The 72,089-nt window shown below is 35.1% G+C and overlaps 1 protein-coding gene across 1 annotated transcript; it reads left to right on the plus strand.

Moving 5' to 3' along the window:
• Positions 1-31,313: 31,313 nt before the first annotated feature.
• On the plus strand, positions 31,314-50,179 carry LOC131167986 (bifunctional monothiol glutaredoxin-S16, chloroplastic). The gene is made up of 2 exons (XM_058127105.1): positions 31,314-31,797; positions 49,437-50,179. Exons 1-2 carry the CDS (start codon positions 31,414-31,416, stop codon positions 49,938-49,940), a joined length of 888 nt encoding a protein of 295 aa, XP_057983088.1. The 5' UTR covers positions 31,314-31,413; the 3' UTR covers positions 49,941-50,179.
• The last annotated feature ends 21,910 nt before the right edge of the window (positions 50,180-72,089 follow it).

Consider the following 72,089-nt stretch of genomic DNA (forward strand, 5'->3'; position numbering starts at 1 on the left):
TATCACTATTAATATTATTATTACTATTGTTAATATTTTTTGTTATTTGGTCTTATATGTATCAGAGCAATTATTTTTATTAAAATATTTTCTTGATTTTTAAATCCCTATGATTTTATTGCTGGGGTTAGCCTTCGGGCTTCACGTACCTAAGCTATGAGGGAATATATACGTATATATTATCTTTATTTATTTATTATTTTATTTATTTATTTATTTTTACATGTATTTATAAATTCATAAAAAGGAGTAATTTAAAGAATTGTTAGATTAACTTAGGGATAATTTCAAATTAATTAGGTACCGTTCGTAAGAACGGGCGCGTAGGGGGTGCTCGTACCTTCCCCTCGCGTAACCGAACTCCCGACCCCAACTCTGGTAATGTAGACCGATTCTACCCCTAACGGGGTAGTAATCATGTGTTCTAACCGCACTAAAGGTTAGTGGCGACTCCTACACCATATTTTTCCTGAAAACATTAAATTGATTTTTAATTTCGCCGCCCGGGGCACACGCGCTCCCGGGACGCCGCGACAAAAGCCATTTAGAAAAAATAACCTTGTTTAACTAATTTTAACCCCGGTAAAAAATAAACAACCCGAGAATTTTCAGGTGGTTGAACCACGGTTCGGTCACTCGAACAGACTTAGTTCAAAAAGTTACTTTTGAACATTCAGGTGCTCAAATTAGGGCTCGGTTTGCTAAACCAAGGCGATTTCATTCTGTTGGCATTTCGGTTGCCTGAGGCCATTTTGAACGTGAATGTTCGGTTGGCTGAGTTGGTGAAAAGGGTCACTTCAGCGGTTCGGTTGACCGTGGGTGATATGTGAGATTTAGTTCGGTTTGCCGAACTTAGGTCAACATGTTGATTGGTCCACGGTTCAAGCACCCGAGGTGTTTTGAACACAACGGGTTCGGTCGTCCAACCTCTCACAATTTTGCCTATTTAATTCAATTCATTTCAATTCTTTCCCCTGATAATGTAAGTGATTATGGGGACTATTTTGTGCATTTGTGTAGGGACCTAAGGTCTTTCTAAGGTCTATGAGCTTACAACAAGCCTATATGTATGATATGCAAAGATTATTACAAGCCTTTTTCCTATAATTACGATTATAGACCCGAATTATATAATAATAATATAAATTACAACATAAAATAATCTTCAGGGTCTTCAGGCTTTACTTCATATGCCATCAATTTATCTGCTAATATAACCCTGCACACAAATTAGATAGCCATCAAATACTTGAGTATTTGTCATTATCAAAACTGGGTATGACTTATGAGGTCAACAAAGTCCAAACTTGAAGAATTAAAAGAATTTATTTCATATATTTTGCGAATAAGACCTATGTGAGTACACTATCATTGATTATGTGAAGAAGCTCATAGGTGACCTTAGTTGGACCCTAAGTACTCTATATTTCATTGAAAATCATTTTATAAATGTGCAAAAATTATTTCAAAGTGTTAAAATCATTTTTGGAATAGAAAAACCCCAAAACATGATTCTCCAAATCCCTTTCTTTTTTCTGCCACCGAATTGATTTGCAATTTTCTCTATCAATAACTTCCCATCTTCAAATATCTTCAACACAAAATTTGTGGGGTTTTTTCTTACCTTTATGTTGATACCAAGATTGCCCTTTTTAGAGTTTTTTAGAAAAAGTTATGCCATAAATACTAAAGGGTATTTTAGGAAAATTATAGTCAAAATCTCCAGGCCATTCGGATGACAGAGTCCCAAATTCGGTCTTCCAAACCCTACGAAAAAAAACCGCAATGACTAGTTTTCAAAATAATTAAATATTTTCAAATTTCAACCACTAGTAGACCATCTTGCCTATAAATACAAGGTTTCTAACTTGTTTTAGGAAGAAGAACAGAGAGATATATATCCATTATACACATCTAGGTTTTTTATCTTGATTGGAAATCTTTTTCAAGCACTTTGCAATTCTAGTTCATTTTTCAAGTGCATATTTACTCTCTTGCTCATAAATCTTTCTTGAAATTCATTCATTGAAGAGAGACCTTCTAGTTACTCCTTGAGCTTCATTCATAATCTTTTGAGAGTATATTAGTGTTGTATTTTCTTTGTAGTTATCCGCTCAAGTTTGGAGCATTATTTGTACAACAATTTCTTTTGATTCTGCTTTGTAAGGGCATCTCCACCTATTGAAGGAGAGAGGCATCTCCGCCTATTGAAGGAAAGAGGCAACTCTGCCTGGTGAAGGAGAGATGCAACTCCACCTATTGAAGGAGAGAGGCAACTCCGCCTAAGTAAAGGAGAGAGGTTTCTCCGCCTAGTGAAGGAGAGTGGTAACTCCACCTATTGAAAGAGGGATTGTAAAGGCTTCTCCACCTACTGAAAGAGAAAGGTTTTCTCCACCTATTGAAGGAGCACATAGTGGAATCCTCAAGTGGGTTATTTGAGGCAACGATTGTTGAACCATGTAAAAATACAAGTTTTATTCTCTCTTCTCTAATCTTTTTAAATTAAGCACGTTTATATTTGTTCATATTTGTTGTGCTTGTTACTTGCACTTACTCATTTAGATCACGTGCTTAAGTTGTGGTTAAAATTGTTAAAGCATTAGCTTAAATTTTTAAATACCCAATTCCTCCCCTCCCCCCCCCCCCCCCACCTTGGGACTACACATTTTGGTATCAGAGCCAAGTTACAATAAGTTTAACCCTTTTTGTATAAAGATCACATGGAACATATTGGTATATCCTCATTTTTTGAGTGTCAATCCTCTTCAAGGCCTCCAATGTTTTGTGGTATAAAATACACCTCTTGGAAACAAAGAATGAGCGTTTTTATCCAAACAAAGGATTGGAGAGCTTGGAGAGTAATTATTCAAGAGAATTTTGTGCCAATGAAAATTATTAATAATAATGAAATTCCCAAACTAGAAAATGAAATGGATGAAAATGACATTAAATTAAAGCAAATCAATTTTAGTGCCATGAATATTTTATATTGTGCTTTAGATACTAATGAATTTAATAGAATCATGGCATGTCAAAGTGCTAAGGAAATCTGGGAAGAATCATAAATGACTTATGAAGGAATGGAAGAGGAGAAGGCCACCTCTTGGGATGATTCGAGCTTAAGTGATCAAGAAGTGGCAAATTGTTGTTTGATGGCATTAAACAATGAAAAGGTACACATCTCTCCCTCTACCTCTTTTAATTATTGTAATGAATCCTTGATGAATCATATGGTAATTCTTATGATGAAAGCATGTCTTCTTACAAAGAACTACAAGAAGAATTATTTAAGGTTCACAATATTCTAGTAAAGATGTCCAAAAAGAACATAATTTTGAAAAATCAAAATGAAAGCTTGGAAAAAGAATTAGTAGATTTAAAAGAATCCCATGCCACTCATGAAAAAGAAAAGGATTTGAAAATCGCTAGTTTAGAAAGTAAAGTGGAAGATCATTCTGAAATAATTTGTAAATTGACAAGTGAAAATGATAACTCAAAGAATTCCTTTGGAATTAAAAGAAATATCAATTCGGGTTCCTCATCTAAATCCTATAGTCATAATTATTTTTATAAAAATAGGATTAACAAGCCAAATCCCTCAAACAAAACATGTCTATATTGTGAAAAAAAGGGCACATTCATTACACTTGCTCATTTAGAGGTACTGGAGGCAAAGAAAGAAAGATGTTATAGGTTTTCAAGAAAGCAAACCCCTTAGGACCCAAGGAAGAATGGGTACCAAAAAGAATTACATAATTTTTAGAATAATTCTTACTTAGATGTTAGGATTAGTTATTTAATAAGAATTAAAGTAGAAGGGCATAGTGATGACTAAGTACTTGAATAGTGGATAGCACACAAGATGTCGAGTCCTAAGTATACACGTAAAAATTACTTAAATACTATGTTGAGGACTTTAGAAAATGTAAGTCAATATGAGAAATTCAAATGATAAATCCAATATGATCTTTTAACTGTATATATCATTGTTGATTGGTTAATATATGAAAGTATTGGCTATAGTTCAAGGGATGAGATAGCATGCAAACGTAGGATTATAAAGGAATGAAATAGCATTTGCTTGCATGGGACATTAGTCTCCACATAAATCCATATCATTTCTCCAAAATGTCCAAAGTAAAGGTTAAAGGCTTAACTAGCCTATTTTAGAATTACAATAGGAAATTCTTTTTGGAACCTTGTATTTCTAAGATGAATAACCTAGGTCATCCACTCTTAAGTAAAATCTCATAAGCATGCTCTAAGAAATCCACTTCCGATGGACAAAGGTGTCTTCATTAGCTATATAATTCTTAATGCTTTATGTATGCTTAAATATGAATATCTAAAGTATAGCATATCTCGTCTATTGCACAAAATTGAGATTTAGGGGAGTTAATCATAACAACATAAGTCCTATATACTATCTAACCCTAAACTCATTTTAGAACTTTAATGCTTAATTAAAATTCAAAGACATTCAAAAATAAAAAATTAGACATCACTTATATATAAATCAGCATGTCAAACTCTACTAGTGAACCTTCTCAAACCTAGTCATAATCACTGATTAAGTCAAAATAAAATATTCCCTCTGTGCTTAATCTATGACAAAGTCCCTAGTACAAAAGCATTCTCTTCCGTAGAAAAACTTTACCAAACCACGATCAAATTTGGTAAAGAATATTCTATTCATAATTTAGTATCCTTGCTCAAAGTTGTGAACATATTTGTAGGCTACCTTTCCATTAGTGGTAAATAAGGAATCACCAAGAACATTGATAAAAAAAAAATTCATATAATCCTAAATGCTCATTGCCAAAATAGTTAGGACATACTTATCATGCTTAATCCATAATCATGAAAATATTACTTTTGAAAAAGTCCATACTCCCTAATCAGCTCTCAACCCTTTATCAAATACTTGGTAAATCTTTACATAGGGTAACTCCTCGCTCTTCGTTGTAAAATCATATGCAATCATTTTGCACTCTTATCATAAGAAGAAACTTAATATATTTTTGATAAAGATGCAATGTTGGGTTCTCTAAAATGAACATTTGTGCTTATCTAAAAAACCCCCCACTCAACCATGAACTTCAAAGTATTTGTGCAATGCAATTTAGTTTTGAGCATTCACAACATATGATTAAGTCAAAAAGAAAATTCTTCTTTGAATATTGTTATTGATTTAATTATAAAGATATTCTTTATATAAGAGTATTTATCCATATTCCCTTATAAGCTCTGAATCCTTGATCAATCAATTAGAGCTTCATATTATTAGAATGGTATTTTTGGCTTCAACTAAGTTAGGTTGGTTGCACTAGGTTTCAACCAAGAAGAAGGTATCAATTTCAAGGAAACCTACACGCCAGTAGCTAAATTCTAAAGTCATTTGCATGTTATATTGCCTTTGCAACCCATAAGGATTTCAAGCTTTATCAAATGGATGCCACTCAGATTTTAAAATCCTATCCCCCGCACTGAAATATTAACATTTGGTCCTTCTCTCCTTGCGCGAACATTCAAATTTTAAATGAGTTGATACTCAATTTGAGGAAATTAAGTGAAGAAACCAAATGAGCTAGGAGAATTAAACTCTTTTTGATGATAGGGTAGAACTTAAACAAAAATGGAGTTCTGAAAAATGGAGATCTTATTTTAAGATAAAAATGAGCAAAATTTTGAACAAAATTGCAAAATAAATAATCTTTAATCAAAAAGAGAGAAAATGTAGAGCAAAATGCAAAATAGTTAAACTTAGATAAAAAAAAAAGGGGGGAGAACTTAAAAGCAAAATTGAAAGCTAGGTGAGCATAGAAGAAAAATTAAAAATCTTATGTGAGCATTGAAGATAAATGGAAATCTTATGCTTTGCAATCAAAAGTTGGGTGAGCATAGAACAAAAATGGAAATCTTATCTGTTGATAATATCAAAATAAGAATTCTAGCCGCAAGATGGAGAATTAAAAGCATTCATGACATTTGGTATTAGAAATATTATGAAATTTAAATTTATGTCATGAAGTTCAAAAATCTAAGCATACATGATATATTAAAAATTCTTCTAAAGTCATACTATAATCTTTGAAGATATTATTTTTAGATGATGCCTTTTACTGATGTCAAAAGGAGGAGAATTATGAAAAAATGATTATATGATTAAATTTGGGAGAACTATAAGCAAAATACTTTTGAATTCTAAGTCAAAAGGGGGATAACTATGAGTATTAATATGGTTAAATTTTGGAGAATTATAATTATGAGCAAAATACCTTCTAAAATAAATATGGTTAAAATTGAGTTTAAAAATGACTATAACTTGAAATATTCTAAGTATTAATCTCAATATGCCTAACATGCTTTACATTACTTATTCTTATGTTTATGCATATTGTGAAAGGGAGTCTTGCTAAGGCTACCTCATTTTGCTACTTGTTTGTCATCATTAAAAAGGGGGATATTGTTGACTTTTCTAGGTTTCATCCTATTTTGATAATGATAAACCAAGACATCTATTTGCGCTACTAAATGTGTATACATGTATTAAAGTATTAAGCACAATAATATATACAAATTGGAAAGCCAGGAAGCATACAAGATGATGTTATTTGGCTATAAACATGGAGCTTATAAAGACCAAGCTTGAAGACTATGACTATAATTTTGAAGCTCATGAAGTCCAAGCTTGAAGAATTAAAAGAACTTATTTCATGTACTTTGCAAATAGGATCTATGTGAGTACACTATCATTGATTATGTGAAAAAACTCATAGGTGGCCTTAGTTGGACACTAGGCACTGTATATTTCATTAAAAATCATTTTATGGATGTGCACAAATTATTTCAAAGTGTTAAAATTATTTTTGGATTGAAAAACCCCACAACAAGATTCTCAAATCCTTTTCTTTTTTCTGCCGTCGCATTAATGTGGATTTTCTCTATCAATAGCTTCCCATCTTCAAATATCTTAAACACAAAAGTTGTGATATTTTTTATTAGCTTTCTGTTGATACTAAGATTTCCCTTTTTGGAGTTCTATAGAAAAAGTTGTGCCCTAAATACTGAAGTGTGTTTTAGGAAAATCGCGGCCGAAATCTCTAGGCCATTTAGGCGACTGAGTCCCCAATTCGGTCAACTAAACCATTTGGAAAAAATCGGCAATGGTTAGTTTTCAAAATAATTAATAATTTTCAAAACCCAATGGCTAGTGGACCATCTTGCCTATAAATACAAGGTTTCTAACTTGTTTTAGGAAGAAGAAAAGAGAGATATACAACAATTATACATATCCAAGTTTTTTATCTTGATTGGAAATCTTTTTCAAGCACTTTGCATTTCTAAATCATTTTTCAAGTGCACATTTACTCTCTTGCTCATAAATCTTTCTTGATATTCATTCATTGAAGAGAGACCTTCTAATTTGTTGGCTTCTTAAGTACAATTCATGTTTTGATGCTGACAAAGCACAAGTTACTTGTATGTATATTTAGCTCGTGAATAGGTCCATTAATTTAACACACACATAAGGGAACGAAAATGGAAGCCATAAAGACGCATAAAGCTCATACATCTAGTGTTTTCCATGAAGAGGAGCAAAGAAGATAAAGAAGATATTTAATTTTATTTGTAATGCATTTAAGTTTTTTATTACTTTGGTCTGTAATAATGCATGCATCTGCATAATATGTTTAAATGCTCAAATGACCATAGGTTAACCATAGGACACCTAAATTTAATTTTCACCAAAAACCTTTTTCTAAAAAAAGACTAAAATCATACAAAGTTTTTGGAATAGATCTAGGGTCAAATTAGGGCTTACAAAGACTTCAGTCAACCAACATTGAATTTTCAGCTTAATTAAAAAGCCTCAATCAACTAACCTATTCAGTTATAAACACCTCGGTCGATCAAACACACTGTAGGCCAAAAGTCAACTTGTTGACCATGCCTCGGGCGACCGATTGTAAAATAAACGCACCGTGCATAGTCGCCCGAACCCTCAAGCTTGTACTTTTCATTACCTTCGCCCGACCGACCGAATGAGTTAAAAATAGCTCGGTCAACCGAATCAACGAAGGTTTGAAAATTTGCCTTTGGCTCAGCCAACTGGTCATTTGCTCAGTAGCTTGAAATCTTAAATTGTTTTAAATGCTTTTGAGGGCTCAACCGACCAAAGCATTTACTCAGCAAACCAAACTGCATGATTAGTTGACTGAACCTTTCTATTTGGCCGCATAACTAAGTGCTTAAACTTAATTAATTTTTCATTAAACTTTTTCAAAGATACCAAGCGTGTCCCTAACGATCATAATTTCCTGAAAAACTATAAATACCCCTTCATTTGCTTCGATTAGCAACTTTGATTAACCAAGTTTTCTCTAAAATTATTTTCTTAATCAAAGTTCCCCCACTTACATTTTTAATTGCAAAATCACTTTGGGGTAAAATTTTACACTCTCCAACTCTCTTTATTACTCTTTGGAAAATTTTTTGAAAGAGAGCACTTTATTTTGTTTGGGCATTTCATTTTTCAAAATCACTTACACTCTTTAACTTTTAGTTTGAAAATTATTTTTGAGAGTAGGTTTAGAGTTCTTCCCATATTATTTTCTTTGATAAATATATTGTGGAAAAACTCTTCATAGCCTTTGAATCTTTGCACTTCTATTGCAAGATTCAAATGCTCAAATAGTATTCATTGCACAAATATTTTCGAGCTTAACTCCTAACTTCTCCAAACATTTTCATTGCAAGATTTTTATTGGAAAACATACTCATCACATTCAGATCTTTGAAAACGCTTATTGCATATTTCATTTATGAAATCAAAGATCATATGAATTTTTGTGTGCAAAAATTGTTTTTAAGAAAAACACCCTCACTCTACTGAACATTATTTCATATCATATTAGAAAGTGTATTAAACTTTAATGTGTACATTTATGCTTGTATTTAGAAGCATTGTATTATGTTCAAAAATGATTTTTAATGTACCGGCTGGGTTTAGCCCGCAAATTAAAATGGGGAGTCTCTGGCCCGTAAGGGATACTAGTTGGGTTCTGCCCATAATTGAACTGGGGATGTCTCTGCCCTGTAAGAGAGATCAGTTGGGCTCAACCTGGTAATTGAGCTGGGGTTTACCTCACCCTGTAAGGAGAGGTTGTAACGGCTTCTGCTCCACCTATAGTGTAATCCTTGGGGGGGATGCCCAAGGTGGGGACCAAGGCTGGTTTGGCCGAACCTCGATAACAAATATCGTGTGTCTCTCTCTCCCTATCTCATTTAAATTACTACACTTTAGTTTCCATATGTGTATATTTGCTTATTTACTGTTATAATTATTCGCATGCACACATTTAATTTAAATGAGATATGTTGCACACGTGTATGTCTACACTGATAGCCTAATCATTTTACATATAGGCTTTTAATATTGAATGGGATATGAACTATGGTGAATTGAAAAATATTTAAATTAGCCAAAATATTTTTAAAACCCAATTCACCCCCCTTTTGGGATCACACCAATTCCAACATAGTTACTCCTTGAATTTCATTCATAATCTTTTGAGAGTGTAATAGTGTTGCATTTTCATTGTATTTGTCCATTCAAGTTTGGAGCATTCTTTCCCAAACTATTTTTCAAACAAATATATGAAACACTAGGGTTTTTACCCCCCAATAGAGATTTTAAATATAAAAGATATGGGAGTAGATAAACTTTAAACAATAAGGTTGAATGCTCAATAATAAACTTTACCAAACGTCAAGATTAAACTAGTTTAGTAAGATGATTTGAGTGTATGCACTTGGATTTTGAAGATGAAGGTGAAGAATGCCCAAACTTGATGTGAATACATTGGAATGCTAGCAATGCTTAGCAAAAGGTGTGCAAAGGTTCAAAAGCTAGCAAACTAGGGTTTAGGTTGATATATATAAGTGCTCTCAGCATCTAAATGACTTTTGGCCATTGGATCATTTAAAATACATTTAATGAAAAAGATATGTTTGTTTCAGCGCTGGAGCATCTTTATGCTCAACACACTCGTCGATGAATGTTTGTACCAATTCAGTAACTCGTCGACGAAAACAAGGTATTAGTCGACGAATTGGTTGTCTAAGAAAATCAAGGTCTCAGTATTTTCTCGTCGACAAGATGATTCACTAGTCAATGAGTGTACTCACTCGCTCGTCGATGGCTCCATGTGGCTAGTTGATGAGTGCCTTGTTTTTCAACAAATGCATATGAATATTTCATGAAAAACATGAATACTAGGGTTGGTCTATATGTCATTTTGAGCTTCCCATCATATTTTATGAAATATGCAAATACAATCAAACCTAATGCAGATTACAACTAAAAATATGGATTGCCTTTATCCTTTTGCTCTTCTACTTCCATGGATTGTGCCAAGTGGTATGTACTTCATGTTCCTCGTGGCTTACATAGCGTACTTACCATACTTGCATGCTAAATCACGATCCTGTTCAAAATCTCAATGCACAAGTAAAATACCAAGTGATTTGCCATTATTAAAACAAGATTGGACTCATAAAGTCAACAATCTCTCCCTTTTTGATGATGACAAATACACGAGCAAAAATGGGTTAAGCCTAATAAGGCTCCCCCTAAGATAATGCATGATTTATAATATAGCAGTGTAATCCAGACATGTTATATAATATGACATATGAAGCAGTTTACACAGTTTAGTCTCTCCCAAATTTTCTTACTTAAAATATGCTCGATTTTGCAATATTCCCAAAAATACTTGTTTCCATTTCTCTCCTTGCGTCTCTAAAAAATATTATTGCTCTAGAAAATATCTTCCCCCCCCCCCCTTTTTTATCTTGAAAAATGATTTTTGCTCTAGTAATTATCTCTCCCCCTTTTGACATCAATCAAAAAGGTATATAAAAAAATGTACGAACTTAAATATCTCTCCCTTTTATTAAAAAAATTGTATGTCTCCCTCTTTCTAAAAGTATAGCTGTTTTGTAAAAGTAATTTTCATGTTGAACATACAACAACATTTCAATCAACATTTATATAGACAGGCAAGCAATTTAGTTCATTAAAGTCCAAAAGTCATGTGTGTATCAACGTGTATCATATATCCATAAAACATTTAACATGCAATTCCCTATAAGTAGCAATTACTTAATTTTAATTTAAGTTGCTCCCCCTCAATTATGTATTCTAATTGTTGACTCTATGAGTCCAATCCTGTTTTGATAATGACGAATCACTTGATATTTGACCTGTGCAATTGAGTTTGTAAACAGGATCGTGATTTAGAATGCACAAATGGTAAACTTGTATGGAAGTTACGAGGAACCTAAAGTACATATCACTTGGCTCAATCCATGGAACTAGAAGAATAAAAGGATGAAGAAGCAAGCTTCAAGTTCAAGATCTTCAATGGGAATGGGTATTTAGAATTGAATATATTTACATATTTCATATGATATACTTCGAAGCTCAAACATTCCCTAGACTGACCTTAGGACTCGTGCATTTCATGAAATATTCATTTGCATTGGTTCTAGGTTGAATAAATTTCTCGATACAAATTTTAGTGGCCTCGTCGATGAACCCCTTGACCTCGTTGATGAACTCATAAAGGCCACTCGGTGATGAACAGTGTTTTCTTATCGACGAAAAAAATACTGAGGCCCAAAAAGTTTAGACAGTGCTCTCGTCAACGAACTCATGGCCTCATCGACGAACGAGTGTTGTACACTCGTCGACGAACGTACCCATTCGTTGATGAAGGTCGCAACACAGAATGACATTTCAGCGCGGACATGGACGTAAAACCTTTATTTTTAAATGATCCGATGGCCAGGATTTAATCTGAGAGTGAGAACATTTAAACTCAAGTGTCACATCCCCCTTCTGCACATGTTCACGAAGAAAATGATGTCTAATTTCTATGTGCTTAGTTCGTGAGTGTGATATAGGGTTCTTTGAGATATTTATTGTACTAATATTATCACATTTTATAAGAACGGTGTCATACTGCAATCCATAGTCCATGAGTTGTTTCTTCATATATAGCGTTTGAGTACAACAACTTCTAGCCGCTATGTAGTCTGCCTCGGTTGTGGACAATGCAACTGAGTTCTGTTTCTTGGAGAACCAAGAAACTAAGGATTGTCCTAAAAAAAGACAAGTTTCGCTCGTGCTTTTTCTATCCACTTTACTACTGGCAAAGTTAGCCTCAAAATAACTGATAATCTCAAGAGAAGTGTACTTAGGATACTATAATCAAAGTTCAATAGTCCCAATAAGGTATCTAAGTATTCTTTTAACTGCTAATAGATGTGACTCTTTAGGTACATCTTGAAATCTTGCACATATGCAAACACTAAACATTATATCAGGCCTACTAGCAGTCAGGTATAACAGGCTACCTATCATTCCATGGTAGAGCTTAACATCTACCGGTATACCTTGCTCATGTTTATCTAATTTTGTGGAAGAACTCATAGGTGTTCCAAAAATTTTACCATCTTCCATATTGAACCTTTTGAGCAAGTCTCTAATGTATTTTGATTGGTTTATAAAAATTTCATGTTTTTCCTATTTGATCTGAAGTCCTAAAAAGAAGTTAAGTTCACCTATCATGCTCATTTCGAATTCATTTTGCATGCAGCTGGCAAAATCATTACACAACTCTTCGTTTGTTGCTTCAAAAATGATGTCATCTACATGTATCTGCACTAGGAGCATATTATCATTTTTAGCCTTTTATAAAGAGTGTTGTGTCGATCTTCCCTCTAGTAAACCCATTATCTATTAGAAAACCACTAAGCCTTTCATACCAAGCTCTAGGAGCTTGCTTTAATCCATACAAGGGTTTAATCAATCTATAAACATGATTTGGAAATTTATGATTTTCAAATCATGGGGTTTGTTCAACATATACCTCCTCATTTATATAGCCATTTAGAAATGTGCTTTTAACATCCATTTGATATAATTTGAAGTTCTTAAACGCAACATATGCCAATAACATTTGAATGGCTTCCATTCTAGCTACAAGAGCATATGTTTTCTTAAAATCTATGTCTTCCTCCTAGTTATATCCTTGAGCTACTATTATGGCTTTGTTTCTAATTACTATGCCATTTTCATCTTTCTTATTCTTATAAACTCATTTTGTTCCAATAATAGTATGATTATCAGGTCTACAAACTAATGTCCAAACTTTATTTCTCTCAAATTGATTTAATTCTTCCTGCATAGATATCACCCATGATTCATCCTCAATTGCCTCACTCACATTCTTAAGCTCTTCCTAGGATAAGAATGTAAAGTGGCTAACCATATTTCTAAGTGATAATCGTGTAGCTACTTCACGTGAAGGTTCGTCTATAATTTGATCTATGGGGTGATTCCTCACATACTTCCATTCCCTAGGTAGTTCATGAACCTTCCTTTCTACTTGATTATCCTCAGAAGACGTTTCCTTAATTTCAGTGTTCTTATCTGAATTATTTTCAATAGAAAATTTTTCTAATCCCTTACTTATCTCAAAATCATCCTCATCAGACCTTTTAAAGAAAGGATTGGACTCATTGAATACTACATGAATGGACTCTACTACGGTCAATGTTCTTTTGTCATAGACCCTGTAGGCTTTACTGTTTAAGGCATAACCTGAACAGATACCCTTATCAGATTTTGCGTCAAAATTTCCTCGGTGTTCATTATCTCTAAGAACAAAACATTTATAGCCAAAGACATGGAAATAGGAAATATTAGGTTTATGGCCATTCCACAATTCATAAGGGGTTTTGTTGAGAGTGGGCCTGATTATCACCCTATTCATTACATAGCATACGGTACTAACCGCTTCAGCTCAGAAATATTTGGGTAACTTATGCTCATTTAGCATTGTTCTACTCATTTCTTGTAGAGATTTGTTCTTTCTCTCAACTACACCATTCTGTTGTGGTGTCCTAAGTGCATAAAAATTATGAGATATTCCTTGTGAATCACAGAATTCTTCCATATCCTCGTTGTTAGATTCTCTACCACTATCACTTTGAATGTGTGTGATCGTATAACCCTTTTCATTATGAATTATTGTATATAATTTAATAAAGTTTTCACATGCTTCATCTTTATGTGCAAGAAACAATACCCATGTGAATCTAGAATAGTCGTCAACAATGACGAAAGCATATGACATACCTCCTAGACTTTGAGTTTGATTTGGACCAAATAAATCTAAGTGCAAAAATTGAAGTGGTCTAGTGGTGGAGATGACTTTCTTTTTCTTAAAATAAGATCTAACTTGTTTTCCTAGTTGACATGCATCACATATTTTATCTTTCACAAACTTAGTTCTAGGTAAACCCTTAACTAATTCTCCCTTAACTAGTTCAGACAATAAATACATGTTTGCATGTCCTAATCTCTTATGCCAAAGCCAACTTGCTTCATTTATAGCAGAATTTTACATGTTGAGAGGCTAAGTTATCAAAACTAGTGGTATAAACATTTTCATTTCGTTCAACAATAAACAAAATTTTATTCTTAGTCATGTCTTCTACTATGCACTAATCATGCTCAAATAATACTTTATATCCTTTATCACAAAGCTTGCTTATACTTAACAGATTATGTTTCAATCCATTAACCAATAAAACATTATCTATCATGAGAAAAGGATCATTACCAACCTTACCTACTCCAATGATTCTACCTTTTGCATTGTTGCCAAAGATGACGAATCCTCCATCCTTAGGTGTGAGGGATGCGAACTTTGCTTTATTTCCGGTCATGTGTCGAGAGCATCCACTATCCATATACCATTTGTCCTTTGAAGTAAACGATCTCAAGCACACCTGCAATGGACATTTAATTGACTAATTTTGGTACCCATATTTTCTTAGGTCCATGGGGGTTAGTGCTCGACTCACCTTTGACTTTCCAGACCTTCTTAATTTTAACATCTTTGTTCTTAAAAGGACAATCAAATTTTATGTGACCTAACTTCTTGCATTTAAAGCATGTGGTATATCTAAGATTCTTTAGACGGAACATAAAATATTGACTCTCTCACAAAGTGACCCATGTAAAGGTGTTTCTATTTTAGGTTTTCCTTTCCATTGAAACCAAGACCTTCCTTATCTAGAAAATTTCTTTGAACTCCAAGAAGTCTTTCAAAATTATTTTGACCCTCTGTGAATTTATAAATAATTTTAAATTTGTCTTCCAAATTTCTTTCTAACTCCTCAATTTTCAAATCCTTTTCTTTTATTAAAAAGGTATGAAACTCATTTTGTTTTTCCAATAGCTTTGAAAAATTCTTTAATTTTAATTTCAAATCAGAATTTTTCTCTGTCATTTTCTCAAGCATTTTAAGAGTATACAGATATTCATGTTGCAATTCATCATACGAAATCATGTTATCATCATTATCAAAATCACTAGAATAATATGATGATGTGGAGCAAAACAATTGTTCCTCGTGATCTTCATGTGCCATTATACACATATTAGCAACCTAATCGTCGCTTGATTCAAAGTCTGAGCTGCTGGTACCGTGTGTCTCCCAACCGACCTTTAGTGTTTTCTTCTTCTTTTGGGGAACTTTCTTTAGTTGAGGACAGTCTAGCTTGATGTGACCAACTTCTCTGCAATCGTAGCACGTCGAAGGATCATCATTTTGCTTCCTTCTACTTGACTCTCCTTTTTCTGCTTTTTTTAGTCCTAAAATTTTCTAGTATACTTCTTGTTCTTTTTCAGGAATTTTCCGAACTTCTTCGTTAGAAGAGTCATATTGTCTTTCGATTTCGAACAACTCTCTTCACTGGAATTTCTAGAAGATGCTTTGAGGGCTGTTACTTTCTTTGCTTTGTTCTGCTCACTCAGTCTTTCATTTATCGTCAGTTCGTATGTGATGAGTGATCCAATCTGTTCATCTAGTGTCATTGCTTTTAGATTCCTTCCTTTGGCTATGACGGTAGCCTTTGCCTCCCAAACTGGTGGTAGACCCCTAAGAATTTTCCTAATCATTTCGTAAGTAGGGTAAGTCTTACCAAAAGCATGCAATAAATTTGTGATGTGGGTGAACCTGGTGTACATAGATTGGATTAATTCACTAGAAAACATTTTAAATGCTTCGTATTCACTTGTAAGCATGCCTATCCTACTGTCTTTTACATTTTAGTGTCTTCATATGTGACTTCTAATTTATCTTATATTTCCTTAACAGTTGTACAAGCCATGACCCTATTAAATTCATTTAGGTCTAAAGCACAGTATAAAAGATTCATTGCAGTAGCATTTATTTGAAAAACTTTCATGTCCTCATCTATATATTCATCTTCAGTCTTAGGTACATTCTCTTTCTCTACAATTTTCAAAGGAATATGATTTCCTCTAAAGACAACTTTTCATACTTTTCAATCGACATTTTGAAGAAAGATGTGCATTCTTTATTTCCAGTAGGTGTAATTAACACCACAAAAAATAGGTGGTTGTGTGGATGAGTGTCCCTCACCGAATGGGGTTACACCGATGTGTGTCATCGTGATCCTTTACAAAAACGTTTAAGTCTAGTGCAACTTGACTCTAATACCAAATGTGAATTTAGGTTTAATCCTAAACGGGGGAGTGAATTGGGTATTTTAAAAAACTTGGTCTTTAAGTCCTAATTTGGAAAACTTACAATCACACATGCACAAGTTAGGTGATAAGCAGTTCAGTATTACACAACCTATGAATCTTAAAGTATAACTTTATTAATCAATTAACACTACCCAAACACTCACAAGTGTGATAAATATTTAATACATACACAATATACAAATAATTAAATGCAAGCAGAAATTTAAATAAGTTAAGGGAATAGAGATGCAAATATAGTTTTACGAGGTTCAGTCAAACTCGAACTATGTCCTCACCTTGGGTAGTTTACCCAAGGATTCCACTATACCGCTCCTTAACTTGGAATGGAGCTTCTTGTTACAATCCGCTACTTACAAGAGGCGTAGCTACCACCTTACAATCCGCTTCTTACAAGAGGCACAACTTCCTCCTTACAATCCACTGCTTATAAGAGGCGTAGCTACCTCCTTACAATCTGCTGCTTACAAGAGGCGTAGCTTCCTCCTCACGGTTCACAAACCGAACCGTTAATGCAAATAATGAATAAATATTTCTAAACACTCAGACACTTCTCAATAAGATGATGAGTACAATCAGCCCTAAACACTCTCACAAGATATAATATGAAGCTCAAGAGAGAATATGTTTTTCTCAATGATGTATATTCTTAAAATATGATCTTTGTATGAGAAATATTTATATGTATGATGCTTCCAAGATCTAACCCTTAATCAATATCTCCCAAAAATGATTTCAAAAAAATATATATATGCTTTCAAATACCTTTTGCAAGAATAATAAAATATAAAATCTTTGAAGAAAAATATAGCTTTGAATATCTCAAAGATTTAAGCTTTTACTTTCAAATATCTTTTGTAGAAATAATTTGAAACCTTTTGAATAAAGAATATACCTTTGAATATCACAAATATTTAAGCCCTAGAAAGCTTTTCCCAAACGATTTTTCAAATGAATATATGGAACACTAGGGTTTTTACTTCCAATAGAGATTTTAAATATAAAAGATATGGGAGTAGATAAACTTTAAACAATAAGGTTGAATGCTCAATAATAAACTTTACCAAACCTCAAGATCAAACCAGTTTAGTAAGATGATTTGAGTGTATGCACTTGGATCTTGAAGATGAAGGTGTAGAATGCCCAAACTTGATGTGAATACATTAGAATGCAGGCAAAGCTTAATAAAAGGTGTGCAAAGGTTCAAAAGCTGGCAAACTAGGGTTTGAGGTTGATATATATAAGTGCTCTCAACATCTAAATGATTTCGGGTCGTTGGATCATTTAAAATACATTTAATGAAAAAGATATATATGTTTTAGCGCTGAAGCGTCTTTCTCCGCCACACACTCGTTGACGAATGTCCGTACTAGTTGACGAATGTCCTTCCGTAACTCGTCAACGAGAACATGGTATTAGTCGACGAATTGGCTATCTGAGAAAATCAGGGTCTCAGTATTTTCTCATCGATGAGTGTACTCACTCACTCGTTGACGACTCCATGTGGCTAGTCGATGAGTGCCCTATTTTTCAACAAATGCATATGAATATTTCATGAAAAACATGCATCCTAGGGTCAGTCTATATATCATTTTGAGCTTCCTGTCATATCTTACGAAATATGCATATACAATCAAACCTAATGCAGATTACAACTAAAAATATGGATTGCCTTTATCCTTTTGCTCTTTTGCTTCCATAGATTGTGCCAAGTGATATGTACTTTATGTTCCTCGTGGCTTGCATAGCGTACTTACCATTCGTGCATGCTAAATCATGATACTGTTCAAAATCTCAATGCATAGGCAAAACACCAAGTGATTTTTCATTATCAAAACGGGATTGGACTCATAGAGTCAACAATAACTCCACCTATTGAAGGAGGGATTGTAAAGGCTTCTCCGCTTATTAAAAGAGAGAGGTTTTCTCTACCTATTGAAGGAGCACATAGTAGAATCCTTAAGTGGGTTACTTGAGACAAGGACGTAGGCAAGGATTACCGAACCTTGTAAAAATACGAGTTTTATTCTCTCTTCCCTAGTCTCTTTAAATTAAGCACATTTATATTTGTTCATATTTTTTGTGCTTGTTAATTGCACTTGCTCATTTAGATCATGTGCTTAAGTTGTGGTTAAAATTGTTAAAACATTAGTTTAAATTTTTAAATACCCAATTCACCCCCTCCCTCTTGGTGTGATGACCCAAAAAATATATATACGATTAAAGCATGATAATAATAATAATAATAATAATAATAATAATAATAATAATAATAATGCTCATTAAGTTAATATCAATACAGAAGTGCTATTCTGTAAGATCCTTGATTCCATGTTTGATGTCTAAGAAAGATCTTGTCTTAGCGAGTGCTCAGAAACCATTGCGGCTCAGTCGCTCCCTCGAGATCAGTTTGGTCAAAATGGAATTTCATGAGATAAACAAGATAGACACTGTTTGCACACATAAAAAAGTACATATACATAAAATAGTGTTTTGACAGACATAATTTATAGAAATACATGGTATAATAATAATAATAATAATAATAATAATAATAATAATATAGGTATCTTATGAAGGGCCCACAAGACTGTGTGGGGCTCACATGAGTCCCGAAGTCATGTAGAGTCCACATAAGTCCTGAAGTTATGTAGGGCTCATAAAATCGTGTGAGGACTATTGGAGTTACGTAGGACTCACTTAGCTCTCGAAGTTATGTGGGGCCCACATGAGTTTTCAAAATTCAAATTTAATTCTTTAAAAAAAAACTTAAACATGACTTTAAAATAATAATAATAATAATAATTTTAAAAAAATTTTAAAAATTAATTAATTAATTAATTAATTAAAGGGGAGTGGTGGCAAGCACTTCCACATGACCTCCATCCCTATCTCATACCTAACTCATGTCTAACCCATCACATGTCTATTCTTTAATTTAATTAAGTAATTAATTAAAAATTAAATAAAGGGGAGTGGTGGCAAGCACTTCCATATGACCTCCATTCATATCTCATACCTAACTCATGCCTAACCCATCTCATGTCTATTCTTTAATTTTAAAAAATTATAATTTCACCCCTCTCTTTACATTTTTACAAATTCTATTTTCTTCCTCAATATTATAGGAAGCTCTCAACCTTCATTTATCATAAAAATTTTCAAAAGAAGAGAAAGATTAGTGAGTGAAAAAATTAGTGGTGGAGAGAGAATTTTTTAGTAAGTTCTCACTCATCCACTCGTTCCAATCTCATTTTTTAGAGATAGTCATTATGTTCGTAGCACAAGGTAAAAGAAGAGGTAAGTAAATTTGATTATGTTATATTTTTATTTAAAATTTATACCCGAATTAACTTGTAAGTAAATTTGATTATGTTATATTTTTATTTAAAATTCATACTCGAGTTTATTTGTAAGTAAATTTCAATTATGATGGTTAGTTTCATAAAATTCTCCTGAGTTTATTTTTACACATATTTAATTATACTAGGTTTATCTTCAATATACTTGCATTTATTTTTAAGTTAAGAAATGTTTTAAACCCCTTGGGTATTTTATATTATTAATTTTTATTCGAGAAAATATTTTTAACACAAAAATTGTGTGGCATGAGTTTATTTATACGTTGTATATTTCACGAAAATATGAGTAAAGATTACATGAGTTGATTTATTTTTTATGTTGCGTATTTCATGAAAATATGAGAATATGAGTAAAAATGAGATTTTCATGATATTATTTTAATTGTACAAATTATATAATAAAAATATTTTTAAAACCCCTTATGGCTCAGACGATATAGAAAATTACGAATGTTCGGTACCACAATTTAAAGTTTAAATGGATCAGAGTACACTCACACTGTTTACAGAGTAGTTTTATATGTTAGTGGATTTCTCCTGAGTGCACATTTAGGTCGGACCAGGGTTTAATAGGGAAAATATCACTTAATGATGATATACGTTGATTTAATTTGGCCGACCAGCCAGTTAAGTCCAGTCTTCGGACTGCACAATTCAGTCATTGGGGTAAACATGACTTACAATTAATAGGCTTAAGAGTGATTTTTACAGTATATGTATATACATATTTAATTACGTGTACAGAGTTATTAATGATTTGAAGGTAAAGTATAAGTTTACATGAACATGGCCATTATTATGCCTAAATGATGATCTAAAGGAAACTTTTAAGGAAAAATATATATGTATATAATTAAAAATTATAATTACAGTTTTTAAAGTTAAAAGTTTATTTTAATAGTTATAGTTTTAAAAGTTAAAAAATTCAGTTTAACAGTTATAGTATATAATTATAAAATTTTACTATTGTAGTTGATGACAAAAATTTTTATGTATAAATTTTTAAATTTAAATTTATTTTAAAAGCATTTTTGAAGTTATAGTATTAAATTTTATTTTACAAAATAATGAAAGCTCATTTTGGTCACACACTAATAATAATCTTATTTACTTTCTGAGCGTCGTTTCACTCCAATCATTATTTTACATTTCAGATCATTTTGAGGAGCGTACTAGAAATCTAAAGTAGCAAGTGCATGGGTGGGAGTAAAAAGAGTAGAGTAAAATAAAAATTTAGCATAATACAATTTAGAATACATTTGTGTATTTTAAAATTTTAGAATTTTTTATTTTAATAATTGAGACATATTTGTAATAAAGTTAATTAGTATTCTGATAATAAAAATAATTTAGATTTATTTGCGCCCGCTGAAAAATTTATATGTAGGAACCCACTTGGGTTTGGGTCTTTACACTTGGGACTACACATTTTCTAACATGCGTCTTAAAAACAATTCACTCATCCAAACATTTGCAAATACATAAACATGCATAAAATGAGGTGTCGAGGATTGGCAATGCTCGATTTTTGTATATTCTATGATCTTTACACTGAAATTATGATACAAAGGGGCATAGAATACTTTTTAAATCTAAAAAAAATAAATCCTCTACAAAAATTTTAATATTTTTTAGGACTTTTTTGTAATTTTTATGAATGTTTATTAATTTATAAAAGTTTAAAATACGAGAAAATTTAATATAAAATACATAAGAGGTCTAAAAAAAATTAATTTAAAAATCTCTAAAGATTGAAAAAGGATTTTATAAATTTTCCAAACATAAATTTAAAGAGAAACCTAAAATAAAATATTTTTTAAATTAGAAACAACCCCAATTAAAAGAACAAAAATTTTAAAAAAAATAGTAAATAAATAAAATTAATTAAGAAAACATTTTTAAAATAAAATATAATTTTTTTAAGGATGCCTCATATTTTTTTCATAATTGTTAGAGTAGAGATCGAAAATTGTTTTTTATTGATTTCCTAAAATTTAATCATGTTATTAAATTAATTAATTAAAATAAAATAAAAATAAAAATCAAGTGAATTGGTTGACCAATCAAGGGAGGGAACATGCACAACACATTCCGAGTAAAGGTTGTTGTCGGAATTACTATTTTAGCATTGCCTCCAAGGAGTCGCTAGCCCCGATGTTGAAACCCTAAAACTTCCAATGACCATATATTTTTTTTTCATTTGAACTTCGAATTGAATGTCATTTTTTTGTATTCGGCTCCTTTCGACCTCAAGAATCTTTTCTAACCAAAAAATTACCCCAAAACCCCACAAATATGACATATATTATACTTGGCCGACCGTTGCAAGCAACCATGACAACGATAGAATTTGGCCTATTTTGGGGCCATTTTTTTACCTATATCTCTACCTATTTAGACCTTTGGAACTTTATTTGACCTATTTTATAACCTTTGAATGTCCCATGTACATAAAATTTATGTTTTTCCAATCTCTCCTCTCCCTTTTTCAAGCGGGAAAGCTTCGACAAGCCCTCTCCACTATATTTTTCTTTGGATTTTCTTGCAATTCTAAGCCTTTTCGAGCCTTAAACACTCGTATGACCTATAAATCCAAGCTTTACCTTGATTTCCATGCCAAAACTAGACTAGCATATCTTGAAATACAAATATCTTTAAACATGCAGTAATGGTTAATCATGTGCAATCAAATCCTAAAAATTATGCCTTTAAGGTAATATTTGTCAAAAAAAAAAAAAAAAATGCAGCTTTAACTCATACATTAAAGAACATATTGACTCACTCTAAAAATGAGCAACGTAAAAGCTATCCCAAGTATAGGAATTCTGTCAAGTAATATTTAGCCCAAAGGTCAGATCGTCCCCTCAGGGAATGCAATTTAATTCCAAACTTGTGTAAAAAGGTTACTGAACATGGTTTAGATTAGGTTTTTCGGTTTTTTGAGATGTTTGTAATAGAACTTAAACTCTAACTAAAGATTAACATGCATGAAAATAACTGATTAAATCCCATATTCAATGCCAAAATAATGAAATAAATAAACCCTGCAATCATTCAATTAAATAAAAAACCAACTATGCAAAATAACAAATAGAGTTCAACTCAATAACAATACCAAATTTAACCATAAGCCCAAGCAAGATTAAACTCTAACAAGATCAAAACACCAACTTTAATAATAAAAATACCCAAAGAAAATATTTAAATCCCTATAAAGATTTTTAAATAAGGAACTTTAAAATTTAAAGCAAGAAGGATACACAATTTGAAAATTAATGGTACTCCAAAAAAAATGAACTTTAAAATAACTTCAAAAAAGAAAAGAAAGATGAGAGATAAGATGAAAGGGTGATGAGATAAACCCAAAAATACTTTAAATATGAACATTCAATGCCATAATCAACTTAAATTAACAGTAATGTAAATAACAAGTAGCAAAACTAATTAATTAAAGAGAAAGAAAGAGGAAGAAAGAGAGAGAAATGAGTAGGCTGTGAGTGTGCACAGCAGCAAGTTGTTGTTCCTCCCTGTTCAGCGCAACACTCTTCAACTCCCTAGCTCTCCTCTTGCTAAAAGCTATGAAAAAAACTAAAAAACTCCCGCCTCAACGCTAGCCTCCTTTTTTATATCCTAAGATTACTTTACATTAAAAATTTGCCCATAAAAAACCCTTTTTTTCCATTAGCAATTCGGCCTTGGAGAGAGAGAGACCCAGTGCCTCATGGAGGCCCATGGCCTAGGCACCCTCACATTGTGCGTGGCCGGGTCACATCAGCCCCACAAGCCTACTCACTTTTCAAATGCTTAGCCCAACCCACATTTTGTTACTTTTCCTTTCTTCCTTTTGTTAGCACAAGGCCGATTCTTCTTCAATTTGAAGCCCTCAGGCCAGACCACATCCATCTTACATTGAAGCCCAACGCATTGCACTCTCACGACCACCTTGATTTAATTTTGAAGCCCAACTCTTTGCACAATGTATATATATACACATATTTTTATTTTTGATTTTTCTTTACATGTCCAAGAGAGCCTTTGGTGCATAATCTCATTTGATGCTCGCGTACAGGACACCTCTTCATGCTCACGACCCACGTACATTCTAATTTCGGATTTAATTTTCAAAATTTTTTCCTACAATAATAAAATACAAAAAATCCATAAATTATTTGAAATAAGATTACATATTACAAATTGGGCGCAATGCTAAAATATTGAACATACTTAGGCATTTTATTAAAAATATAATCTCTAATGTGCAACTTTAAACGCTTAAATATGCAACTTTGACGCGTAATCACACCCCCTAATTAACGTTTTGTTAGTCTCTAGCAAATAACACGAATGAAATCCAGGACGATACCCACAAACACTATTTCCAATGAATATTAAATGAATGCACATGTGACCCAAATATACCATTTCACATACGGGAATATCACCAGATTACACACACGCTCATTCATACACAATTCACGCAACTTCGAAGCAAGTCATTTATGCAAATTTCATCATTATATAGCCATTAATATACTCATATAAAGTTAACCAACAATTACAATTTAAAGTTAATGTAACTGTATAAATTCGAGTATAAATATGTGAAATCTCGAGGAATGTGTAATGTATATGACTTGTTACACCCAGGATATCCATGGGCACCTACAGAACGGTCGTTTTAACTCGGCGTAATTGGTATACCCTAAAAAACACTTAAAAAGGATGTGTTTACTCGTCATATGTGAGGAGGAGTGTCATGATCAAACATCCCACATATTGCAAGGAACAACACTAAATATATGGAGTGGACTAGTTCAAAAAGAATCCAACCTATTTGTGAGGTGTCATGTCTTTCACCCTAACATCTTCTCACCTACTCGTCATATCCAACCAAGACCGCCCTAGATAAACTTATTCACAAATCAGGCATGAATATATCTGAAGCATTAGGTGATTGAAGAGTCTTCATATATGGAGAATATGTGTCGTGTCCCTGACTTTTTGTTGTATTTGTGTGGAATAGATATTAATCTTTCACCTCATTCTGGTGCATTTTTTTTTCTTTTTTTTTCTGCTCATTCTTTAATTTCTTTCTTTTCATGGTCAGTTAGGACAATCATTACACTTCTTTTGTTGTTTTCATACCACTCATGTGAATTAAGCTCGAACAGGAGTCCATGAAATAAGTCTATTTTTAGGGGTAGCTCAGCCTTCACATCTTGAGTAGGCTACAAGACCTAGGTTTCTATCTCCCCACTAGATGTCACCTCTAGGCTAGCAAGTCAAAAATCGAGACTAGTGTACAAAGATTATCCAGAGAAAAAAAAAAGGAAAGTTGAGTTTCATGAACTCTGAGTTGACATCAAAACTCAAAAGAATGATAAATGGCTCAACAGTACCTCACAAGGTGTCATAGTTGTCATGGGCGCTCTCTTAGTGCTCACAAGGAGCCCTAAGTGCTACAAGTCATGTGAATGTGTATTTTTAGTCTCATGAGATACCATGTAAATACAAAAGTTTATATAACCAGATTAACACGAATGAACTACCAGTCAACCTTCATAGAGTTACAATTCCTAAATTAGCTATATAAAGAAAAACTACACGTAAATAACCTAAGTGTATAACTCTTAGATTATATGCAAGTATGTAAAGGGTATGAGTCAGTGTTAATCATGGCCTAATCAAATATTTTTTTTTCAATGTATTTTCTCATCCCCCCCCCCCCCAAACTAAAGTGAAACATTATCCTCAATATGAAAGCACAGGGGAGACGGGAGAGATGATAAGGAGGGAAGTAGAGACATACCTGGGTGGAGAAGTGAGGGAAAAGAAAAAATGAAACTAAGGAAAAATGTACCTGAAAATTGACTAAAAATAAAACAAGGTAAAACAAAATGAAAAGAAAGGAAAGAAAAACATCATAGTCTGTCTGGCGGAGGCTCTAGAAGAATTTCATCTAGTCGGTGAAGTTTTATAAATTGAACTGGTGGGTCTTCAAATTTGAGCCGCCACAATGAATCAGTCCTATTACCTACACGAAAGTTAGCCTCAAATGAATTAATGCTCTTCAAAATACCAGACAATACATGTGTAGATTGACTTTCTTGTTTTAACAAGAAAGGGCCTTCATTCAGTATGTTTTCTAGGGAATTTACTTTTTTAAGAACCGGTTTTTAAGGAAAAGTTGTTGGAACAATTAACTTTAGTTCTTAAGAAGCATCAACATTAAAATTTTTACCTGCTTCCTTGAAAGTTGAACTCTCACCATTCTGCTCAAATTCTTCATCTGGTGCACCAATTAACTTACCGTTGTAGAGATTTGCTTCTTTGCAATCCTTGACATGTACTACAGTAGGTAATGACAGTTCCATGGTTGTCACTTGCACTTGAGTATCTAGCTGGGATGATGACTCCTTCAATTCTGGGCTCGCTTCCTCTGTTTCTTCTTTAACTTCATCTGTCTCAGTTGCAACTTCAGGTGTCGGGATAACTATTTTTCTGTTGATGGGTATCTCAGATTGAGAAACTTCTTCTTCACTTACCAGAGTACCAACGACCTTCTCTGTCTCAAGAGAATCCCTTGAGACATCATATACCTGTTGATGTTGTTGTCGGTATACTTGAGAATCAGACTGAGGTTGTGCTAGAAATTCCCCTTGTTCTAGGGTACTCAATTGCATGCTCAACTCATTAATGGTGCCCCAAAATTCATTTATCATCTGAGTATTAATCTGCATAAATTCCTGAAGTGTAGTAGCCATCTGTGTCGTGCTATTCTCAAAAGATGTCGTCGATGGAACAAGAGTTTCATTATATTGAAATCCTTGAAGTTCGTAACTCTGATAAATCTGTTATGGCTGATATTGATGTGGAGGAGAGTTTGGATAATATGTTGGCTGCAAAGGTAGTGCATAAGACTGAGGAGGCTGCTAAAACTGTGAAGAATATGGACCAGATTGATCATTCTCCCATGAGAAATTTGGGTAATTCCTTTGTTCAGGATTGTAGGTGTTCGAGAATGGCTGATTTGGAGCTTTGTTAACCCAATTTGCTGATTGTATCTGATCAGAACTACTCTCCTTTTTTAATTCTTCTACCTTATTTTACAGTGCAACAAAAAGAGCCTGAAGATCATTCTCCTCTTTGAACTCATATTTATCTCCACCACTGATTGCGCTGAGAGGTTGTACTGCCATTGGTGCCAATTATATTGTGTATTCAAGTGTTTAACATTTTCAGCTAATTAGTCAAGGAATGACAATGGCTGATCCGGTTCCTTTCTAAAGAATTCTCCATTGCACATATTATGGACAAACTGTTTGCATTCAAGAGTAAGACCTGTACAAAAATAATTGGTTAACCTCCAAGATTCAAACTCGTGATGTGGACAGATATTTATTAGATCCTTGAACCTCTTCAACAAGCCTAGCATAAATTGACTAATATACTCCTACAGGTACTAGATTCTCTGAAAAGAAAAGAATTTGTGTAAGAACTTACGCTGCATATTAGTCCAACTATTAATAGAGTTAGGCCTCAACGAGTTAAACCAAATTTTCGCCTTATCCTTCAAAGAAAAAGGAAATAAGTAGAGCTTGATATACTCATTAGTTCCAATAAAGGTAGTGTAGGCCAACTCAAAGTCTATCAAATGTGGATACGGACTCTCAGAATCTACCCCGAGGAATTGGGGTATCACTGATAACACCCTAGGCTTCAATGTGTCATGTGGTAAAGCAATGCAAGAAGGTGTGGTGGTGCTTGTAGGCTGCAAAAAATCCATAAGTGTGCATGGTGCAGGTGCAAACATATATATATTTTTTCAAAACCTTTTTTTTTTCATGAAAAAAGCAAAATAAAAAGGAAAAACACTAGTTTGAAACTAAATTTGGCATTCCCCAGCAACAATGCCAAAAACTTGACTCACTCTAAAAATGAGCAGCGCAAAGGCGATCCCAAGTATAGGAATTCTGTCAAGTAATATTTAGCCCAAAGGTCAGATCGTCCCCTCAGGGAATGCAATTTAATTCCAAACTTGTGTAAAAAGGTTACTGAACATGGTTTAGATTAGGTTTTTCGGTTTTTTGAGATGTTTGTAATAGAACTTAAACTCTAACTAAAGATTAACATGCATGAAAATAACTGATTAAATCCCATATTCAATGCCAAAATAATGAAATAAATAAACACTGCAATCATTCAATTAAATAAAAAACCAACTATGCAAAATAACAAATAGAGTTCAACTCAATAACAATACTAAATTTAACCATAAGCCCAAGCAAGATTAAACTCTAACAAGATCAAAACACCAACTTTAATAATAAAAATACCCAAAGAAAATATTTAAATCCCTATAAAGATTTTTAAATAAGGAACTTTAAAATTTAAAGCAAGAAGGATACACAATTTGAAAATTAATGGTACTCCAAAAAAAATGAACTTTAAAATAACTTCAAAAAAGAAAAGAAAGATGAGAGATAAGATGAAAGGGCGATGAGATAAACCCAAAAATACTTTAAATATGAACATTCAATGCCATAATCAACTTAAATTAATAGTAATGTAAATAACAAGTAGCAAAACTAATTAATTAAAGAGAAAGAAAGAGGAAGAAAGAGAGAGAAATGAGTAGGCTGTGAGTGTGCACAGCAGCAAGTTGATGTTCCTCCCTGTTCGGCACAACACTCTTCAACTCCCCAGCTCTCCTCCTGCTAAAAGCTATGAAAAAAAAAAAAACCTAAAAAACTCCCCCCTCCACCCTAGCCTCCTCTCTTTATATCCTAAGATTACTTTACATTAAAAAATTGCCCATCAAAAGCCCCTTTTTCCATTAGCAATTCGGCCTTGGAGAGAGAGAGAGAGAGAGAGACTGAGCGCCTCATGGAGACCCATGGCCTAGGCGCCCTCAACCCTACTCACTTTTCAAATGCCTAGCCCAGCCCACATTTTTTGACTTTTCCTTTCTTCCTTTTGTTAGCACAATACCGGTTCTTCTTCAACTTGAAGACCTCAGGCCAGTCGACATTCATCTTACATTGAAGCCTATCACATTGCACTCTCATGGCCACCTTGATTTAATTTTGATGCCCAACTCTTTGCACAATGTATATATGCATATTTTTCTTTTTGATTTTTCTTTAAATGTCCAAGAGAGCCTATGGTGCGTAATCTCATTTGATGCTCACATACACGATACCTCTTCATGCTCACGACCCACGTATATTCTAATCTTGGATTTAATTTTCCTTACAATAATAAAATACAAAAATCTATAAATTATTTGAAATAAGATTAAATATTATAAATTGGGCGCAATGCTAAAATATTGAACATACTTAGGCATTTTATTAAAAATATAATCTCTAATGTACAATTTTAAACATCTAAATATGCAACTTTGACGCGTAATCACATATAAAAATTTTACCTTTGGTATGCAAATAAGAGGATTTTGATGCAAAACCATTCATGCATTCTTAATATTATGAAATCATGCAAAGAGGAATTGGAGAATGAGAGACTTATGTCGATCTTCTTGAGGTTTGGGTCTCTCCCTTCTTCAAATGATCCCTCCTTTATCCTAGCTTGAATCTTCAAGCTCTAAATTGCAAGATTTTCTTATTTTTCTCCTCCATTTCTCTTCATTTCTTCTCCTTTATTCTTTCTAGCTAGCTTGTTCTCTCTCTCTCTCTAAAGTGAACATACACTCCCTCTCCTCTTGTGTCTCCTCTTTTTCAAGAGCTATCACATGTTATTTATAGGGGAGAATGGCGGCCAGCCCTAACCTTCTAATACCAAAATATCCTTTTAGAACAAGGAAACCTCTTCCTTATCCTAAATGGAGCTTTTGAAAACAAGATAAAGTTCTTTCAAGAATAGGGTGATGCGCCTTGATTCCTCTTGGATTGGATATCCATCATTTTTATGGCTTTCTGTCTAGTGATGATTTGAGTTCTAAGATATTTTATTATTGCATTTTTGATTTTTGGTTTTGGTTAGTTTTGATGACTTTTTGCCCCTGGGAATACCTAGGTTTTGATGTAATAGTGTATATTTTGTCGACGGAAGTTTTGCTTCCTTCCTCTCAGTTATGCCGGAGTTTCAGTACATATCCATTTGATCAATATAATTTATTATTTACTGATAAAAAAAGAAGAAGAAAAGAATAGGAGCTTGTCCTTATCTAGAATAACCCCTCAATTAACTTAATTAAGGCTCAACTAAGCCTTAGAAGTGTTTAACTGAGGGTTCAGTTCTAAAATTTTTGAAGAAAGACTTAAAGAAAGGGGAAAGAAACTTCAATTAGACTTTCATATTCTCCAATTAATTTTAATTAGGAAAAAATTAAGAGTCTACATATGCAAAGTTAACTCTTTAAAAAATGTTTAAAATTAATGAAATATGGAAAGTGGGATAATTTAGAATTAAGATACTAATGGATAAAAAATGTCGATAAAACATATATATTTTATGCAAATTATCACTACATCAATCATACATAAACAAACACACTACAAGACATGGTATTATTCTTCGATACAATTCTGATAATTATTGGTAGTTCAGTAAAAACCAGCATTATTGACATCGTATTTTGTCCAAGGGGGGAAATTAAACTCATTAAACTACTTTTAAAAAAGTAAAGTGAAAATTTAATAGTCCTTTAAGTGCAAAAATATGTAATGTCAATTTTACCCTTATGTTAAAAAGAAATGCTACATATGTCTCAAAGCCTAAATTTTAACACGTCATTGAGACACTTCCTTTTCCATTACCTGATGGGCTCCTAACTTTTCAAATTTCAACCCAACCATCTTCCACCAAAACCTGAATATTCACCATGGTCGATTACCCTTCAATTTCCTTTTGTCTATAAATGAGGACTCCTATAAGCGATTTGAGAATGCATACCCAAGCCGAGAAAAGATATCAATAGTTTTATTATTTATGGAAGAGAGGGATGTGATCAGGTAAGTTTAAATTTCTACGTATACCGCCTTCAAATTCTTTATTTTTGAACTCAATTTTAACTTAAATATTATTTATGTGTGTAACTTAAAGAAATTTCTACCCTGATTGTGTTTCAACTTTCTTACACATGTGCTTAACTTTCTAAGATTATGTTTGTGAGATGATTGATAGTTGATTTAGTTTTATACCAGTTTAAACATTTTTCCCCTTTGACATGATGAAACATATTAATTAATAAATGGGCCACTAACTTTTGCAATGGTAAAATAAAAATAAAAAATCATGTTGATAAACACCAATTTTACAAAATGCTCTTTACCTTATAATTTATTGTGCGACGGCGACATTTTGAAATGGAAAAATCACACTCTGTTTCCAGTACTGGGCAGTAGGCTCAGCAAGTCTGTCTCTCTTCGTCTGTCAATGGCAACCGTGAACCTACCTCCATTGCAGAGCTGCGCCACTGGCTGCTTCGTAAATTCTTCTCTTCCTTCCAGAAATTCCCTCACCATATCATTCTATACACCTCTCAAGCCCTCCTCTTTGCCCTATGTATCTTCGAGGCCCCATATGGTCGCTAGACCGTGCGCTCTGACCGTCGCTTCTGCTTTCAAGAAGCTCTCGGAGGTGGAGCTTGTTGCCTTGTCGCCGGGAGAGGACCTCTCTGGAGAATTCCCAGCAGATTCCGGCGTGTACGGCGTATATGACAGCAACAGCGATCTTCAGTTCATCGGTATATCACGGAATATAGCAGCCAGCATTCTATCTCACCGGAAGACGTTGCCGGGTCTCTGCTGCTCCGTCAAGGTACGTCATGTGGTGGGTGGCTTTGCGAAGCGTCTCTGCCCTAATCTTTATTCTGGACTTTTCTCAGTCGTTGAAATTACACTGTTACTCTACAGCTTTATGATAATTGCAGTTGTGAAGAAGGACTCTTTTCTATATTGAATATTCAACGTTACACTTTGTATATAATACAGTCAGTCTGATAAGAGTTCCCACTAAAGGCAAAAAGAGGACTCAGGAGCAAGGTCAGCAAGCGGCGGGAGGAGAAAGGCAAGCAAGGTCCAAGCTGAGAGCTTCACTGCGGGATGGAAGTGAGAAAGGGGGCAGGGCCACGAAGCGCCCAATGACTTGAACTTGAGGATCCTTTTGCCACAGAGCAAACGGACTTATCCACCAAGGGATTCGTGGAATTTCTGTAGATTGCGTTGGGGGAAATCTACCAAAGCTAGGCAGATAGATAGACTCCTTTCCCGCTGCTAAGGGAACAAGATCCATGATTAATTTTAAGAATAATGCCTAAATATCTGCTTTGTACAATAATCTATAGATGAAAGGTGAAGATATTTCTCTAATACTTCCCCTCAAGTTGGAGCATGGAGATCCGTAATGTCTAACTTGCGTGATAAGTCTTAGATAGGTTAACGACCCATCTATAGATTATTGTGTAGTTATTAGAGTAGATATTTAGGCATTATTGCAGATATTTAGGTATTATTCTTGGAATTATTCTTGGGATCTTGTTCTCTTTCACATGTATTATATACAAACTATAACGTTGAATATTCAATATAGAAAATATTCCTTTTTCAACTTTAACATGGTATCAGAGTAGGTTCTCTATGTATATTTTTTTTTTCAACACCGTTTGAATTTTTTTCTGCAATCATGTCCAACATCATATCTCCGGAGGTCTCCTCCTCCAATCCAACATCCCCATCAATTTCGGATGTGTCTTCTTTATAATTTTTCCATTCTGCTGATCACCTAGGTGTCATCCTAGTCTCCACCCTTCTCAATGGTGACAATTATCCTACCTAGAAGAAGGCCATGAAAATGGCCTTGAATGCCAAAAATAAGTTTCGTTTCGTTAATGGTACCCTCCCCAAATTAACGTCCTCCTCAGCAAAAACTTAATTGTGGGAAAGTTACAGTAATATGATCTTATCATGGATCCTCAACTCCATTGATAAATCCATTGTTCACAGTCTGATCTATCATGAATGTCCCCATGATGTATGGCTGGATCTTGAGGATCATTTCTCTCAAAGCAACAATCCTAGAATTTTCAAGTTGAAGCGTGACATTGCTACTCTCACCCAAGGCTCAATGATCATCTTTGTGTATTTTACAACACTTAAAGGTCATTAGGATGAACTCGCCATGCTTGCCTCCACACCAAAGTGCACTTGTGGTGTTTTAAAAGAATTAACCCGAATGCAAGACACTGAGCGTGTTTTTCAGTTTTTGATAGGGTTACATGACTTATATGCTTCAATTCATAGCCAAATTTTGGCCATGGATCCTTTACCTCCTATTACTAAGGTCTATTCAATTTTGCATTAAGAAGAGAGGCAGCGCCTTATTCATATCTCTAGTGTTCCAACAGAATCTGCTGCCATGGCGGTTCCTTGTAATTTTTCTCATCCTCCTGATAGCAAGGGGCGAGGGCGTGGTCGTCCAAAATATGACCACTGTGGCCGTGATGGTCATTGGAAAGCTCACTGTTATAGGCTGCACAGTTATCCCAGCACCAAGTCTCAATCTCGTGGAACACCCAATGGAACATCTGGTTCTTCAATGGCTACAAACACTGTCACAGGTCCTTCAACTTCTTCTGAGATTGCTGTCTTTGGCCTCACCAGCAAATAATACTGTCAACTCTTGGATCTTTTATCGCCCTCGAACACCAACTCTACCAAGGGAGAAAGAGGGAGAGATGAGGGACTAGGGATAGGTATGTTTGGTTGGGTAAGTAAAGTGTAGGAAGGGTGGATATCAGGAATAGGAAGTGGAAGGACTGGAGAAGATGTAGGATTTGGAGGTATGAGATGATAGGGAAAAACATTTTCTTCAAAAGTGACATTACGAAGATGAATTTTTTTTTTGTTTTCAAGATTGTATACACGATAAGCCTTATGATGGGTAGGATAGTCTAAGAAAACACATCGAAAAGCACGAGGAGAGAATTTATCGCGATGTTGGCGAGCGGTTTGAGCATAACACAAACACCCAAACACTCGCAAGTGTGTATATGATGGTGACTTCTTAAAAAGGAACTCATAAGGTGACTTATGAGTGAGACTGGGTGAAGGAGTGAGGTTAATTAAATAAGTGGTTGTGAGAATGCATTCACCTCAAAAAGAGATGGAAAGATTGTCTTGAAAACGTAAACACCGAGTCACATTAAGAAGATGACGATGTTTACGCTCGGCAATGCCATTATGTTGAGGTGTATCCACACATGTGCGCTCGTGAAAAATGCCTTGATTGTCAAAAAAAGTTTGAAGTTTATTGGATAGAAATTCTTGACCATTATTAGGTCGCACATGCTTAATAGTGCAATTGAATTGATTTTTAATCATGGCGCAAAAATTTTTAAGGCAAGTGAAAGTATCAGATTTCGTGTGCATAAGATAGACCCATGTAGTACGTGAGTAGTCATCTACGATTGTTAAAAAATAATGTGCACTAGAATGTGAAACTGTAGGATAACCACCCCATATGTCACAATAAATCTGATTAAAACAAAATGTGCTCTTATTTGTATTCAAAGAAAAAGGTAAACGAGTGTGCTTTGCTCTAGCACAAACGTCACAAGCAAATGAGAACAAGAAATATTTAAAGTTTTTGGAATACATGAAATAGAAGGGTGACCAAGACGTTGATGCCAAAGAGTAGGGTCAGGAACACGCTGAGAGTGGAAAACTGAGGCGGAGAAAGGTTTATAGTGATAAAGTCCATCCCATACTTCACTCGTTCCAATCAGCCTCCTCGTTGATAGGTCTTGAAAAACACAAAAGGTAGAAAAAAATATAGCAACACAATTGAGAGCAGTGGTGAGTTTGCTGATGGATAATAAATTAAATTTAAATGAAGGCACAGAAAGAACATTAGAAAGAGAGAGATTAGGAGAAAACGCAGAGTGCCAGTATGAGTTATAGGAACCATGTCACCATTTGGAAGCTTAATGGGGCATGGCTGATTAAGAAGTTGAATATTATCAAGAGAAGACAAATTGGAGGTCATATGATCTGAGGTACCTGAATCAACAATCCATTCAATATTAGAAAAAGAAGTAGAATGACAAGAGGCAAGGTTACTAGCAAAATCGGAAGAGTTGGTGTTCGAGGGCGATAAAAGATCAAAGAGTTGACGGTATTGTTTGCTGGTGAGGCTAGAGGCAGCAATCTAAGAAAAAGTTGAAGAACCTGTGACAGTGTTTGCAGCCATTGAAGAACCAAATTTTCCATCGAGTGTTCCACGAGATTGAGACTTGTTGCTGGGATAACCGTGCAGCCTATAATAGTGGGTTTTCCAATGACCATCACGGCCATAGTGGTCACATTTTGGACGACCACGCCCTTGCTCCTTGATATCAGGAGGATGAGAAAAATTACGAGGAACCGCCATGGCAGCAGATTCTATTAGAACACTAGAGATATGAAGAAGGCGCTGCCTCTCTTCTTGATGCAAAATTGAATAGACTTTGGTAACAAAAGGTAAAGGATCCATGACCAAAATTTGGCTATGAATTGAAGCATATGAGTCATGTAACCCCATAAAAAACTGAAAAACACGCTCAGTTCACTGTGGTGTGGAGGCAAGCATGGCGATTTCATCCCAATGACCTTTAAGTGTTCTAAAATACATAGAGATGGTCATGGAGTCTTGGGTGAGAGTAGCAATGTCACGCTTCAACTTGAAAATTCTAGGATTGTTGCTTTAAGAGAAATGATCCTCAAGATCTAGCCATACATCACGGGGGCATTCATGTTAGATCAAACTGTGAACAATGGATTTATCAATGGAGTTAAGGATCCATGATAATATCATATCACTGCAACGTTCCCACAATTGAGTTTCTGCTAAGGTGGACGTTGGTTTGGGGAGGGTACCATTAACGAAACCAAACTTATTTTTGGCATTCAAGGCCATTTTCATGGCCCTCTTCTAGGTAGGTTAATTGTCACCATTGAGAAGGGTGGAGACTAGGATGGCACCTGGGTGATTAGCAGAATGGAGAAAATATGGAGAAGACACATCCGGAATTGATGGGGATGTTGGATTGGAGGAAGAGACCTCCGAAGATATGATGTTGGACATGATTGCAGAAAAAAATTCAAACGGCGTTGAAAAAAAATATACGCAGAAAACCTGCGCTGATACCGTGTCAAAGGTGAAGAAGGACCCTTTTCTATATTGAATATTCAACGTTACAGTTTATATATAATATAGGAGAAAGGGAACAAGATCCCAAGAATAATTCCAAGAATAATGCCTAAATATCTGCTAACCAAGATTAATGCCTAAATATATGCTCTAATAACTGTACAATAATCTATAGATAAAAGGTGAAGATATTTCTCTAATAGCAATTAAGGATGGTAGTGAGACTGTTTTCTCAAGGTGGTTTGTCTTGTTTATATAATTTAATTGGATAAAATACGGTGGCTTGTCCTGCTTAAATTTTCAAAGTGTGTGTTTGGACGTTATGGGGAATTGAATTATTCTTTTGTGTTATATACAGTGATTAAACGTAAAAATCCATCCCCAATTGTGGCAATGAAATATTTATGACATAGACTATTTCAAAACATCATTTGATTGTGCCTACCTTGCTTTTTTCAATAATAGTTTCATTAAGATTCTCACATGATGTTCTGCCCCATGTTTTTGTAAAGTGTGATGGAATGAGGGGCGGAATCATTATCTTGGTGGATTCAACTGTCTAAAGGGCCTCAGACATTATCATTTAAAAAAAAAAAAAAGTGTGATGGAATCATTTGTTTATTGTGTTATATCCAAAGATATCCTTTTGCTGTGTTCTGGGAGTATAGATTTTGGATTTTAGATTTTAGATTTGGATTTGGATAAATTTTAATATAATTTTATATTACATTTTATTACAACTCCAAGTCCAAGGTCTTCTCAAACATAGGGTTAAGTGTTGTCATTGCAATTGCCAATTTTCTTTCCAAAAAAAAAAAAAAATTGAATATTGTAATTTTGTAATGGGCTTGAATTCTACCTTGCTATAAAATAACAAAATTATAGAAAATTCAAGGACACAGAAAGGGGATAATAATTCGGGCAATGCTCTTTTGATTGATTCATAAAAAAAGAAATACATCCTTAAGTTACTTTCGTCGTATGCCTCCCTTTCTCTTGTAAACTTATAATACATTATTATCAATGCAACTACTTGAAATGCAACAAAATACTAAGTAGTCAACACCACAACTTACTAGATATAGACACAATAAAATTGCTACAGAGACTAATTTTGGAATAAGTTTGCAACAAGTCTGAATTGACTCGAACGCATTCTCTAGCCTACTTAGGTATCTTAAGGAAAGGTCTACAAGTCTATTGTCCAATGCATCTATGGTCATTTACCGATGATTAGTTAGTACTGATTGCAATAAAATGAAATTTAAATCTTACCTTTGTTTTTGAAATTGTATCATACTAATCCACTCTACATCAGCCTCTGCAATTCGAATAAAGATCATCCTTGAGATGTTTTCAGACATCTCTTTGTAAGAATTCCTCCATAAACTTAATAACAGCACAAATTGCTCGACTCTCTTGCCTTGATAAGTGATCTTGGATTTTCCTCCTTTGGTGTTGAGATCCTTCCAATCAACCTGATGAGTTGCAAGAAATATTCAATGGTAATTTCTTTGATTAACTATAATGAAAATGATTTGAAGGACGGAAGACCAAAAGGATCACTGTGGCAAGAATGATCAAAACTAGCCTTGCTGCTCACTAGAAATATGTCTTTTAATGTGATTTTCTGCTTCTTGCAACCACACGTTGGTTCACAGTTAATTGGAAAGATACCCCATTCATGGATAATGGGGACTCCATAAGTAACAATACTTCACCATAAACCGGTAGTATATCCCTATTAATAATTGATTGTTAGATTGTTGATTTGCTTGTGAATGGAGAATATCTGAAAATCTGTCCTCCATTTCTTATTCCAGAGTGGCACATGATTTATAAATCATTAGACACTGACCTTTCTTCAAATTTTCTTGTTTCAAAGCCCTATCGATGACAAATATAGGTGTATTAGGGACATCAAAGAATCTCTCTTCGTGATCTTTTTTAATTAAGTTCACTTATCCCTTTGGACATTCACTGGCAAGGTGGTTGAGCTTACTGCACTTGAAGCAAGTGGTTGATTGATTGCTGCAACTGAACTGACCTATAACTTGAACTATAGGCACTTCCTTGTTTGCTTGCTTAGTAAGACCTCCAAGTTGACCTTTGGCTTTGAAATTACCAACACAACTGAGAGATGTCTCACCCTTGTAAGAAGAATCAAGAATTCCAACATTGGCATATCTTTGTTCTAAGATCTTCAAGGCTGATTAATAAGCATCATTCAACCTCCATGGGTGTTGCACCCTGACCTTATATTAGATATAAATCCTCAACTTGTTGCCATATGTGGCCATGATCTGTTCTTTGCTCTCATGAATATCATTGAAGTACTAGCAACTTGTAGAACACCTCAGAATAGTAGGTCACACATTTGCTTTCTTGGCCAAGATTGTTAAATTGAGAGTAGACATGGTGGTGTAATGGCTTGTGCATGATTGACACGTACAAAATTCTAAACTTCTTTGACACCTTATATTACGGGTAATTCTGTTCTTTTGATACTGTTTGCACATGGTGGCACTCTCTTGGTGCCCTTCAATGAATTCTCTTTTGCTGATATCAGGAAAAAAAGAGTAAAAAGTGTGGGAAAAACAGTGTTAAGACACTGGGGAGTGGTGAAATGATTTCATTTTTGGGCTTGGTTTGTAGGTGTCTTATTTCGGTGATGTACTCCTGCATTTTCTTTACTAAATGGTTTATCTCTCTCATCTGTCGATATAGGCGCATTCTCCAAACCGTGCAAAATTCTTATCTCATGTGTTCGCATTTAATTGTTGTTTCTCGATCTTTGAGATGTTTACACTTTTGCTCAAACCCTACAAAATTGTATCTCTAAGATTATTTATTTATTTATTTTTTGATAATAAAAGAAGAATTTCATTAAAAACATTAAGAATATACAACCAGGAGCATAAGACATCCCCTTGACAGAGTTTGGAAAATCTAGATAAAAACAAAGAAAAAAACCTGAAAACCATATATATATATATATGTGTGTGTGTGTGTGTGTGCGCGCGCGTGTGTATATATATATATATATAAAACCAGCACAAACTAACAGTTCAGCATATAACGCCAATCACGCTGAATATAAAAAAAGCTCACCCCCTTAAAAAACGCCTTGCCCGTCACAACAAAGAGAAGCCAAATAATGTTTTTTTTTTTTCAAACCAGTAAATGCGATGACTTCTTCCCTAGGAAAATATGTGCATTATGCTACATCCACAACCCCCAAAATACTGCAAAGAAAACACATTTCTAGAGCGCTGCCCTTTTCTTTTTTCCTGCCAAAGCCACCAAAAAAAACTGTCAAAAAGTCCTTCACTGCCTCTGAACTCACCCAACATTCATGTGCCCTCCAAGCATTCACAAAGTATAAAAAAATGCGATGCAGATTCTGAATAGTTAAAACAAAGAACACAGATGTCTGGAGATAGAGCCTTCAAAGGTCCCCAGACTTGTAGCAAGTTGTTGGTATTAATTCTATCAAGTACGATCAACTAGGTAAGATTTTATCATAATTTTTTTTGTTTTTGAAAGTGCTAGATACTAGAAAATCGTCTCTAAGGAGAAGCACATATTTTTTAGCCCACCTAAACTCAACTCCATTATCTGATCCTAAACTTTGAGATTCAGCAGTATGAAATATTTTTAGGCCTTCTTGCCATAATAGGAAATGAAAATTTTGAGAAGTCTTGGGCTTTCACGCATCAAGAAGCTTATAGACATCAATGAAAGTTTTCTTGAGAATTTTTCTGTACGTCTTTTCTAAATCTAGTGTCCATAACATTATATTCTCGAGGTTGTATTGGATCTAAATAGATTTCTTCTTAACTAGTAGGGATCATCTATCTTGTAAGCATTGTAAAGTTATCCTAGGTGAAAGTTTGGCTACACAACATAGAGTTCTAGTATTAGATATACATATTAAAAAACGGAAGAGAAATAGTAACGTAAATCAACACAAGAGGACTAGATGGTGGAGTTTGAAGAGAGATAATATAGTAAAATTCAAAGATAAAATCATCAAAGAGTGTGATTGGATAGTAGGGACAAGGTAGATGCTAATATTGTTTGGAATAAAATGGCTAATTCTATTGTAAGGATAACAAAAGAGGTTTTAGGTGAGTTCAAATGAAGATACTCGGGTAGTAAAGAAAGTTGGTGGTGAGATCAAGAAGTTTAAAAAGTCATTAAGGCAAAAAAAAAAAAAAAAAGGCATAAAATATGGCAAAATTGTAGAAATCTAGAAAATCTTGAAAAATATAAAGAGGTCAGAAAAAATGCAAAAAGAAAGGAAAAAAAGAAAAAGAAAATCCCTATTAGTGAAGCTAAATATAGAGCTTATGATACTTTATATACTAGACTAGATATAAAAAGAAGGAGAAAAAGACATCTATAAACTTTCTATAGCTAGATAAAGAAAATGCAAAGATTTAGGTGATGTAAAATGTATAAAGGACGAGAATGATAATGTCTTAATGAGAGAAGAAGACATAAAAGAGAGGTGACAAAGATACTTTGATAATTTGTTTAATGAAAACCAAAATGAAATATTTAACTTGGAAGTGAAAAATGAGAAGAAGACTAAAAATAGGAGATTCATTCGCAAAATTAGAGTCCTTGAAATTAAGATGACATTGAAAAAATGAAAAGTGGAAAAACTATAGGACCAGATAAAAATTATAAAATACTAATTGAAGTTTGGAAATGTTTAGGGGATAAAGGAATTATTTGGTTAACTAATCTATTCAACACTATTATAAAAACCAAGAAAATTTAAGAAGAATGGAATAAAATTACATTAGTACCTTTATACAAAAACCAAGGCGATATGCAAAACCGTAATAACTATTAGGGAATTAAGATTATGAGTCATACTATGGGAAAGGGTAATTGAACATAGAATAAGACTAGAAACGAGGATTTCAGAATATCAATTTGATTTTATGCCTAGGAGATTAACAATAGAAGCTATTAATCTTTTAAGAGGTTTTATGGAAAAGTTTAGTGAAAAGAAGAGGGACTTGGATATGGTTTTTATTGAACTAGAGAAAGCATATGATAGAGTACCTGAGGAAATTCTTTGGTTGATCTTAGAAAAGAAGAGGGTATGCAATAGACATACTGATGTCATTAAGGATATGTTTGATAGTGTAGTGATTAGTGTTAGGACTGTAAGAGGGGATTCTAGAGATTTTCCAATCACAATAGGTGTACATTAAGGTTCTACTTTGAGTCCTTATTTTTTTACTTTTGTGATTGATGAACTTACTAGGAATATCCAAAATTAGATCCCTTGGTGTATGCTGTTTTTAAATGATATCGTGTTGATTGATGATAGTAGGAGCAGCGTGGAATCTAAGTTAGAATTTTTGTGAGCTACATTAGAGCTTAAAGGGTTTAGGATAAGTAGGAATAAGATAGAATATATGAAATATAACTTCAGTAATGTAAGTAGTAATGGAGAGAATATTAAACTTGATAATCAAGAGATTAATAGCACTAATAGATTTAGATATCTTGGATCTATCATACAAGCGGAAAAGGAATTTGAAGAAAATGTAGTGCATAGAATTAAAAAAGGTTGGGTAAAATGGAGGAGTGCATCAGGTTTGCTATGTGATAGTAGAATACCCTTAAAATTAAATGGAAAATTTTATAAGACGGTTATATGCCGACTATGCTTTATGATTCAGAATGTTGGGCAACTAAGAAACAACATGTAAAAAATGTAAAAGTTACTAAAATGTGAACGTTAAGATGAATGAACGATATAACATTAAAAATAAAGTAAGAAATAAATACACACAATAATTTAGGCATAGCACCGGTTGAAGACAAGACAAGGGAGGGGTGGCTTAGATGGTTTGGGTATTTAAAACACAGGCCTAGTAGAGCACCTGTGAGGAGGAGTGAGTTAGTTATTGTTTTTGACATGAAAAATGATAGGAGTAGGTCTAAAATAACTTGGAATGAGGTAGTGAGGAAGGATTTAATAGCCCTTAATCTAATAAAATAAAATGCTCTTGATCGAGTCAATTGATGGAAAAGGATTCTTGTAGCTGACCCCACCTAGTGGGACATAAGGCTTGTTGTTGTTGTTGTATTGGATCCATGATCTCAAGTTTTAAGTAAATGAATAAAGGCCTAACTCCATGAATATTTTTTTATAGAAACTATCAAGATGGGGGAGTGGAGCAATGACTTTGATTATAGGTGACATGAATGGTGTTTCAGGTTTAAAAGAGCTTGGTAGTTGGGTAGGAAATATGGAGAATGAAATTTTTGTGACAAGGGAGGGGCGGCTTTGATGGTTTGGGTATTTAAAACATAGGCTTAGTAGAGCACCTGTGAGGCAGAGTGAGTTAGTTATTGTTTCTGACATGAAAAATGATAGTAGGCCTAAAATAACTTGGAATGAGGTAGTGTGGAAGGATTTAATAGCCCTTAATCTAATAAAAGAAAATGCTCTTGATCGAGTCAATTGACGGAAAAGGATTCTTGTAGCTGACCCCACTTGGTGGGACATAAGGCTTGTTGTTGTTGTTGTATTGGATCCATGATCTCAAGTTTTAAGTAAATGAATAAAGGCCTAACTCCATGAATACTTTTTTATCGGAACTATCATGATGGGGGAGTGGAGCAATGACTTTGATTATAGGTGACTTGAATGGTGTTTCAGGTTTAAAAGAGCTTGGTAGTTGGGTAGGAAATATGGAGAATGACATTTTTGTGACCTTATCAATGTTACGCAGTAATATCTAACTCCGTGTATTATTAAGGAACATTGTCAAATTAGCTGGGTGGAGCATGATGATTGGTTTATGATATAATTTGTGTAAAATGTGGAGTTCTCAACAAAGAAAGAGTTTCTTTATATTGCAGGATTTTATGTGTTATACAAAAAAACAACAATGACAACAACAATAATAACAACAACAAAAACAAACCAAGCTTTTAATCGCTCTAGGTGGGGTCGACTATATGAATCCTTTTCTTCCAATTCACACAATCATGGACAATTTTCTCCAACAAATTCAGGGCTATTAAATCCTTATTCACTATTTCATTCCGTGCTCTTTTAGGTCTACCCCTATTCATTCTATTGCCCCTCATAATAACTAGTTCACTCCTTCTCTCAGATGCACTACAACGTAGATGCCCAAACCATATGAATCGCTGTTCCCTTATCTTAACTTCTATAGGAACTATGCCTAACTTACCACGAATACGTTCATTCTTTAATTTATCTTTTAATGTTACAATACTCATCCACCATAGCATTCTCAACTCGGCAACTTTTACTTTTTGGATATGTTGTTTTTTAGTTGTTCAACATTTTGATCCGTATAGCATCGGTGGTTTGCAGCTGTCCTATAGAATTTCGTTTTTAATTAAGAGTATTCAATGATCACATAGCGTGCCCAAAGCACTTTTCCATTTTTCCCAACTTACTTTAACTCTATATATATTACATCTTTTTCAATTTCTCCTTCAGCTTCATTTAAAGCCCAGGCTTTTGTTTGGACTCTCATACTCAACAAGATCAATACAAATGATGTGTTACAGATTAGAAGGCCTACAAAGCACTTAATCCAGATATTTGTATGCTGTGTAGTGGTTCAAATGAGAATTCTAGCCATTTATTTCTTCATTTTAAGGTAGCGAGACACATGTGGAACAATTTGTTTCATCTTTCGTGGAGGATTGGGCGGCTTTGGAATCTATCTTTGACTTTTGAAGGGAAAGTTTTGGGGATTTGGGAAGAATAAAATAGAAAGTAACTTTTGGGTCTGTGCAGTTTTTACAGTGCTGTGGGGGCTACGGATTGAAAGGAATGCCAGAATTTTTAGAGATAAGAAGACCCATCCTTCTTAACCTTGGGAGAAAGTTACTTTTATGCTTACTTTTGAGTTTTTTGGAAGTCATTCGTTGATGTCCAAAGAGATTGGAAGGCAACTGTAATGTAATTGTGTTTTTTTTTTGTTAACTTTATATTTTACCGAGAGGATTTCTTATCCTTCATTCACTGTAATTATTCTTTTCATTAATAGATTCATTTTTGTTATTATAAAAAAAAAAAAAAAAAATTCTTCTTAAGCTTGCATAATAGATGCAAGGTACCAAAAGATACTAGTGCTATTGATTTATTGACCATCAAGTTTAGTCTATTCTTCAATATTCCTCGTATTATGACTGAAATTACATTTTCATAATTCTATCTTATTTGTACTTATCCTAAAACCTTTAGATTCTAAAGCTTCTATCCATAATTCTAACTTAGACTCTACTCCATCCTTAGTTTCATCAATCAAGACATTATCATTTGCAAATAATATATACCATGGAACCTCATTTTGAATACTCCTAGTAAGTTCATCCATCACTAAAGTAAAAGGATAAGGGTTTAAAGCAGATCCTTGATGTACACCTATTTTGATTGGAAATTCCTTAACCTCTCCACTTGTAGTCCTAATGTTGGTGATTACTCTGTGCATATATCCTTAATGACATTGGTATATCTACTACACCTTCTTGTTTTTCTTCTAAAACTAAACAACCCTAGGACTTCCCTAGGAATCCTATCATACACTTTCTCTAAGTCAATAAAAACCATATGCAAGTCTCTCTTCTTTTCCCTAAACTTTTCCATTAATCTTCTTAAAATATATAGCTTCTGAAATAGATCTCCTAGGTAGAAAGCCAAATTGATTTTTTGAGACCCTCATTCTAACCTTAATCTTTGTTCAACTACCCTTCCCCACAGTTTCATTCTATAGCTTGTAAGTTTAATTCTATCATAGTTATTACAAGTTTGAATATCTCCTTTATTTTTGTATATGGGTATTAAAGTGTTTTTTCTTTACTCATTTGACATTTTCTTAGTTTTTGTAAATGTGTTAAATAAGTTAGTTAACCATATAATTCTGTTATCACCTAGGCATTTCTAAACTTCAATTGACATGTTATTCAATCCTATAGTTTTTGCATTTTTCATTTTTCATTTTTTTAATGCAAATTTAACTTCATTAACTCTAATTTTGTGAATAAATCTCATATTTTTAGCATTTTTCTCATTTTTAAATTCTAAGTTTTAAGCCTTCTACATGATTTTCATTAAATAGCTTATTGAAGTAACTTTGCCATCTTTCTTTGATGTCATCTTCCACAGCCAAGACAATATCATCCTCACCTTTTATACATTTTACAGTACGCAAGTCCTTGTTCTCTCTTTCTCTAGCTCTAAGTTTAAAATTTGTCCCCTTCCCCTTCTTTTGTATCTAATCTAGCATATAAATTACTATATGATCTCTATGTTTAGCTTCTCTAATGACTTTTTTGCATTTTTTCTCGCCTCTTTATACTTTTCAAAATTGCCCATGTTTTTTACATTTATGTTATGTTTTTATACCAAATTCTATCTTTACTATTGTTTTGACATCTTAATCCTATCACGAACTTTCTTTACTATCCAAGAATTTTTCTTTTGATTCACCTAAAATTTCTTTTGCAATCTTTTTGCCTCTTGCTTGGAACGTCTTAAAAATAAGTATTTTTTTTTCCAGAAGAGTACCTTTATAAGTATTTATTTTTTCAAAAAGTACTATTTAAACTACTTCCTTTTAAGGAAAATAAATATTTTCTAAAAAAAAGAATATTTTTATGAAAAAAGTTCTATTTAAAAAGTACTTATAATTAAGTAATCTCGGAGTATTTTTAGATAAGTACTTTTACAGATCTTTTCTGTAAGTAGTTCCAAATGATCCCTTAACAGAGCTAGCTATCCTATTCAAAAGAGTATTTGTGTCTACATAAACCCTATTGTCTAAGCGTCATCTTTGATCATTTATCTTTAAATTTTATTATATTTTCTCCCTTTAGGTTCTACCTCCCAGTTCTCTTGCATTGATTTATATAACCCTTTCTCTTCCATTGTTTAATACACATATCTAACACTAAAATTCGATGTTGTGTAGTTAAGTTTTCACCTAGGATAACTTTAATAAATATTTTTGACCTCTTAGTTTAGAAAAAATAAATTTGAATTTTGTTTTGTCCACTCTTGAAGGCTATTAAGTGTTCTTCTCTCTTCTTAAAGGAAGTATTCATTGTAATAAGATCATATACATAGCAAAGTCTAAGATCATATCCCTAGACTCATTTTTATCTCTATATCCATGCCCTCCATGTATCATCTCATAATATTTTTTATCCTTTCCAATATATCCATTCAAATAAGCTCCTTGAATATTTTCTTAATCCTTGATATCCCTTGTATAATAATATCTACATCTTCCAAAAAACTGTCTCCTAACGCTTTCTACTAAGCGTATTTGAGGATCATAAGCACTAATGACATTTATTATCCCTTGGCCTAAGACTATCTTGATTTTTATGATTCTATCCCCTACTCTTTAGACATCTACAACAATATCTTTGTAGTCTTCATCTACAATGATTCCTACTCCATTCTTATGTTTTTCTTTTCTAGTGTACCAAAGTTTGAATCCTGATTTTTCCATTTTTTTAACTTCATCTCGTACCGAATTACTTTCTTGAAGGCATTTTTCTTCTAATCGTTGTGTCCACTATCTCCATGCTTTTACTCATAAGTGTCCCTATATTCTAAGTTACTAATATGATCCTAGTCTCTTGAACTAATTTCTTTACCCGCCCACATCCAGAATGATGCGGGAACCCTCACATATTTGGCCATACCCAAGCACCAACATCACGTGATTCTTCGACGCAACGATTTAGTCCACCCTCTATTTTTCGCTATACCTGAGTGGTATGAGTGCAACACGTCACTCGTATGGAGTTCTCGAACGAATAATTGGTAAAGATTCATATCATAAAGATTGACAAGTTTTTTTATGTTGACTATCAACTACCTAATGTAATCCTCCTCCTTTACTCAGGCTTGGGACTGTTTGGGGACTGGGTGTGAAAATATTAGGACATTGAGTGCATTAGAGGCAAAGTTAGAATTTATCTATTATATAAGACCTAAAAAAAAAGAGGGGAAAACAGCATAAGAAAAGGCTAACATGTAGAATAAAGCAGTATATAAATTAAATCAAACTATGAGTCCTATAAGAAAGTTGACTAATGAAATAAAGTAGGTGGGGCATGACTCATCTCTATAGAATTTTAATATCAGAATTGCGGATATAGTCATGATTCAATGGGTCAGGTCCGCTTACATTTTTGTTTGTTGATTTTGAATCTTTACAATGGATTTGTTGAAATAATGAAAAATAGGAATATTTGGCAATTTAAGAGTACCTACCATGGGGCTTTGAACCGTATCGTAGAGAGAAGATACCCTTTGAGCGAAATGCGACAAACGGAAGGAAATATTCATGACCAAGAAGTACTAGATTCTCTTTCGGATAGGCCCTAAAAGGAGAAGGAAGGCTGGAATGCCAACAAGCGTCTATTATTGAATTCACCCGACCCGATAGTACCCATTTTGAGAACGCTCAGTGCCAAATTCCTATGATGCAATTGGAACTTATCAGCAGGTACGTAGGCAACGAGGGCCTTCGCTCTGCTTCACCACCTGGTTGTTATGGAGCAAGTTGGAGTTGATTTCCGATTTAAGAGTATTCCTCGCTGCTAGGAGCGTGTACCAACAGCCAATCTACGGTAGAAGAGAAGGTTCTGTCGGAACAATTATTTATTTTACGTATCAGTTGAGGGGGGCATGTTGCCTTTCGTGCAGTTCCTGTGTTATGAGATAATGAACATTGGATTTGGTCAATGAATGACAATATTGGCTTTTGTGTGGTTGCTGGGAAATAAACTTATGAGATAGCATGAAGGTTGGATTCGGGCAATGGACAAGTAGGCTTGTTTGCAAGCTTGATCCAGGTCAAGCCTACAAGAACAAAGTTTTGTATTTGAACTGGGATGAAAATTAAGGCCAACTTAACCTTGGTTGATGTTAAGCACTTGTTGAATAGTAAATCTTGGCTTTGCACTCTCACTTGCTGAAATCGGTGGAGATAGCATTGTTGATGGTTTAGACTGGAGTATAATTTTGAGGCCATTAATGTAATATATTGTAAGCTTTGATTTAAACTTTTGAACCCAAACAAATCCCACCCTACACTGGGAAAAAAAAAGACCCATACAAGAAAACAAAAGAAAGCGCCTGCATGATAGCAAAATTGAAGATCTGATGCATCTACATGTAGAGGCCGTGCCTTGGTGCGATGGCAAGTGCCTCTGCCTTGGTACGGGTGGTGTTGGGTTCAAGACTTGGGAGCTACCTATCCAAAAATGGGGGTAAGGCTTGCCGACATCCACCTCTCCCAGACCCCACTCAAAGTGAGAGCCTTGTGCACTGGGTACGGCCTTTTTTTTTTTTTTCTTTTTGATGCATCTCCATGTAATGAGTTTTTCTGGAAGATAATTAGCCCCACCCAGTTTTAGAATTTTTTTAGAAACAGAAATTACAAATGCTGATATACTTAAAAGTAAGCAAGGAAATCAACTATATAAAAAAGAAAGTACACATCATGTAACTTTAGCAAGGAAAAAATTGAACTTGATTTTGTATTCTCCTTGTAAATTCTTATAAGCTTGCATATGATATAATTTCTTTCATGTATATTGCAGTATTGTTCTTTGTTGTATTTTTGTGATGGACTAGCAAGTTCAAAATATCATATGCCTTTTATACTCGAAGCAAGGAAATATGGAAAGATTGAATGTTTTTTGATTCAATAGATAAACTGCACCGCCTTCATGTTATGTACTAGGCCATTGGGTGAAACAACTTATCATCTACCCTTCCTTCCTACCAAACAGTGTTACAGCCAGTTGATTTGGTTACTTGTGATCTTTTGACGTATTGGAAATGATTGGATGGCATGGTTACATCACATAATTACTATGAAAGATAATTGCAATCACTGCCCTACAAAATAGGAGTAGAGCACTCATATGTGCAACTCATTTGACCTATGCACTATTTCTTCTGAGTCTACATGTCAGCGTGCACTAGAATTGAACTGAGCCAGAAGCACTGTGCAGAGCAGTCACTGTGGCAAGTGACCAGTTTGGAGCCCACTAAAACTGGCACTGCTCAAGTTAGGGTAGGCTGGTAGTCAAGAATGGCCATTTTTTATCGTAGTGCTTTGTTTTGCTCTTTGTAAATGCAGGAACGGTGTCTTCTAATTTACATCTACGATTAGGGGAATTCAGAAATATGTCTTGCGAATAATGATTTTATAATTAACTTTTTTTCGTAGGTTGGGGTAGTGGATGAACCTGACAGAACAGCTTTAACCGAAGCTTGGAAATCATGGATGGAAGAACACATAAAAGCCACTGGAAAAGTCCCACCAGGTAATGAATCAGGGAACACCACATGGGTCCGGCAGCCACCGAGGAAGAAACCTGATCTCCGGCTGACACCTGGTCGTCATGCCAAACTGACAGTCCCACTAGAGGAGCTTATTGATTGCTTGGTGAAGGAAAACAAGGTTGTAGCCTTTATCAAAGGATCAAGAAGTGCCCCATTGTGTGGATTCTCACAGAAGGTGGTTGGTATTCTTGAAAGTGAAGGGGTGGATTTTGAGAGCATTGATGTGCTTGATGAAGAGTACAATAATGGATTGAGGGAGACACTGAAGAAGTATAGTAATTGGCCTACATTCCCACAGATTTTTGTGAATGGTGAGTTTGTTGGAGGGTGCGATATCCTGTCCTCAATGCATGAGAAGGGTGAACTTGCTGGTCTGTTGAAAAATTAGATGCTTACCTTTTCATCCATTGGTCTTTTGCAAAAATGGGATGCTGTGGAACAGCAATGAGATGATGTGTTAATGACAGGAACTGTAGCTTATTGGTTTGTTAATCATTCATAGATGTTGGCCATGAGTGATATTTCTCATCAATGAGAAAAATACTTGTAGTTCATTGTAATGTATCTTATGTAGGGTAAATGAAAAATTTTGTGCATCCCTTCTGATGGAGTCTCTCTCCTTCCCAAGGATTTGTGTTTTCTCTCTCTCTCTTTTTTTTTTTTCTGCTTTTCCTGCAGAATACTGGCACAGTCCATAATTTTGGGCACCTTTATTTTATAATCGTACATTGCATGTTTAAATTTAAATTCATGCCCAAATCCAGCTTTGAAGATCCACTTTGGGGTTTACCTGGGGGTGGACACCAGTTTGGTTATATGTGATATGTATATTGTAGTTTTTTTAATATTTAATTATGTTATCTTAGATATGCCTGGTAACTGACAGAAGATTTACATAGAATATATTAAAATGTTACTAACAGGTTCCAGTTCAGCCTAATTAATCCTTTTGTATAGGTATCATCTTATCAAGTGCACCTTGTATAAAATGCAATATATTCATTGTGTTTGGGCATAGAATTTGATTTGAAATGTGCAATAATCTTATCTTGTGTCTTAATACATATTCCTCACAAAGGTGGGAATACCAATTCCGGCTTGGTCGTGAATAGATTAAGAGTCGTATTCCAAAATAATGCTCTCAAATGATTTAAAAAATGGTAGGATAAATCCCGTCCATCTCAATACATTTGATTCAGCAGAGCCTCTCCTTATCTCTCTCCATTTCTCTCTCTCTGAACATGTAGAGCTCCATCGACTGATATGATCACTTCAGATGTCTATCAATTTGATCACCCCAACGACTGGTGATATCTCTCTCTCTTTCTCTCTCTCTCTCTCAGCTGATGAAAATTCACTTTTGTTTTCTTTGGTGACTGCCATGGGACAGGATGACTGTATCTCTGTTAATGGCCTTGCTTTAAGCTCATGCAAGCTCTCTCTTTAGGAGGATTTTGTAAGGTATGTTGTGGTCTGATCTTTGGTCTATCACTTTGTCTGTTTCCAATTACCAATTATTAGGTTTCTTTGATTTGTTATTCTTCTTCTTCTTCTTATTTTTATTTTTATTTTTATTTTTGGGGGGGGGGGGGGGGGGGGGGTGGTTTCTTAGTCATCGTTTGTACCAATACTTTTTTAACCTGCCTTTGTATTATACCTTGTCAATATGAATTATAGTTCACGTGATTCTTCAGTATGGTGTAATTTTTACTTTTGGTCTTTTTTTTTTTTGTTTGTTTTTTGTTTTGCTCTCTATCTCTCTCTCCTGAATGAGTGTGTGTTGGATCATATATGATGCTTCTATCAGTATATTATCTAGTGTTTTTGTATCTGATTTCTGCAATCGTGAATTAATGGTGAGTTCTAATAGGCTACAAAAGCATGGCAGGGGTCTTTGTCTTGAACAATGATAATGTCATTGGTGCCCCTTGCAGCATGTTTTTGTTTTTGTCATTGGTTCCTAATGCTTGAAGTTGTTTTAATTTGCTAACATGAAGTAAGTACTGGTCAAAGTATGAAGTGTGAACAAGATCTTTAGCTACCCTAGCAGCTGTAGCAAATAACAAATAAATGTTAAAATAAAACCAATAGCTACCACACAGCTGTAGCATTAATAGCCTAAAAGGAATCTCTAATTGCAAAGTTTTAGCTGTTTGGCAGATGATTGTTGCTAAAATATATAGCATGCAATAGTTGATGTTTGACATTACAACAGCTGTAGCAACTGAGTTTTTGCTTAGAATATAAATGTGTGTGATTTTTTTTTTTTTTTGTATGAGAGGAAGAGCATAGCCAAAGTAATTTTGGCTACCAAGTAGCTGTATTGATATTCCCAGCATGTATGTTTTGGGAAGGGTATTGCCTAAGCTATATGACGCACATCCTGAAAAATGCAGTAAACAGAAAAGAGAACAGTAGTTTGCTCTTGTTTATTTTTCGCATCCTTCCAACTTTTTTTTTTCCTACTGTTATCTGCTGTATGCTTTTGTTGTTAAAAGGTGCTTGGCAGTAGCAGGGCTGGGGCTTGATAGCGGGTGGTTTAGATGGCAGGTACAAACAATTCTCATTTAGGCGAATAAAAAGGACTGTTGAAGAATGGATAATGGCATACTGTGTTCTTACTTCTTACCTGATATTTGGATGCACCGTGTTGAAGCTGATTTAATGCCTACCAATTCAGAACTAGCCACACTTTCTCCTCCACATTTGAACTGGGGACTACAGATTTATTAAACTCAGGTGATAAATGTAGTAGTTTTTCCTGAACCAGAACAAAATTTCTAAAGAAAACTCAGGTACTAACTTCAGTGGTTTTTTGTGCTGTTTTGGTGGTGGTGCTTAGAATAGGATGCTGCCCAGTAGGGGCCTACGAGATTATTAACAAGAGCTCAGCTGTAACATAATACAAAAATGTGAAAAACTTTTATTTTTTAAAACTAGTCCAAAACTAGTCAAAATAACATAAACCTGAAATTTCCTTAGCTTGTTAGCTTTGTTAAATTGTTTCATTTTAAATTGTGAGTGAGGCTCTAATTAAATGTATTTTTTTTGACTTGCAGATAGTTTCAGGTTAGATTTTCTATTATAATGTTTTATGTTTCTGCTGGTGTTCCTGAATCCCATTAATTGACATGAACAATATAGACCATAACATGAATATTTATATGTATAAATAATTTAATAATTTTATAAATGAAGAATAGAGCTGGCACCTATAGGTAGATGAGTATTGAGTTGGATTGTGGCAGCAGGAGAGGAGCACATCAATTTCAGAAAATGAAGAGGGCCATCCTGATTGAGCTCGGGTTTAGCTTCTTCTCAGGACTGACCCTTCCAGTAACTATCATGGCTTAGATAAGAGCCTGTTCATGCATCTAACTATGCAAAATCTGATGGTTGTTTAATTCAATCGTGCTCTTTACCCTGTAACTATTCTGCTCGGTACATGTACATCTCTTTCTTGCTTTGTCTCAAGTTTATTACTGCTTTTCTCTGAACCCCTATAATGGGTGAATTCACTTCATCAAACCAAAAGAAGAGGAAGAATCTCCAAGAGGATGCGGCTACAGCTGAATCCATAGCAAGTTCTAGTTATGTTTAGTCACATAAAAGAGATCAGTAAGAGGTTGAGTAGAAGTAATGGGAGTCAAATGATGACCCAGCATAAGATTTAGGAGCTTATTGGTGCATTAACTGAGATTGAGGTGGTTAACAGATAATAAGAAGGATACTGCTTTGAGTAAAATTCTTGATTATCTCATTCAACCAAGACTTGCGTGGACAAGAAGATCTATTGTGGATCATTCATCTAGTTGTTGTCGATTCCTATAAAGCTGGTTTGTTAGAAGTATTTGGATACTCATTAGGATTGTTGAATGCTTGATGAATGCTGTATTGTTTTTGTTATATCATTGGTTTTCATAACTTGTATTTGGATATTTTGGGACTTTTTTGGGGTTATATTCAGTAATCCAGGGTATATATTTGGGCCTGCGCCCCAGACAGACGGGTGAACCTTACACCTACGACTCACTCGGGTTTGAGCCCATGAAGTCTACCCTATTCCTGTTTTTGTCCAGGATACATATCTAGGAAGCTTATTATTTATTTTGCTAAAACGATTGTAGTTTTATTGAGTTTGGAAAGGCTGCAATGCAAGTGAAAATGGCATGGTATTTTGTTTTGTTTTGTTTTTCTGTTTTTTTTAATTTTTTTAACCCCTGCTGGTTTTTTTCTCTTTTTGGTTGCATTTTTTGAGCCTTATTTTAGTTTTGTTTAACACTCATTTTTTTTTTCCCCTTGGATTGGGTACATTTGTGTTTAGCAAATAAATAGGTAGGAATGCTGGTGGCCGAGCAACTGGGCTTGTACTTTTAAACTCATTAGTGTGTCATATGCGTTACACGTGAAATATTTGGAGTCACCGTTGCTCACCAATTCAAAGAAAGAAATAAGGTTAAAGACTTCTTGGCTCGTCAAGGAGAGGAAGGCACTACTATGAGATATTTGGAGGCATCATTATGAGATATTTAGAGTTTGCTTCTTTATCCCGTCTAGTTAGAGACATGATATGACAAAATTGGTCTTCCTAATTTAAGAGTTTAATGTGTCAATTTGTCTTCGTTTCGTTTTGTTACGTCTTTTTTTTATCTGTTTTTAACTTGTTTTGTTGGAATTGCGGTATTTCTCCGCCATAAGTAAGGGGTTTTCTAATAAAAAAAGGAGGGTGGTGTCACCCTCTTTTACAAAAAAAGAAAAAAGAAAAAGTGATTGTATGTGAACATAGTGTTAAATATTTTTATAATTTTAATAAATTATAAATATTTAAATGTGAATATGTTCTAATAATACTTTGTTAAAATTAAAAATGTAAATATTGACATGAGATGATAAAATATAAATATAGGATTTTTTAAAAAGAAAATATAAGATATGATATTGCATGAACATTCTGATTAAAATTATGAAAAAAAGAATAAAAAATTAGTACTTACATAACATCATAGATTAAAAAAACTAATAATCAGATTTTTAATTATTATTTAAATTATAAAAATACATGACTATTTCTCATGAAAATATTAGTAGTTTTATTACCATTCCTAAATTGTGATATGCTATCTAAGCTATTAATTATTGTTATTTTTTATTTACTTAATAATCAACGAGTGAGTTTTTCTTTTTTTAAAATTTTAAATAAATTTAAAATTTATTATTTGAAGCGTACTTGAAGGTCTATAGTTTCATTTATAAATTTATCTTTGGGTGAAATTATCAGTTAGACCTTCAGCTATGAGTTGAAATTTATTTTAGTTTTTATACATTAATTTATTTAATCAACGACTTGTAGTGATTAATTTGATTCGATTAAATTTTTCATCTAAACTAATTTAATGGTTATGTATGAGAAAGTAGAAATTATAAAATAATAAAAAAAACCCTTTTGTCTTTAGATTACTTGATCCCTTTGGTACATGGATACTATTTGCTATGAATATATATATATTGGGACTAATACTAAAAAAAATTTAAGGTGTTTTATTTGGGAAGTGATTATGCTGGTCCATAATTTGTACAAAATAATTCTACAATTATATATATACTTAAAGCATAATCACTTCACAAATAAAACACCTTAAAATTTTTTTAGTATTAGTCCCATGATAAATAATAGTGATATAATGTGAACTATTAATTTAATATTTTATATATGTAAGGAAGAAGACTCACCAATACTTTTAGATTTGATTAATATGACAAAAACAATTGAATGAAATTAGTAAGTACAAGTCTCTAGTTATACTAAATGGAATTTCTTTTTAGGTTTAAATTAAAATATCTAAAATACATTTTTTATAAATATAATTTAAACTAATTTTGGTTGACTTATTTTATTTTAAGAATGTTTTGTATTGCTTATAAAATATAGGAATAATTTTGCCACAAAATGCATTTTTTTTTCATTCATCGTATTGACCTTATAGGTTATATCCCATTTTGATAATGACAAATATTTTGGTATCTTACTTGTGCCTTGAGTGAGTAAACATGACCATACTTACGCAAGAGTAAGGACACGGTGGAAGCCATAGAGATCTTAATGCTCACACCAAAAGATGGCATTTAAAGAAGTAAAAGGAAATGAAGATCAATATTTTACTCTTCTAATTGCAATTTAAATTTGTTGGTTTGTAATAATGGTCTGTAATAATTTACATATCATGCATAATAGGTATATATGCTCAATAGGCCTTAAAATGACATAGGAACCATCATTCTTTAAACTTAAATGTCATATGCTTATTCACATAGGGTTGATGAAGCACAGAGACCAAAATGAACTTAAAATGCACTTTTTTAGTGGTCTCGGTCGACCGAACCCTTGGCAGTATAAATGCCTCGATCGACCAAACAGGTTAGAAGTCAACACGTTGACTTCACTCGGTCGACCATACTGAATTGAGTCCACCGTCCTAGGTCGACCGAACCATAAAGTGTCTGACTCCCCAACTACTTGGTTCACCAAATATGTTGTTCAAGTTAGCCTTGGTCGACCAAACCTAGAAGAGTAGTCGACCAGACCTTTGTTTTAGTCGATCGAACCCATGAAGGGTTCAAAATCACCCTAAGATGGTCGACCAAACCTGTAGTTCAAATTTGTCTTAGTCAATCGAACTTAACCAAACCTTATCCTTGGTCGACCGAATCTCTCGGATTGGTCAATTTTTTACGCCAGATAAATGAAGTTAATTTTAATTAAACACCATCAATCTTTTTCCAAAAAGACCTCCATTATAGCGACCCTCAATAAAATATAACATAATAAATCAAGATGGTCAACCCGAACCTGTGGGTAGTGGGGACACCTATCAAGCACAGCGGAAAACCTAGTAGCAGTAAACATACAATCTCGAATATCCAATCATAAAACATAATAACAGAGTTATTTACATTCCAAAAATACTGTATTTATTTACAATCTTTCAAAAAGTCAAAAATGACACTAGGACCTTACAACAAAAATCTCCTAGTCCTAGTTCAATGCTTACCCTTCTAGTAGGGAAGCTCCACTCACTCAACGGCGGCCTTGACCCGCCTGTTTCTTTGGGTTTCCTGAAAAATGTGTTAATGTTGGGGGTGAGACACTTCCTAGTAAGGGAAAATAAACTAAATACAGCTGTGTGGCAACATGAACATTTAATGTAATTATACATTTATAGTACGTTTCATAATTCGGGAAAACATTCATCATATCATACTGAATAATCATACATTTTCATATTTGCTAATAACTCATAACGTACATAAAACATTCATTATAACTGTAATACTGAAAATAAACCTAGGATGAATAGCTAGTTAGTGTCATGTATTACCCCCCATGACGAGTTGTGTAACTCGAAGGCGGGACTCGACAATGGTTGGCGAACCACTGTCGAATCAAATATGTCTGTAAGTATGATGGGCCCACCACACCCTGGTCTGGACTACCAGGTGGACGTCCACACTCTACTGAAAGCCACATCGACTATCCATCTCCCATCCCCTCATGGGATGGTTAGTACTAATCTGACGTAGATGTATGATCTACAATATAGCTACGGTACCAAGTCTTGAACTGAACTAAACTAACATCCTGGTTGTAATAACATATAATACATGAACATACATAACATCATCACGGTCTCATGCCGAAAACATAGATACGACCTTGTGTCGAAATCGTAAATACATGGCCTCGCGCCAAAATCGTAAATACGACCTTGTGCCGATAATATAAATACGGCCTCGTGCCGATAACATAAATACATGGCCTCGTGCCAGATATGTTTCAGGTATTTACGTTCTGAAAATAACTCATTTATCATATATTCGTCAAACTCAGTATAGCATAACTCATCTTTTCAATATACTTGAAAATTTGCTCATAAAATCATTCATTTCATGATTCACTTCACATAAAATAATGTCCATGTCACACATGTGCCGTTTAAAGTCATACCTCATATTTTAAAATCATTATTTCTATCATCTTATACATACATATACATTTTAATCATCATAGTAGTATTTTCCAAACATACATTTCATATATGATAAACAAATATAGCATATATTTTTCTGAAAATAAATATGCTCATACTTAATAATAACTTGCATGGAAAATAACTGTTTTAGTTTATTCCCTTACCTGGCTATAAAGAAAGCCCCCAAAATATCCTAGGCTAACTCCCGTATGATTTCCTGATCAATACCCTGAAACTCAAAATCCCAGTATTAAACATCAGTATTTTCATGCGTACATCAATTTCTATAACTACCATAAAGTCTAATTGGACTTAAAAAGCCTTACCTCAACTTAGGGATGATTTCTAATTTTGTTTTCCCAACGATCCGCTCCGGGAAACTCGTAAAGAATTTCTCCAGGAACGTAGTGGTAGCCTCAAATCTTCGATCGGGTGATTGGTGGGGCCAAAATTAAAGAGAGAGAGTGAGAGGGCTGAAGAGGAGAGAGAGAGAGAGAGAGAGAGAGAGAGTGGAGAGGAAGCTTGCAATGAAATAAAAATCGGATTTTTCATATATATAGACAGCGGAATTCGTCGACGAGCCCAACCTTCGTCAACAAATTCTTTGATAATTTCGTCGACGAAATTCAGTCGGCTAATTTCTCTTTTGGTATTTTCTCGTCGATGAAGCCCTATATTCGTCGACAAACTTCTTAAACTTGGCAACTTCCTACTGTTCCTATTTTCCTTTCCCTTTCTTTTATCATTTAAATTCCATTTTAAATTCGGGTCGTTACATCCTCCCCTCCTTATAAAAATTTCGTCCTCGAAATTTACTATTCATATAATTTATCATCCCTTAGGCAAAATGGTCTACTCGTTTTATTACTCACCCTCACTTGTGGCGGAGGAATACTGTGGTTACAACTCAAGTTCTAGGAGATTACATATATCAAAAGAAAATTCCTCCCAAAACTAAAATATCTCACGTTATCTAAACATTACATATACCTGTACAAAAACATTACATATTTTACTTACATTTCTAATTGCATTTAAGCTTCTGGGAATAGTTGCGGATATTTTTGTCTGATTTGTTCCTCGAGCTCCCAAGAAGCCTCTTCTATTGCATGATTCCTCCACAAAACCTTTACCAGAGGAATCTTCTTACTACGCAGTTCCCTTTCTCTCCTATCCAGAATCTGCACTGGTACCTCCTCATAGGCTAGTGAGTCACTGAGCTCCAACTCACCATAACCGATAATATGAGAAGGATCTGAGACATATTTTCTCAACATTGATACGTGGAATACGTCGTGAATTCTGGATAATGAAGGTGGTAAAGCTAACCTATAGGCCATCAGTCTCACTTTCTCTAAAATCTCAAACGGACTGATGAACCTAGGGCTAAGTTTACCCTTCCTACCAAATCTCATAACTCCTTTCAGTGGAGCTATCTTCAAAAATACGTGATCACCCACGTCTAACTCTAAATTCTTGCAGCGATTGTCGGCATAACTCTTCTGTCGGCTTTGAGCTGCACTAATCTTGTCCCTGATAAGCCGAACATTATCACTCGCTTGTTACACAAGCTCTGGCCTTACTACTCGCCGCTCGCCCACTTCATCCCAAAACAAAGGAGATCGATATCTCCTACCGTACAGAGCCTCAAATGGTGCCATGCCAATGCTGGATTGATAACTGTTATTATACGCAAACTCTACCAGCGGCATGAATTGAGTCCAACTACCCCCAAAGTCCAATACGCATGCACGGAGCATATCCTTTAATATTTGTATCGTCCTCTCCGTTTGCCTGTATGATTGAGGATGGAATGCCATGATAGCTGAGACCCCCAGAGCCTCTTATAAACTCCTCCAAAATCTTGATGTAAAATGTGGGTCTCGATCTGACACATTCGATACTGGCACCCCATGAGAACGAACTATCTCCTGAATGTAAATCTCCGCTAAACGGTTGAGGGAGTAGCTGACTTGATAGGAATAAAGTGGGCGGTCTTCGTCAACCAATCAACAATCATCCAGATGACATTCTGGCCATGTAACGCCGTCGGCAGTCTTGACACGAAGTCCATCGATATGTGATCCCACTTCCACTCCGGGATAAATAACGGCTGCAACTGTCCTGCTGGCCTCTAGTGCTCAGCCTTCACCTGTTGGCACGTCAAACACTGGGCTACATACTCGGTGATCTCTCTCTTCTTACCACGCCACCAGTACGACTCTCGCAGATCTCTGTACATCTTCGTACTCCCGGGATGAACCGTATGCAAAGATCTTTGAGCCTCCTCTAAAATGGTCTTCCTAATCTCAGTATCAGTAGGAACACATAATCTAGAATGGAACCGCAAAGTTCCGTCATCTCTGATACTGAATTCCTCCCCCTTACCACTTTGCACTCTGTCCATCACCTCTACTAATTCTGGATCCTCTTTCTGGGCGGCTTTAATTCTTTCCTGCAAAGTAGGCTGTACTACTAGGCTGGCAATACACATTGGAAGATCACTCTCCACCAACTCTATGCCAAGTCTCTCCAGATCCATCATAATTGGATGCTGGATCCCCATAGCCACCAACACTGGCTCCCTGGATTTCCTGCTCAATGCATCAGCTACCGCGTTTGCTTTCCCTGGGTGATAACTGATGGTACAATCAAAATCTTTAATTAACTCCAACCACCTTCTCTGCCTCATATTAAAATCCTTTTGCGTGAAGAAATATTTTAAACTCTTGTGGTCGGAGAAGATCTCACACTACTCGCCGTACAGATAATGTCTCCAAATTTTCAACGCATGTACCACTGCAGCTAATTCAAGATCGTGGGTAGGGTAGTTCTTTTTGTATTCTTTCAACTGTCTAGATGCATATGCCACTACCCTGCCATGCTGCATCAACACACAGTCAAGTCCCTTCAAGGACGCATCACTGTAAATAGTGTACCTCTCACCCCCAGATGGGATGATCAGTACTGGTGCTCTGACTAACCTCTGCTTCAACTCCTGAAAACTCTACTCATAGCTATCGTCCCATTTAAATCTGGAATTCTTCTTCGTCAATCGTGTCAGAGGCCCTGATAAAGTTGAGAATCCCTCAACGAAACGACGATAATAACCAGCGAACCCCAAGAAACTCCTAATCTCCTGGACGTTCCTCGGTCTAGCCCAATTTATTACCGCCTCAATCTTACTGGGATCTACAAAAATTCCATTTCCTGAAATAACGTGTCCCAAAAACACAACTTTCTCGAGCCAGAATTCACATTTACTGAATTTTACATACAACTTCTTCTCCCTGAGTATCTGTAAAACCCGCCTCAAATGTATCTCATGCTCCTCATAGCTCCTCAAATAGACCAGTACATCATTAATAAAAATAATCACAAACTGGTCTAGGTATTGGTGGAAGACTCTATTCATCAAATCCATAAATACCGCAGGAGCATTCGTCAGACCAAACGGTATAACAAGAAACTCATAATGCCCATATCTGGTCTTGAAAGCCGTCTTTGATACACCTTCTGTTCTCACCTTCACCTAACGGTAATCTGATCTGAGATCGATCTTAGAGTATACCCGTGTACCCTGGAGCTAATCAAACAAGTCATCAATACGGGGTAGAGGATACTTGTTCTTGATGGTCACTTTATTAATCTCTCTATAGTCTATACACATCCTCATAGACCCATCCTTCTTTTTCACAAATAGCACTGGGGCTCCCCACGGCGATGCACTAGGTCGTATAAAGCCTTTATCTAGCAAATCCTGCAACTAGTTTTTCAATTCTGCCAACTCTGCCAGCGCTATTCGGTACGGTGCTTTAGAAATAGGCGCTGTACCTAGAAGTAGATCAATGGAAAAATCTACTTCACGATTAGGTGGCAAACTTGGTAATTTGTCTGGAAACATGTTTGTAAATTCTTTCACCACAGGTGTATTGATAAGCTTCAATTCATTTTCTGACGTTTTCTTCACAAAAGCCACTAATCCCAGACAGCCATTCTGAAGCAGTCTCCTCGCCTGAACAGCTGAGACCATCTGAGGTAAGGATTGCACTCATGACCCTAAAAATCTAAATTTTGGTTTCCCTGGAGGTCTGAATATCACTTCCCTAGCACGACAGTCTATAATAGCAGAATTAGCCGCTAGCCAATCCATACCGAAAAAAATGTCAAACCCGTGCATATCTAATACCACCAAATCAGCAGATAAAATCTTCCCTTGAACATCAACTGGACAACCACAGAGTACCCTATTACATCTCACCGCTGACCCAGTCGGTGTAGCCACTAATAATCCGACATCTAATGATTGCGTTTCTGCCCCCACACAATTTCACACACCCCAAGGACACAAACGAGTGTGTGGCACCAGAATCAAAAAGTGCAGTAACTTCAAATGAAAACATGCTAACAGTACCTGTCACCACTTCCCTGGCAACCTCAGCATCGCCCGGTGTCAAAGCAAAAACCCTGGCTGGGGCCATATTCCTCTGCTGGCCTCCTCGTGGTGCCTGGTAACCTCCTTGTGCAGGTCTAGGAGCAGGAGCAATACCAGTCTGTGTCAGACACTCCCTCATCATATGCCCTGGTTCCTCGCACCTATAGCAGACACCCTGCCCAGCTCGACACTCCCCTAGGTGTCTCTTCCCACAAGATGGGCAAGCTGGAGATGACTCCGCACCTTGGAAACCGCGATTTTTGGTCTCCTGTCTCCGGTCCCTATAATAGCCACCTTTCTTCCACGTAGCATGACTGAATCCCTGCTGGGATCCAAAAGGTGGAGACCTTTTCTTCTGCCTTTGCTCCTCAGCCTCCAATCGCTCACCAATTTCTGTTATAGTGACTCTATCCACTAGCTCAGTAAAATCCTGCAACTTTAGAATCGATACCTGTTTGTATATCTCCCTTCTTAGACCTTTCTCAGACTGCCGTACTTTCTTCGTCTCATCAGGAATGATGTACGAGGCGAAGCGAGATAGCTCGATGAACCTCGCCGCGTACTGCTGTACTGAGAGTTGTCCTTGTTTCAGATTCAGGAACTCCGCAATCTTAGCCTCCCTAGACGAGGTTGGAAAATACCTGTCAAAGAATATTTCCTTAAACCGCTCCCATGTCATCTCCACAAGTATAGTCCTCTACTGCTCTAATAATCTCACTGCTGACCACCATCTCTCGGCCTCCCTAGTCAGTATATAAGTCGCAAATAGCACTCTCTGTTCCTCTGAACACTGCAGTACTGAAAATATTTTCTCTATCTCCTGCACCCAATTTTCAGCGACTATAGGATCCGTTCCTCTTGGGAAATCTGGATGACTCATCTTTATGAATTTTTCGATCGTACTACTGTGGCCTACAGACGGACCACCCTATTCCTTCGAACTCCTAGCAATCTCTGCTATCACTTGCTGTGCTACGCTGCGTAAAACGGCATCTGAATCACTACCCGCAGTGCTTGAGGGTCCAACACCCTCACTCCCACTGGCGTGGGCACTATTGCCACCAAGGTACATCCTGAAAACAAGTAACTTAACTCAAAACCTCCTTCTATATACTTATCACTCAACTTATATAATATTTTTTTCCTAATTAACTTATCATTCCTGATCTTTACTCAAGGCTCAATCCTGCAACCTAGATACCCGACCCGACGATAGTTTACAATGACTTTCCTGAAATTGTCACCCCTGGAAAACCATTCAAACCATCACGGAAGTCCTGCATCTAGCCTACAAAACCAGACCTCAAATTCACTTATCCTATACTTTGGTATTATTACTGCTGTACTCTAGAGTCTATAGAACCTAGTATCCTAGGCTCTGATACCAAATGTAGCGACCCTTAATAAAATATAACATAATAAATCAAGATGGTCAACCCGAACCCGTGGGTAGCGGGGACACCTGTCAAGCACAGTGGAAAACCTAGCAGCAGTAAACATACAATCTCAAATATCCAATCATAAAACATAATACCAGAGTTATTTACATTCCCAAAATACTGTATTTATTTACAATCTTTCAAAAAGTCAAAAATGACACTAGGACCTTACAACAAAAATCTCCTAGTCCTAGTTCAACGCTTACCCTTATAGTAGGGAAGCTCCACTCACTCAATGGCGGCCTTGACCCGTCGGTTTCTCTGGGTTTCCTGAAAAATGTGTTAATGTTGGGGGTGAGACACTTCTCAGTAAGGGAAAATAAATTAAATACAGCTGTGTGGCAACATGAACATTTAATGTAATTATACATTTATAGTACGTTTCATAATTCGGGAAAACATTCATTATATCATACTGAATAATCATACATTTTCATATTTTCTAATAACTCATAAGGTACATAAAACATTCATTATAACTATAATACTGAAAATAAACCCAAGATGAATAGCTAGCTGGTGTCATGCATTACCCCCCATGACGGGTTGTGTAGCCCGAAGGCGGGACCCGACAATGGCTGGCCGACCATTGCGGAATCAAATATGTCTGTAAGTACAATAGGCCCGCCACACCTTGGTCCGGACTGCTAGGTGGACGTCTACACTCTACTGAAAGCCACATTGACTATCCATCTCCAATCCCCTCGTGGGATGGTTAGCACTAATCTGACGTAGATGTCTGATCTACAATATAGCTACGGTACTGAGCCCTGAACTGAACTAAACTAACATCCTGGTTGTAATAACATATAATACATGAACATACATAACATCATCACGGTCTCGTGCCGAAAACATAAATACGACCTCGTGTCGAAATCGTAAATACACGGCCTCGCGCCAAAATCGTAAATACGGCCTTGTGCCGATAATATAATTACATGGCCTCGTGCCAAAATCGTAAATACGGCCTCGTGCCGATAATATAAATACGGCCTCGTTCCAATAACATAAATACATGGCCTCGTGCCAGATACGTTTTAGGTATTTACGTTCTGAAAATAACTCATTTATCATATATTCGTCAAACTCAGTATAGCATAACTCGTCTTTTCAATATACCTGAAAATATGCTTTGCTCGTAAAATCATTCATTTCATGATTCACTTCACATAAAATAATGTCCATGCCACACATGTGCCGTTTAAAGTCATACCTCATATTCTAAAATCATTATTTCTAGCATATTATACATACATATACATTTTAATCATCATAGTAGTATTTTCCAAACATACATTTCATATATGATAAACATATATAGCATATATTTTTCTGAAAATAAATCTACTCATAATTAATAATAACTTGCATGGAAAATAACTGTTTTAGTTTATTCCCTTACCTGGTTATAGAGAAAGCCCCCAAAATATCCTAAGCTAACCCCCGTATGATTTCCTGATCAATACCCTGAAACTCAAAACTCTCAGTATTAAACATCAGTATTTTCATGCGTACATCAATTTCTATAACTACCATAAAGTCTAATTGGGTTTAAAAAGCCTTACCTCAACTTAGGGATGATTTCTAACTTTGTTTTCCCAACGATCCGCTCTGGAAAACTCATAGAGAACTTCGCTAAGAACGTCGTGGTAGCCTCAAATCTTCGATCCGGCGACTGGTGGGGCCAAAATCGAAGAGAGAGAGTGAGAGGGCCGAAGAGGAGAGAGAGGGAGAGTGGAGAGGAAGCTTGCAATGAAATAAAAATCGGATTTTTCATATATATAGATAGCGAAATTCGTCGACGAGCCCGACCTTCGTCAACGAATTCTTTGATAATTTCGTCAACGAAATTCAGTCATTCGTTGATGAAATTCAGTCGGTTCATTTCCCCCTTTCGGTATTTTCTCGTCGACGAACACAGGGCTTCGTCGACGAACTTCTTAAAGCCTTCGTCGATGAAACCCTGTGTTCGTCGACGAAGCTTGGCAACTTCCTACTGTTCCTATTTTCCTTCTCCTTTCTTATATCATTTAAATTCCATTTTAAATTCGGGTCGTTACATCCATGTCCCCAACGATTATTTTTTTATGGATGTTTATATACACTCCCTCATTTGTCTTAATTAGTATGAGATTATAAAATATCATTAGCAAAAACTCCTCTAAATTTTTTCATACTCATTTTGCTCATATACTTCAAATCTTCCAAACATATTTCATATTCTCCTTTCACTCTGATTTGAAAAATCCTTTATTAAGGAGAATCATTTGCTATACCCCTTTTGTGACGCCCTAATTTTTTTTAAATATATAAATATATTATAATTCTATACCTTTGTTACCGTACCCAAGGTGGGGTAATCCACCTGTCCATATTCACATTCTAACAATGAAGCAGAAAGCATGATACACCTAACTTTACATACAATACTAGAGTACTAAAGTATCTAAAAATATACATATAAACCCCCAAAATTCATCAGAAATCCCAAGGATATACAACATATCTCCATCCCCAAAAATAAATACACATACCCTGAACTATAGGAACTACGTCTCCTCTATCTTGGAGCTCGCTTCGCCTGGCTGCCTGAATTTTCTGAAATGTTTAAGATCTTTGGGGTGAGACACCTCTCAGTAAGTGGGCATTAATTATTTTTAGTGTGTGGAAAATGAGTTTTAGAGTATCATATCATGTTCATATAAATATTAATTTAACTGAGAATAAATAGTAATTATACTCATATATGTATACTTCTCGAAAATGTGATCATGCTCAGTAAATATCTCTATGTACAAAACAACATATCTGCCAAGTACAATCATATGAGTGTATCGCGTTAGTAATGAGGAACCCATTCATATCACTGTCATGTAATAACCCCACATGACCGGGTTGTGCGGCTCGAAGGCGGGACTTAACCCTATTTGGCCTACCAGGTTAAGTCAAAATACCTCATCTGTAGTACGATTGGCCCATTGTAGCTTGGTCCGGACCCAAGGCAGTTAACATCTCTCTGAAGGCTCAAACGACTTCCAATACCAACATGCTCCCCGAACTGTGTGGTTGCATTAACTCAATCACCAGCAACGATACCGTGCTCTCATATCATTAACCAACCGGGTTCTCAATTCCATTACTCAATATACATAATAATATATTTCCAAAAACTTTAATTTTTCATAAAAGTGTTCAAGCTTATGAGTATCCATGTGTATGTAACACTTCTCATCTATAACTCATAACTGTTCATCATATCTATTAGCATAAGACCATCGTGTTTGTATATATCACATATCATCATATCTGATAAAAACATGTCTGTATAAAACATATCTGTATATACTCATATCATCATATTCGTGTAAAACATGTTTGTATATATATCATATCATCATTTCTGTATAAATCATATATGTATAAAACATATCCCAATATAAATCACATTTCATCATATAATATTCTCACATATTTATTTTTCAGTGATCAAAGGCATTCCTCATGCCACACAAATTTTCAGTAATATGTCATAATATAATACCTGCCTAGAAAAACATATAATAATTTAAAGCCATTATTTTCATATGCCTAATAAGTCAGAAAATTACAATAATATATACTCATATCTTACTTTAAATTAATCAATTAATTTCTAAAAAGTCCTGAAGTAATTTATTCCCCTTACCTATTTATTGAGAACGTGCCTGCAAGGATCCTAAACTGACGCCCACGGTGTTTGCAGAAATCCTTGTATTCATATGCCTAGGTTTAATTAGCTCTACCCCGAAATTATAATTATTTTAACATTTTCTAGGCCCACATACTCCAATTAACTGGTTAGATTCTAACAAAAAACGCGAGTATGATCCACTTCCCATATTTAAATTTAATTTTTAACATATTTAAAAACACTAATATAATCAAATCCTTACAGTTTAATCTAATTCCAAAATATTCCCAAATATCTAATTTCATCAAATTCCTGCAATTTAACTTAATCCCAAAACATTCCCAAAATCTAATTTAATCAATTCCCTACAATTTAACTTAATCCCAAAACATTCCAAAAAATATTATATAATCAAATACTACAATTTAATAATTAAATACTACAATTTAATTGGTTAAAATTTTTTTAAACAACATACATAATTTGCACTCCTCACCTTAGCCTTGGAGTGGTGCGTAAGATCCCCAAATCAAAAATCTGCTCTGATTAATTTGCTAAGAATCGAAGCTGGGACCTCGTGGCGGTGTTCGTTTTTTGAGTCGGCTTACAGATAGAGGAAAAATGAAGAGAGAGAGTGGGAGAGCGTGAGGAGAGAGAGAGACTTGGCGCAGGTAGTGGGGGTGCCTTTGATGAATTAGAAATGAAATTCCAATCTTCCTAAACAATCAAGAAGATTGGATATATATATATATATATATATATATATATATATATTATAACATTATAATATTATATTATATTATATTAATATATTAATATATTAATATATTATATTATATTATTTAATTAATAATAATAAATTAATTAATTAGTTAATTAATTAATTATTATTATTTTATTATTATTTTAAAATCACTACATTATCCCCTCTTTATAAAAATTTTGTTCTCGAAATTTGCTAACTTACATTTATCTCAACTTCCTCTAAGAATCAATGGAATGTTTATTTGACTCTAGAAAGAGTCGGCAGCCACCCACATAGTGGCTCCGTCCCAAATTTATTAATAACCCTCACTTGTGGCGGAGGAATACCGTGATTACAATAGGGTTCTAGGAGGTTACAATCAATCACATAAAAGAAAATTCTCCCAAAACCATTTATAGCCTAAAACCAAAAATACTAACTACCCTATACTGTACACTGTCGTTTACTTGTACTTTTACTAGTCTAAATTTGGGTCTTACTAAACAAGTGTGGATATCTCTGGCGCATCTTTTTCTTAATTCCCATGAAACTTCTTCTACTGCATGATTACACCAGAGCAATTTAAAGAGTCCCTCTACAAACCAACAATAGTATCCTGCCAATCCCAAGAAATTCTTGACCTCCTGCACATTTTTTGGTCTTTCCCAGTCCACTACCACCTCAATCTTGCTCAGATCCATAGAAATGCCACCCGTGGATATAACATGCCCGAGGAATGTAACTTGTTCAAACCAGAACTCACACTTCTTGAATTTAGCATACAGTCTCCTTTATCTCACTATCTGAAGAACTATCCTCAGATGATCTTGTGCTTCTCGGGGCTCCTTAAATATACCAAAATATCATCAATAAAAACCACAACAAATTGATCTAGGTACTAATGGAAGACCCTATTCATCAGGTCCATGAACACATCAGGAGCATTCTTTAGTCCAAATGGCATAACTAGGAATTCATAATGGCCATACCGAGTTCAGAATGCTGTTTTTGGAACATACTCTGCCCTAATCTTCACTTGATGGTACCTAGATCATACATTAATCTTGGAGAAAGTTTGTGTCCCCTGAAGCTAATCAAACAAGTCATCAATGCGGGGAAGCGGGTATTTATTCTTAATTGTCACTTTATTGATTTGTCTGTAATCGATGCACATTCTCATCGATCCATCTTTCTTTTTCACAAACAATATTGGTGCTCCCCAGGGTGACACGATGGGCCTGATGAACCCCTTGTCTAGCGATTCCTGTATCTGCTATTTCCACTTTTTCAATTTTGCTAGAGCCATTCTATATGGCACTTTAGAAATCAGCGCTGTTTCTGGAGATAATTTGATAGAAAACTCGACCTCACGATCAGGAGGTAGTCCCGAAAACACATTAGGAAAATCTTTCACTATCGGAATATCTTCCAACCTGTATTTCCCTTTCGGAAATTTCTCTACACAGGCTAGGTACCTCTAGCATCCCTTCAATAGCAACTTCCTTGCCTAAACAGCTAATAATATCTGTGGTGGGGAGCACACACATTTCCCCACAAATTGGTAATCCTTCTCTCCTGGAGGTTTGAATACTGCTTCTTTCTTATGGCAGTTGATACTAGCATAGTTAGCAGCTAACCAATCAATCCCCAAAATTACCTTAAATCCCTGCATGTTTAGGATTACCAAGTTAGCTAGCAATGACCTCCCCTGAATTTTGATTGGACAATCTTTGATTACTCTTCTACACAACACTACAGTCCTTGTCGGTGTAGCCATTAATAAACTAACATCCAGTGGTTGAGCTTTTATCCCACACAATTTAACGAACTCTCGAGCCATAAAGGAATGTGTTACCCTTGAATCAAACAAAGCAACAACTTTATATGACAAAACATAAATAATACTTGTCACCATATCGCTTGCTACCTCTGCGTCTCCCAGGGTTAGTGCATAGACCCGCACTGGGGCGGTATTCCTCTACTGATCGCCTCAGGGTGCTGGGTAATTTCCTCGGCATGGTCTGGGAGTAGGCGCATAGCTCGGGGGCACACGACGCCAAATGGCCCAGCCGTCCGCATCAGTAGCAGGTGACTACCCTAGCCTGACACTCTCCTGAATGTCTCATGTAGCATCGAGGGTAAGTAGGGGATGTTGGATTGCCCTGAGGAACTCGGTGTCCCCCTACATGTCGCTGGTCCACATCATGTCTCCTCCATTGGCCCTGACTAGTGCTCGTGTAAGAACCCGACCCAAGATATGTAGATTGACTAAATAACGAAAGGGTAAGAAGGTAAATTTTGCAGGCTTTGTCGACAAAGCCATTGTTCTCATCGACAAAGGCCCTCGTACTCTTCGGCGTCAAAATTCAGAGCCTCGTCGATGAAGAGATACCGAACATGTTGTAAAATATCGGAATAGGGTTTGTTGCTGAAGGAGCCGGTTCGTCGACGAAATGTATGGATGATTCGTTGACGAAGGCGCCATCTCGTCAACGAGGTTGGCCAGGTCAAAGGGGCTATAAATATCCCGTTTCATTGCTTAGGTGCTAATAAACCTCAAACTCTCTCTTTCTCTCTCTAGAACTAGCGGGATCTCTCTCTCTCTCTCTCTCTCTCTCTCTCTCTCTCTCTCTCTCTCTCTTTCTCTCTCTCTCTCTCTTCGATTCTTCTCTGTTTATCGCTTGATTCATCGATCCAACGTTACCACGTAGATAAGAAGGAGAAACTCTACGTTTTTAGTGGATCAGAAAGTCGCTTTGAGGATTTTCGAGTTTTGACCCAAAACCAAGGTAAGGGTTCAATTTCAATTTTGTTTTGGAATATATGTAGTAGTACGAATTGTAGTGAAGTATAGTTATTGGATGTTTAGGTTTTGGTATCTCGGTTCGTAGTTTTGGAGCCGTAGAGTTCGTAGTTTGGTATTCGGGAAAAGGTAAGGGGATTCTATTTATATCAATTTATTTTTGAAATCGGGATTGGTAAACCTGTAGTTTACAATGGTATGTATGTTTTGGTTACTTATTTGGGAAAATCTATTGGGTGAAAATGAGGGATTTTTGGGTTATAGTTTTTGAGAAAATTTTGGGGTTTCGGGTACCATCTCTATTTTGTTGGAGAAACCGTATGTTGTATTAAAAATGTAGTATTGATATGACCGTACCCATATTTGTATTTAACTGTATTCTTGAACTGAAAAAATGATATGATTTATTGTATACTCAAACAAGTGTGGAATGAAATATCATATGTAAATGTTCCAGGTTTTGTAAAAACGACTTGGGGCAGCTAATTACCGTACGCTGATAAGTATAGGAACATGAGTTCCAAAATTGTTCTAGGTTTTGTAAAATCAGTTAGGGGCGGCTAATTACCGTACGCTAATGCTATGTCTCGCCTAATTACCGTGGGTGAAAGTGTTCAACTCTATATTTGAAGGTGTGAAATATCGCCTGTTCTTTTTGGCTGATCACCAATGGGTGTGAGCTACACCGTACTGGCAATGATATCGATGTGAGGTTTCGGTTATTGCAAAGTATCGGGTGCTTGAGTGTGACGAGACTGACAGTATGTTTGGTATCGTATGTACTGGAATGGATTTGTGAAAAATACTGGAACTGTATTGAACTATATTGTACTATGTTATGTTTTACGCCGAAATAACACTCGTATACCACACACTGATATAAACTGCTTTCTTCTTTATTGAGAGGTGTCTCACCTCGAATATACAAATGTTTGTTCAAGTCCTTCAGGTAGCTGAAACTAGCATCCTAGCGTTTAGAAGCGGGGGTGTCGTTTAGCTACGTTTAGTACCTGTGGAGGTATGGGTTTTGTAACTGGGTTGTCATGTTTGGATTTTGTAGACACCCGGAGTATGTACTGTAATTTTGGGAATGTATATTCTAGTTCTATATAAACTCTGGTATGGTATGATGTATGCATAGAAAGAACATTTTTCGCTGCATATTTAATGAGTATGGATATGTATGTGAATGTCTATAGGGTGTACGTGTACCCCACGGGGTCGGACCCTCATTTAGTATGGTATCATGTATGTTTTAAATGATACAGAGATAGGTTAGGTTACTAAAATCACACCTGGGACCCATCCGCGGGTTCGGGGCGTGATAGCTTGGTATTAGAGAAAAACCAGGTTGTTAGTTCCTATAGACTTGGTTAGGTGTAGTTAGGTGAACATACCAGAGTATAAGATATAGG

This window comes from Malania oleifera, chromosome 11 (genome assembly GCF_029873635.1).
Source record: "Malania oleifera isolate guangnan ecotype guangnan chromosome 11, ASM2987363v1, whole genome shotgun sequence".
NCBI classification, from domain to species: Eukaryota; Viridiplantae; Streptophyta; class Magnoliopsida; order Santalales; family Ximeniaceae; genus Malania; species Malania oleifera.

Excerpts from the sequence above, each read along its gene's own strand:
- LOC131167986 (XM_058127105.1), top strand. The coding sequence starts at position 31,414 with ATGGCAACCGTGAACCTACCTCCATTGCAGAGCTGCGCCACTGGCTGC. Across the intron at positions 31,798-49,436 it reads GTCTCTGCTGCTCCGTCAAG|GTTGGGGTAGTGGATGAACC; the intron begins GTACGTCATGTG and ends TTTTTTTCGTAG.